The sequence below is a fragment of the Girardinichthys multiradiatus genome, chromosome 13 (genome assembly GCF_021462225.1).
Source record: "Girardinichthys multiradiatus isolate DD_20200921_A chromosome 13, DD_fGirMul_XY1, whole genome shotgun sequence".
NCBI lineage: Eukaryota > Metazoa > Chordata > Actinopteri > Cyprinodontiformes > Goodeidae > Girardinichthys > Girardinichthys multiradiatus.
The window spans coordinates 32,315,253-32,376,900 of record NC_061806.1 but is presented as its reverse complement, the minus strand read 5'-3'; the positions used below and the strand labels follow the sequence as shown (position 1 = coordinate 32,376,900).

The window sequence follows — 61,648 nt, the reverse complement described above, 5'->3', positions numbered from 1 at the left end:
TTTGATAGCGGCCTTTAGCTCATCCAGAGTGTTGGGTCTTGAGTCTCTCAACGTTCTCTTCACAATATCCCACAGATTCTCTATGGGGTTCAGATCAGGAGAGTTGGCAGGCCAATTGAGCACAGTGATACCATGGTCAGTAAACCATTTACCAGTGGTTTTGGCACTGTGAGCAGGTGCCAGGTCGTGCTGAAAAATGAAATCTTCATCTCCATAAAGGTTTTCAGCAGATGGAAGCATGAAGTGCTCCAAAATCTCCTGATAGCTAGCTGCATTGACCCTGCCCTTGATAAAACACAGTGGACCAACACCAGCAGCTGACACGGCACCCCAGACCATCACTGACTGTGGGTACTTGACACTGGACTTCTGGCATTTTGGCATTTCCTTCTCCCCAGTCTTCCTCCAGACTCTGGCACCTTGATTTCCGAATGACATGCAGAATTTGCTTTCATCCGAAAAAAGTACTTTGGACCACTGAGCAACAGTCCAGTGCTGCTTCTATGTAGCCCAGGTCAGGCGCTTCTGCCGCTGTTTCTGGTTCAAAAGTGGCTTGACCTGGGGAATGCGGCACCTGTAGCCCATTTCCTGCACACGCCTGTGCACGGTGGCTCTGGATGTTTCTACTCCAGACTCAGTCCACTGCTTCCGCAGGTCCCCCAAGGTCTGGAATCGGCCCTTCTCCACAATCTTCCTCAGGGTCCGGTCACCTCTTCTCGTTGTGCAGCGTTTTCTGCCACACTTTTTCCTTCCCACAGACTTCCCACTGAGGTGCCTTGATACAGCACTCTGGGAACAGCCTATTCGTTCAGAAATGTCTTTCTGTGTCTTACCCTCTTGCTTGAGGGTGTCAATAGTGGCCTTCTGGACAGCAGTCAGGTCGGCAGTCTTACCCATGATTGGGGTTTTGAGTGATGAACCAGGCTGGGAGTTTTAAAGGCCTCAGGAATCTTTTGCAGGTGTTTAGAGTTAACTTGTTGATTCAGATGATTAGGTTCATAGCTCGTTTAGAGACCCTTTTAATGATATGCTAATTTTGTGAGATAGGAATTTTGGGTTTTCATTAGCTGTATGCCAAAATCATCCGTATTAAGACAATAAAAGACCTGAAATATTTCAGTTAGTGTGCAATGAATCTAAAATATATGAATGTTAAATTTTCATCATGACATTATGGAAAATAATGAACTTTATCACAATATGCTAATATTTTGAGAAGGACCTGTATATGCATGATTCAAACAAATACTTTGTTGTAATAAACATACAAGCAGTAATTTAATCCAGTTTTGTTTGCACAGCAACGTATTCTAAAACATATAAATCAATATAGAGCAATTAGTTGTCCATCCTTTTATTGCTATATATTTTCAAATATATGACAAAGTTTCTGATATATTGAAATATATTTCCTGATGTATGGCAATATAAATTCTAGTATATTACCATATACTTTTGTTTCGTAAGGGCTTTTTCCTTCAACCAGAAGGTTATCTATTTTTTTACATTAAAAAAATGGCCTATTGGAAATTACTGATAGTCATCTAACCACTCATCCACCATGTATACCTGCTTATCCTTGCTGGACAGCAGGGGGGATGGTTCCTATCTCCAGCAGTCATTGGGACAGAATTCACCCTGGACCGGTCGCCAGTCAATCACAGGGAAAAACAAAGACACACACTCATACCTGAGGTCAACTTAGTGAGCCCAGTTAACCTAACAGTCATGCTCATGGATTGTTGGAGGAAAACAGAGTTTTCCTCAGCATGTATGGAGAGAACATGTAAACTTCATCCAAAAAGTCTCCAGGATGGGATTCAAACCCAGAACCTTCTTCAAGGCAGCAGTGCTAACAATTGAGCCACTGTGCAGCCCTATCATTGACACACTTGTCTAAAATTAGTTAAAGAAATGTGTTAGAATTACAGTAAAACCTTCTTTTACATGCTGACCACCTTTTTAAATGTTTATACTGGTGTTTAAAAATGTTCCTATTACCTCCAGTCAATCGAAAAATGTTGATAAAATCATTTTAAACCTGAATGTGCCAGGGTTGTTAATAGTTTTATGCTTAACTGTATATGTAAAAAATATACGTTTATCTATCTTTTAATTCGTTTTTCTGAAACTGTGACATTAAAATAGTTGTTGCTCTTTGTTGAATTTAAGGAAAAAGAACAGAATTTTTTTTTATCCAAAAAGTAAACGTTTCAAATCTGATCAATTTTCTATTTTCAACAACTGCATCATTTTGATTCCAGTCCCTGTTGGACTCAGTCAGAACATTTCCATAGAGAGCTACTTTGCATCAGCAGCACCATGCTCCAGTGCTCTGGGAAAGTTTATAGTCCTGAGAGTTGAACACTGGATGACTGACAGCTGTCCTTCATCACAACAGAAGACACAGAAATCCTCCTCATCAAAAACATGACTTTGATCTACGTCCTCATCTGGACTCTCCTCTGCTGCTGCTTCACAGGTAAAGTCCAGAGAATCAAACTCCTCTCCTCTATGAACATCTGTCCCTCTGAAATGAAGCCGACAAAACCATGAAGCTACTTTATGTTTTTGTCTCTTTGTCCTCAGAGTCCAGAGGTCAGGTCACAGTGACTCAGCCTGCAGCAGTGAGAACTGATCTTGGAGGATCTGTCACCATCAGCTGTAGAACCAGTCAGAATGTTTATGTTTACAGCAGCAGCTACTATTTATCCTGGTACCAACAGAAAGATGGACAAACTCCTAAGCGGCTCATTTATGCTGCTAGCTCTCGAGAATCAGGGACTCCAAGTCGTTTTACAGGCAGTGGATCAAACTCTGACTTCACTCTGACCATCAGTGGAGTTCAGGCTGAAGATGCTGCAGTTTATTACTGTCAGAGTGCTCACTCTATTAACAGCCAGTGGGTGTTCACACAGTGAAAAACTGTCGTACAAAAACCTCCCTCAGTCAGACTGAACTGAAACTGAACTGCAGCTGCAGAAACTGATTTTGTTCAGTGAACAAACTAAAACACACAAACTGGTTTTAATCCAGTAAAATTAATGGTATTTTAACTTCAGCACTTTTACTACAGAAGGACAAGAAACTCTTTAAACTTTCAAACTGACATTATTCTGACTACATTTTTAAAATACTTTCCAATAATCAAGGCTTAAGCAGTTTAAGGCATGTTTACAATGACTGAAAATAACTTTTGACCTTCATGACCTCTGCCTCACAGTGGTTTAAAACTGATTTTACAGAAGCAACACTGTATTTATATCCCACTCAGCAAACTATTCTGTGTGATCAAAAATAAATGAAACACATCACAAACATTCATGAAACAGTGTAAGAGTAAACAAAAAGCATTGAGAAAAACATGTCTTATAATTTATTATGATGAACTTTGTAAACAAAAACAAAAAATCAAAAATATGGAAATTTAATTTGAGGCAGCAGCTAACTGAACAAAATCAGAAAGATCAAATTCAAAGCTGCTCAGTCTTTGATGTTGTTTACATTTATGATACTTCTAATGTAAAATTATTAAAGTAAAGAGAAACTGACCTGACTGCTGAAGAGATTGTTTCACTGTGACACACACACACACACACACACACACACACGCTCAACTTCACACCAAGTTGACTCGTCATATATTCATGCTTTAATGACACCAAACATGTATCATGACAAGACATGGAAATGGATAAAAACATTTTTTAACGTTTGAACACGTTTTCAACATTGATGTAAAAACCTGAAAGAACACGGCAGATTGTACTGGTCAGATAGAGGTTTAGGTTGACCATGGCTCAGTGTTACAATCAGAAGGTTTCTTTCTTTGATCCTAAATCCCTCAGTGTCTGGAGAAAAATCACAGCATTTAATGAGAGTAAATATGTAACGTGACGTAACAATAAACATCCTGGAATCTGTCTTATTCTGCAGTAACAAGAAGCTCAGTATGAGACTCTAATAAAGAGAAAAAAACAGTAAAAAAGGGCTTGATGTGATTTATATGGTAAAACATCACATAAAATGTTATTAAACATTGGGATTCATAAATCTTGAAGTATTTATCAAACTCTTAGATTTTATTGGAAAGTGGCAAATAGTTTTGAACTCTTAACAACAATAATGTCCAGAAATAACAAAGTTCTTTACAATGAAAAGCTTTTTACTAACATTTTTAATACAATTAAAACACCACAATTTTATGATAACTTGCAAACTAATACACAGATTGGAATTTAACTTATTCTGCAGATTTCCTCATTTATTCATTATTTAGGATAGTCTTCATTTTATTGGGACAAACCAAACAATTGTGTGGAGCTCAAATGGTTGAAGCAGGCGTCCACCGCTGTTGGTGATTGGTGGGTCTCTATGCCCCACCTGAACCACCTACCTGGAACATTAACTGGTGACAAAGGATGTTCACCCATTAGCTCAGTATGGAACATCAAGAGACTGTATCTCGGAGGATGGAAATGTCCCTAACAAGGATGTCCACTTGTCAAAATATCCTTCATTTAGACACTTAACTCCAACTTGTCATGATGTAAGATATAAGATCTGCTGTAAGACGGAGCGCTACAGGAGATCCTTCCTGCCCACAGCCATCAGCATCTACAACGGCTCTTTGAAGAAACCTTCATAATGTGAGCTATAACAACATTTAATTTCCCTTTGGGATTAATAAAGTATTTTTTAATTTGAATTGAATTTGAATGTGTTTAATTGTTTTACTGTACAGAAAAGTTGTTGCAAAATGTGCAAAGTAATCAAAACTGGAAACTTCATTTTGTTTTAATGTGAAAAATTACATTTTCTTTTGTTTTGCTCATTTGTCCAAGTTATTGCAACATGTAAAATCTCTAAAATGATTATTAACCCTTTGAAAAACTTAGGAAAAAGGAAAGGTTTACATGTTACGTACAAAAAAGAACTAAACATGTTGTAAGGTGAATATATTTTGCTCAAAAACAAGCCTTGCTGGACAAATGTTTATTTAATTATGTGGGAAAAACTTTAGACTCCAAATAAAACTAAAACAGTTCCTGTTGCAGCCAGTATATGTTCACACAGTGAAAATCTATTGTAGAAAAACCTCCCTCAGTCAGACTGAACTGAAGCTGAACTTTAGCTGCAGAGATCAACTTTGATCACTAAGAAAACAACAGAATATGACAGATAGTTTTAAAATATTAGTATATATTATTATATTATATTATTATATTAATATATATTATCTAAAACATTATTAGTGCTCAGTCTTCTTTAGTTTGACAGAAAGATCTGCTTACTGTCAGGCATCAACAAGAAAAATATCACTTCTGATGTTTTCATTTTAAAATAAAAAAAAAGTGGAAATTTCTCACTATAAAATAAGATAATTTGAATGTTCCTGTTCTGCTACTTACATTTAATTACTGCATACAAACACATGCTTTTAAAAATGTAAATCAGAACATTTATTTGACTAATTCAAACTTTAACATGCAGTTAATCCCAAAAATATTCCACCCCTGGCAGAATAAGATGTAAAATTATTTTTATTCTACCACAGTTTAGGAAATGAAATTAGGTTTATCTCAAATGGTAATGAAACAAAGTGTAATGAGAATTGGTTTTTCAAAAAAAAAGGTTAATAGGCACAAAATAAAGAATGTATAATAATGAATCTTTTACATCGCTGTTTAGAAATGTTGGCTCACTCTTTGCAGAAATGTTTTGAGACAGAGTTGAGGACTGTGGGTGAGAACACTTTAAGATATGATTATAGCATCTCTATTTAGTATAAGTACAGGCTTTGACTACACAGCTCTAAAACCTTATTTTTTTCATTTTTAACCATTTAGCAAGCTTTGGTTGTGTAACACAAACTATACATTGATCACGAACTGAAGCCCTCCTTCAGGTTTTCCTGGAGTCTGGTAGAGAGTCAATTACAGCATATTGTTGTATGTGCGCCTCACTTAGGCATTAAAGAAACAAGAATAGATAAAATGGCACAGGAGGCTACTAAAAACATGTTGTGGACATATATGTTAATTTCAGTAACAAAGGGGTAAGGAAGATTATTAAGTAGGAAGTGAGGGAAACGAGGCCAGCTTTACACAGGGGCAAGAGGGGGCAATGCCCACTCAAACAAATGCATGGCCCCCTCAAATCACTTCTCAATCACACAAACACAACCCCCGCCTTGCCTCTTCCTCCTCCTTCTACACTTAAGGGCAAAACATCGTCTGAATGTCTAACTCTGACATTAAAGTGTTAAGAATAGAAACAAACATGCAGTAATTTTATAAATACAGAATGCTGAACAAACTCTGTTCTAAGTAGGGAAAAGTCACTTTAACTCAAGGGGCTCTTTTCATGCAACCATTTCTACTCCAACAGTTAAGGCATCATTTTGCGAGGTAATTAGTGTTACAGGATAATATATGCTGATTGCTGAATATAATGTTCTATTATAGAAAGCAGCAAACAAAAAATAATAAATAAATAGGAAAATGTTACTTAGCTGTCTGTTTGATTTTATTAGCATAATAATAGAGTCAATGCTAACATTAACAACCTAAAGTAGGTTTGCACTATAAAAAAGACCAGCATGGCAAGTAAACATAACAATAAGCAAATCAAAAGAATGATTAGCATGTAAATAAGCTGCATTCAAACATGTGGGACAATTAATTTAACCTTACTAAGTTTTATCATCATGATTTACACATTTCTGAATCCAATCTAAAATCTATCATCGGTTCATTTCTGGTGGATTAATCTCTCATAGTATATTGAATATATTATGGGCTTTTGTTTGATAGCATGTAAGTAATTTTCAACATGCCATCTTTCAATAAAATTTACATAACAACAGAGGTATTATTTTTTTTATCCAGAAATAATATTCCTTTTACATTGTGTTGTTTTTTAAGAGATGCATGCCTCACTTCCTATCAGAACCAAACTTCTTGCCTGAAACACTGGATATTGAAGTGAATTTTTCCTAGCTTGTAATTGTAAAGATCTTTGTGGTTTGTCTAATTTTATTTTCCTCATATTTTACCACTCATTAACATTCTTCTTAAGAGTTTATTGCTTTCTTCCAAAAAGTGTCAGACTAAATAGTTTTTTTTATCTTTATTTTAAACCTGTCATTTAATATTTGAGCAGACAACAGGTTTTTCTCTGGTGATAGATAAATAGTGGGACTTTAGTGGGAGTTTAATAGATTCTGCAGTGAGATATGTTGTCCCTCTAACCATAATAATGTGCTTTCTGCTGATGTGCTAGTTAAAGATATCAAATATTGCTGCTTAGTACTTGTAGATTTTAAATGAACCAGAACATTAAACTAAAAATCTACATGAAACCATTTTGATTTGAAGAAAATGTCTTTAATCTGTAAATTTGAATTAGAACTTTATTGGACAGATAAAGACAAGAAAAGAAACAGCCAAAGTAACATCAGTAAAAATGTAAGAAACAATTAACTCCCAGTAAGTGATGTCAGGACTGGGAACACTGGTCTCTCCTCAGGGACTTTGTGACTGCAGTCTGGGAGCCCTGGGTGGCCTCACAGGTCACAGAGCCCACCTTCCTCCACTGGTCTGCAGGGAGCCTCAGGGTGCTGCTCCAGCTGTAGAGGCCGTCCTTCTGCAGCACCCCGGGGCTCCTGCTCTGCTCCCAGCTGCTGCTGCTGCTGCTGCTGCTGCCGTCCACCTTCCAGGACAGACTCCAGCCTGAAGGGAAGCCCTTGTTGGCCAGACACATGAGAGTGGCCTTCCCCTGCTGCAGCTCCTCACTGGAGGGGGGCAGCACTGTCAGGGTGGGACGAGTATCACCTAGGAGACACCAATCAGGTTAGAGAACAGGAGCTATAGATACGTTAAACAGCAGATACTGGGACATGGTTACAGTTAGGGAGGATTTTCTATAATAAGAAGTTTCTGCCAGATGTTTTCATGCTCCACTCATCACTCACTGACACAAAGTTTCACTTCTCTTTAAGAGCCACAGATCAGCACAGATAGAATCACCAAAATGTTTTTTGATTTTTTCTATCTAGTCCTTAAAATATAGAAAATAAAATAACAAATAAGAATTTCATATTTACATGGAACAATATTTTACTACTGATCTACAGCAAGAATGATTTTATGTAATAGATTTGAACCAAATTGTCCAGTTTGAAATACTAAACAAACTGTGAGAAAAGATTCACCAGAGTTAAGTTTTCTCTTGCTGTGTTCAACAGTAGATTAAGACTGATTTTTTACAAATTACTACATATTTGGTCTAGTTCTGATTTATCTTTTTTATACCGAACCACCAAACTGGTTCACAGCTGTCAGCAAAGCATCAAACAAATAAAGTAATAACGTAAACAAATATACGTAACCTCAGTTGTGACAATTATTTTAAAAGGAACATCTGATATAATTTGCACATAAAACACTTGATATTACACTTCAGCTTGAACTGAGACTTTGTTTGCAGTTTAGTTGTAAGAAAGAAATTAATGCAGTGATGTAATTTTCTGCTTCCTAAGAAAGAGCAGAAATATAAATCTAAATATTCCAACATATTCGTAAATTTAGAATTAAACATGAAGTAAACTTACTTCCAACATCCAGTCTGGTTCCTCCACCAAAAGTCCACCACAGTGATACAAACTCACTGAGGCGCCGTACAAAAACCTCTGACTGTAGAGACACGACTCTCTGACTAGTTAAACTAAACCTACAAGCTGAAATTAAACCACTAACTAAACCAAAGATGATTTCATGCTTAGATCAATACTAACTTACTCAGTTCTTATTTAGAATTTCAACTATAAAATCTCTTCTGCATCTTAGAGCTTTCTTTGCAAACTATGAAATAATGCATTTTGTTTTTACAATTTCTGTCTGTAAAACAGAATTAAAACAATAGAATCAAATCTTTAAAAGAGAAGTTTTATATTTTACTTACTTCCAACATCCAGTCTGGTTCCTCCACCGAACGTGTACCACAGTGATACAAACTCATTGAGCCGTCGTACAAAAACCTCTGACTGTAGAGACACGGCTCTCTGACTTTGACACAAACAAAATATCAGAACTAGAACTTTATGAAAGATGAAAATATTAAACTCTGGCACTCTAATGTGATAATTAACACCCCCCACCAAATAGTTGGATTTATTGTCTTGTTATTTTTTATTTTACTTGCAGAAGAAAGATAATTCTGGCTTATTCATCAAACATCAATTTCATTAATATTAATAACTCTTGAGCTTTTTTCCAAAACATTAACATGTTAAAATATGTTTAAAACATCTGAAAACATTCATGTGAAGATAAACCAGAGGTCTTTTGTCAAATTCACTAAAATATAAAAAACAAAATACAAAAATACAAACGTTTTATGATAAAAACAGTAATGGAGAAATGTAAATATCAAAACAAGACAATCAAACTTTAGGCTTTAAAAAAGTAAATCCGAGTTTTTCTCAAACTGTATAATAATGCCTTTATCTGTAGAGCTGAATTATAGCTTTTATCATCTTGGTTTTACTGGGAGTCAAATGTGCATAGAGAAACATCCAGTCTGTTTCCTCAACATAACATCTCTTAGTCTCTTACAAAACTCATTAATCTACAACAGAAAAATACCTGAATGGTGCAGCCTGCTCTATGGAGCTGTGGGTTTACCAAACATACTGATATTACCTTGTTGTTGGAGACTCATTCATTTCACTGAAGGAACAAGAAACTAATGATGTTTTTGTAAACTAAAAAGAATACTGTTCAATCATCAGTAGTGTAGTTCTATAAAACATGATAAAGCTGTGATTAATTATAATGGTATTTTTAAGGGATTTAATGTGGTCTCAAAAGAATTTGAACTCAGCAGTTCCACGGTATTAAAACTGTCTTAAGGGCAGAGGGCAATCAAAACAGCACCCATATGTCCAAGGTCCGGTGGTCCAAGAAGTTCAACTCTGAAAAAAGGTTGTAAACTCTCTAAAGAACAGAACAGGAATGTCATACCAGTTGTTAAGCATGGAGGTGGAAGTGTCATGGTTCTGAGATGCTTTGCAGCAGCAACATCTCCCAGCTCACCATCACAGAATTCACTAACAATACAACATTGTATCTAAGGTGCTTGAAGGAAACATGACACCATATAAAAAAGGGGAGTGATATGTCCCGGGTCTCGGGTCTCTGGGTCCATGGCTGGATCTGCTCGGGCTGCAGCTCCCTGGGGCTTCTGCACTGTGGCTGCTGGGTGGTTCCCCTGGGATTCTCCTCTGTTCCTCTCTGGGGGGGTTGCGGTAGTCCCGGCAGTGGTTCTCATGGGGTTCCTGAGCTCTGGGGGGGCCTTTGGATGTCTGTGGCTTGGATCTCCTCTGTATCTGTCCTGGGTCCAGGGGAGCGGGTCTGTGAATATTGCATATTTGTATGGAGAAACCTTGTATACACAAGCGCTCTCACACTCAGACCCACAAGTGTTTAGATTCAGGTGTTAGCAGATACACAAATGTTCTATTTTGAGCCGCATTTACCGCTAAATACATCTTGCATTCTTAGTACTGTGCATTTTCGGTTAAACAGTTCGTAATTTTAACGTTTCTACAGGTGTAGAAGCAAGCAGGGTGTTATCTTGTATTCTCTTCATCCTTCTTTCTCTCCTCCATTCTTTTCTCCTTGTGTCCCTTTTCATTTTTTCCCCCCTTTCTCTCTTTCGTGTTTCTTTGTTTCCCTTTTCATTTCTGTCTCCGTGTCCGTAACAATTGAAATAATCCCAAAGCAGTTTCTAATAAAGTTTCTTTTTATGAATATCAAGCAGATCTTTAAAGCATTAGCTGTAATGCTCCACTTGTGAAAGTAAATCTGTTGTGTGTTTTCGTGGCACTCAGACAACAATTCTGAGTGCTTCTCTGCTGGACAAGACACGGTAAACAAATAAATAAAATACTTACCTTTGAAAAAATAGAAAAAAGACAACATTAAACAGAGCCAGAGCCTGCAGCATGATAATGATCCAAAACATACCTGTAAATCTATCAAGGACTGACTCAGAATTAAAAAAATCTCAGATCTTGATCTCATTGAGATGTCATCAGTGGAGTTCAGGCTTAAGATGCTGCAGTTTACTATTGTCAGAGTTTTCATGCCATCAGTAGTTAGTGTTGGGGCCATCCATTTGGTCGCAGCTCAACAGACGTCGCAGCTCTGACGTCACTGGAAGTATAAACCGGCTGAGATACAGAGTCTCGGGGCCATTTCCGCCTGTCGCAGGACAGCATATAGGAGGCGCATTTCTGGTGAGACAAGAGCTCACAGGCGAACCTTTGCTCCACAAGGCCATTCCTGGAAGAGCTTGAAAGCTGGAAATCTGTCTGATACGAGAAGATCAGAGGATTTATTTACCGATCGAAGACCGCGCCACAACCGGCGCAGGTGAAAAACCTACAGAGGTTATATGTCCAAGGAGAAGAGTTTCCTCCTTGTGTATGCAGTCGACTAAAGGTTCTTCATCTTTTCCCCTCGGATGGATGAGAAGTTACCTTTTTTTTTTTTCTTAATTCGATCACGGACGCGTGATCCCCCCTCCTCCTTTTCTTCAGACCTGATCCATAATCAACCGGTGGAGAGAAGAAATCAACTTCAAAGTAATTTTGTTCTTTTCATAGTAAACCGGATAGGTGCATTTAGAGGTCTGGGCAGGATGAGGCAGTTAAGGTGATGTAGGATCACCTGTAGTTAATCTAAGGTATTAACTTGTTGCATGCAATACTGATTGAATTATGTTATGCTGAGCTGTTTTTTTATTTGCTGCGCAAGCGCTGCTGAATTGTGCGTGGTTAATGTTTTGTCCGGCTGATCTCAAATCAGCCAGGAGTTAGAAGTTGGACTTTTAAAAGTTTTTCATTCAAGGCAGCTGCGGTCTGGGCCTCGCCCGACCACTCTTTGTTCCAGTTTTATTGCTGGAAATTTTCCACTGGGTTCCCGCCTCAAGAGTTTTATGACCCTTTGTTAAGATTTGGCGCGATCAGCTGGTTGTGACTAAAGGGGCGTGGCCCCACCGTTTTAACAGCTGATCGCTGCGATCGAGACATCAACACGACAGGAGGATTTCTTTCCATTTAACCCAAATTACACACTTTGTCCATAAACTGCTGATTTGATCTTCATAGACACTAAACGCATATATATATTTTTCTTTTATTATTGTTAGGTAGTCATTGATATTCTCTTTGTGTAGAACGGTGCTTGTTAGTTAGGTGAAGGTTTTGGACCAGAATAATGGTATATCAGGATTATTTGGCTTCAATAAATCTTCACATATATAATTAAGAGAAGCGTTTGTGTTTATTTCGTGCAAGAGTGATTTATCTGTCAAAACAAGGTCAAAGTTCCCCCACCTTCGGTGAAGCGGTTGAGTAAACAGTGACAGTTTGTGGTTTTGGTTAATAATTTGTAATTATTAAAGAGCTTTGAGCCCATAATCACAACACCAGAGGATATCTCTGATTTCTATTTGTAAGTGATGATTTTTGGTTAAGAAATTAATATTTTTCGAATTATTATTTTAAATTATGATGCATATTAATTGATCAATAATTATATTCCTTAGATTAATGTGTTCAAACAATTAAAACTACTACAAAATCTTAATACAAAAGCATCCCTCAGTCAATTTGAGCAGAAATTAATGAGAATGTTGCAGCTGGAAGTTGTTGCAGAACTGATACACCCTAACCCTAAACCTACACTAAAAAACTCTGCATGGATGAAGCAGATTTGACATGTCCTAATGTGCTCCACTTTAAAATATGATTGCATCAGGCTAATTTGAATGATACAAAGCATCTTTGGTTGACATAAGACATTATAAAAGTTGAACTTTGCAAATTGTTTTGATAAAAAAGTAGTAAATAGTTTAAAGGAGAAAATTCTCACTAAAACTTAAATTTTATCACATAGGTTACTTCATGTATACATTATTTTTCAGTCAGTAAGTCAGTCATTTTCTAACCTGCTTCTTACATAGTGGGTCGCAGGGAAGCTAGTGCCTATCTCCAGCAGTTTATGGGCGGGAGGTGGTGTACACCAGTTCATCGCAGGGCAACACACAAACAACCATGCACGCACCCATTCACACCTAGGAGACCAATTAGCCTAACAGGCATGTCTTTGGACTGTGGGAGGAAGCCAGAGTACCCAGAGAGAAACCACGCATGCACAGGAGAACATGCAAACTCCATGCAGAAAGACCCTCGGCTGGGAGTCAAACCCAGGACCTTCTCACTGCAAAGCAACAGTGCCACCAACTGTGCCACCATGTGGCCCTTAAATTGTTTTTATTTTAATTGAAAACATTTATAAATAATTAATTACAATCATGATGCATAAACTAGAACATGAGTCAATACAAAGCATCTGCAATTGATGCTGGAAAAGTACAAAACCACAATAGAAATACAAATGTTGATTTCCACACTAACAGTTTGCAGATCAGTTTGTTCTTGTTCCAGATTTAAATGATCTGAGAGTCGATGCCAGCATTCAGCCTTCATCCATAGTTTCACAAGAGTAAAAAAAAAAGCCAACTAATGTTGATCACTTAGCTTTAGCTTCAAACCATCGTATAGTTGCTAGAAAAGAAAATCTTGCATCATTAAACACAGAGGAGAGTCACATCAAACTAAATTAGAAAGAAGCGACCTTTTTTACACCAGAGTTTTTGCTTCCACTGTGTATTGATGTATTTAACGCAGCTTTCTGAGCAGTGAGGTGGTGACATGATAACATGTAGAGCTGAGCTCCATGTGACTGACTGTGAGTTTGCATATGTGTCCTGCCTCTCTGCTCCCAGTTGTTAAGAGGTCAGTGTTGATCAGTGTCTGTCCAGGTCTTTCAGAGCCACTGACACACCAGCAGAACAATGAAGATGTTACTGACTCTACTGCTGACCACCCTGGAGCTCCTGGTTCAGGGTGAGAATCTCTGCTGAAACATTTCATTCAGGATTTAACACTTTAACGATCTCTTATTCCAAAGCTACTTATTATTTAGTGTTCTTGAAGACACTGTGTTCTTTTCATTTCATGGTTGTCTTTCACAACTCTATAACTTTTTTCCTTTTTTAAATTTATTGTCTAGGTTCATCAGGAGACATCATCCTGACTCAGAGTCCAGGATCTCAGTCTGTTGCTCCAGGACAGACTGTCTCTATTAAATGTAAAGTCAATCCAAGTGTGAATTACTGCTTCAACTGGTACCTTCAGAAACCAGGAGAAGTGCCTAAACTCCTTATCAGATGCGCAGACACCCGTCACTCTGGAGTTCCTGATCGTTTCAGTGGAACAAACTCTGGGAATACCGACTTTACTCTGACCATCAGTGGAGTTCAGGCTGAAGATGCTGGAGTTTATTACTGTCAGAGTAATCATTACCTCAAAAGTCAGCATGTGTTCACACAGTGAAAAACAGTCGTACAAAAACCTTCATCAGTCAAAGTAAACAGAAACTGAAGTGACTGCTGCAGCTGGAAGCTGCTGCACTCTACTGATCCACACACAGACACACACGCACACACACACACACAAAATGGTAGATCTTCTGATCTTATCATTTCCAGTCATGAGGAGACTGATCAGCTGAGCAATCTGTTCCCTGACTTCAGAATTGGCATTAAATGGGCTGGGGCCAGGCGCAGTTGTCTCCAACTACCATCCTGGTTTTAAATCCACTCATTGCAAGATCTTCTGATTCAGTGAAACAGTCAGTCTTGGCCTCTAAGTTTCTTAAATATTTGAAAGTCTTGGTAACTTTACTAATCCAAAGTTCTCAGTCTTCAGATCCAGATCCGCCAACGCTCAAGCGCTACTCGACTAGCTCCAACACAAAGTATCATCTTGTATTACTGACACCCTTGAAACCCTGACACTAACCACTGACTCTGAATCTGCTCTAAAGCCCCTTTCATCCAAGTAGTTGACATCTCCTAACTCATTAAAAAAAAAGCGCCAACATTTTCTCACTATTAGCTAGAAACCAAAACATTTCCTAAAGTGTTTGAAAGATGATTAAAAACAGTGCTTTAAAAATGTATAATTAGGATTTTGTCTTTATTTGTAACCTTTATTATTTTCATTATGTTCACTACATATAAATACACTAAAAGTGACAGGATGATCAGTGTTTTTTTTTTTCTACTGAATGATTTGCTTTAATTATATTTTAAATATTTTACAGGTTTTTTCTGATGTATTTATTTTGCTAATGCGATAGTTATAATTGAGTGGAATTGATATAGAAAGGTAACTGAATCGCAAACCTCAAATTACAAGATAAAAAGTTACATTTAAAAGTTGAAATATTTTGTGGTCATGAAATTAAATATTTTTGTACAACATAGGTTAGGATATATAAACACAGACACAGAAAGAGGCACAGAGATGGCTGCTTCATATTTGAGGGCAATTTAAAAAATACAAACTTGTAATTGTCATGATACTTCTATAGACAACTGTGGGAGGAAAACAGAATTTTCCACAGCATGTATTTGGAGAACATGCAAAATACATCCAGAAAGGCTGGGGTTTAACCAGGAAACTTTTTGTTGCAAGGCACCAGCGCTAAAAGCTGCTCCACTGTGCAGCCCTATTATTAACATTCTTCTCCATAGTCAATTGATCCTAAACAATTATTAGCATTATTGTGATCAAATCCTTCTTTTATATGCTTACTCTTTGAGGTTAAATGGCCTCTTTGCCATCACCCTAATCTTTAGCTCCCACCACTGATTTGAAATCAGATTTAAGTTGGGACTCTAAGTGGACAACTCAGAAATGTCCATATTGCTTCAACTCAGATGAAAACTGTTGGTAAAACTGAAAAATTACTTTATACATAAATGTACCAGGGGTGTGAATATTTATTTGCTTTATTGTATATGTGAGAAAAATTAACATTGCTATTCGTTTTTTGTTTTTGTTTATCTAAAAGTGTCTGACGTTAAAAAGACTGTTACTCTTCATAAAATTGAAGGAAAATGAATGGAAAAAAATGAAATTATTTCATTGCGTACAAGGAACCTAAACTTCCACATTAGATCAATTTTCTATTTTCAGAGTTTATAGTCCTGAGAGTTGAACACTGGATGACTGACAGCTGTCCTTCATCACAACAGAAGACACAGAAATCCTCCTCATCAGAAACATGACTTTGATCTGCGTCCTCATCTGGACTCTCCTCTGCTGCTGCTTCACAGGTAAAGTCCAGAGAATCAAACTCCTCTCCTCTATGAACATCTGTCCCTCTGAAATGAAGCCGACAAAACCATGAAGCTGCTTTATGTTTTTGTCTCTTTGTCCTCAGAGTCCAGAGGTCAGGTCACAGTGACTCAGCCTGCAGCAGTGAGAACTGATCTGGGAGGATCTGTCACCATCAGCTGTAAAACCAGTCAGAATGTTTATGTTGACAGCAGCTACCACTGTTTATCCTGGTACCAACAGAAAGATGGGCAAACTCCTAAGCTGCTCATTTATCGTGCTAGCACTCGAGCTTCAGGGACTCCAAGTCGTTTTACAGGCAGTGGATCAAACTCTGACTTCACTCTGACCATCAGTGGAGTTCAGGCTGAAGATGCTGCAGTTTATTACTGTCAGAGTCTTCACTATATTAGCAGCCAGTATGTGTTCACACAGTGAAAAACAGTCATACAAAAACCTTCCTCAGTCAGACTGAACTGAAACTGAACTGCAGCTGCAGAAACTGATTCTGTTCAGTGAACAAACTAAAACACACAAACTGGTTTTAATCCACTGAAAGTAATAAAAGTTTAACTTTAATGCTTTTATTACAAAAACATAACATGAAACTATAAATATAGCACTGATTACCGTATTTAATTTTAATTATCATAACCATGTTGTCATGCCAAAAGCAAAAGCTGAAGTAATTTTACAATGACTGACAATAACCTTTGACCTTTATGACCTCTGCCTCACAGTGGTTTAAAATGTATCTTACAGGAGCTACACTCTTGATATCCCACTCAGCAAACCATTCTGTGTAATCAAAAATATATGAAATACATTGCAAACATTTATGAAACATTATAAGAGTAAAAAAAAAAAACATGGAGGAAACATATCTTATGGTTAAAAGTGATGGACTTTGTAAATTGTTACTGTGTGCAGGGGCCTATTACTGATTGAATCCCAAAGATCGGAGACAACGGATTGGAGGACCGACAAAAATGACGCGTATTAGTTAGGGAGATAAGTTCTTGTCATTTGGTTTACCGGTTATTTCATTAAGTGTTGCTTTTGTTTGTTATTTTCGGCCTTGATTCACTCTGAAGGCTAAGCATCTCCTCCTTTATAAGCAGAACGTGTGTTAACAAACAAGTTTTGATAAATCAACAGACTCACTGTTGGATCTTACAATTGTTGTGACTGTTTGAGATTTGTAGAGCATTGGGATAACTCATAATATGTTATGATCTGAGCCTCCCGTAGACGGGTCGTAACAAAAATAAAATTTAAAATTTGGAACTCATCCTGAAGGCAGCTGCTGACTGAACAATTTAATAAAGACCCACATGAGGTGAAATCCGAATCTTCCAAAAACTATTTGAAATATATAGTGAACCCTTTAACTAAAGAGCTGTATTGTAGTTTCTGAGTATTAATATGACACAAATATCCTCCAAAGTAATATCCAACGTTTTTTCTCTGTTAGACAAATTTACCAAACTGCTGTAGAGGAAACTACTACATGATTTATGTGCACACCAGCAACCACTATTTCAGCTGGTATCATCAGAAATATGGACGAACTTCTAAGCTGCTCATTTATTATTCTAGCTCTTGAGCATCAGGGACTCTAAGTCATTTTACAGGCAGTGGATCAAACTCTGACTTCACTCTGACCATCAGTGGAGTTCAGGCCAAAGATGCAGCAGTTTATTATTGTTTGGGTGAATTCTACATCAGTAGCAGATATTCATTCACACAGTGGAAAACAGTCATACAAAAACCTCCCCCAGTCAGACTAAACAGAAACTGAACTCTCTGACAGTCAGATTACAGTAAGAACGTTCGGATAGGTGACTCATTATATTATAGTTTACATGTTGTTACAAGTGCAAAGGTAAATTCATATTTTTTTGCACAAATGTGATCTTAAATCAAAACGTGTTTCCTGTGCAATAGACAGAATGCCTTCATTGCTTAAATCACAATTATCCGCTGACTAACAATTGACCACAAGGTGAGGCATTATGTGGCCTTAGTTTAATACCTAACAAATATTTTAATACCAATAATAACTGTTCTTGTAAATTTAACAAAAAAGAACACACTAAAACTAAAATTATATAGAGTAGTATAACTAGTTTAACTGCAGACGACTTAAATATTTTAATTCAAACAATGTCTGATAGAAATGACTCCAAATGATGACTAAATTTAAGTCAAATAGAATCCATGATATGTATATATGATCCAATTGTTAGCATTTATCACATCACATATGTTGAAACATAAAGAGTATAAAGAACTAAATATGTTGGAGTGCAAACATATGGCAAAATCTACTAGAAACCATCTATCTATCTATCTATCTATCTATCTATCTATCTATCTATCTATCTATCTATCTATCTATCTATCTATCTATCTATCTATCTATCTATCTATCTATCTATCTATCTATCTATCTATCTATCTATCTATCTATCTATCTATCTATCTATCTATCTATCTATCTATCTATCTATCTATCTATCTATCTATCTATCTATCTATCTATCTATCTATCTATCTATCTATCTATCTATCTATCTATCTATCTATCTATCTATCTATCTATCTATCTATCTATCTATCTATCTATCTATCTATCTATCTATCTATCTATCTATCTATCTATCTTAGACCAAGGACTTTCTTCGGTTTAAATCATAAAGATTGAAACTTTAAATAATTAGTTATCTTGCAGAAAAGTGGGAAAACATGCAAAAGTCAAGTCCAGGCACTATATGCACTTCCAAAAATAAAATTAATAACTAACAAATCATGAAGGGCTCTTTAAGATTAAAAAAATTACTACATCATTTTAAAAATGGACAGTGAAGGGGCATGTCTAATGTGCAATGGGAGATTATTCCATAAGATCGGTTCAGCAACACTAAAGGCTGTCCTCCCCTGAGTTTCCATCTAGACCTCAGCACCTCCAGAAGCAGCTGATCAGCCAACCTGAGCCATCGGGGAGGAGACTATAGGTGAAGCAGCTCAGAGAGGTAAGATGGGGCAAGACCATGTAAGCATCTAAAAACAAACAAGAGGATTTTATCTGAAGCAAGGATGATATACCTGAATTTTGACTTTAATTTACTGCCTGTGCTTTAAAATTGAATGCATATAAAACTTGCTGGGGCTAAGGGAGCAGATATTCATATGCCACTGAAACACAAGGTACTATTTTATAAATATGATCTTGATTTGACTTAGTAAGTGTCAACCTCATCATTCACAAAGATTTTCTGAAGCTGTAAATATTAGATGAAACATAAGATTTAATGTCAGTATAATAAGCTGTAGGTTAATCTTAATCCTTTAATATAAACCAGTTATGACATCATGCAAAGAAACAGAATAATATTCTCATTAACGGATCAGCTGCATCATATTAATCCAAAATCCCTGTTGGAGTCACTCAGAACATTTCCATAGAGATCCACTTTGCATCAGCAGCACCATGCTCCAGTGATCTGGGAGAGTTTATAGTCCTGAGAGTTGAACACTGGATGACTAACAGCTGTCCTTCATCACAACAGAAGACACAGAAATCCTCCTCATCAAAAACATGACTTTGATCTGCGTCCTCATCTGGACACTCCTCTGCTGCTGCTTCACAGGTAAAGTCCAGAGAATCAAACTCCTCTCCTCTATGAACATCTGTCCCTCTGAAATGAAGCTGAGAAAACCATGAAGCTGCTTTATGTTTTTGTCTCTTTGTCCTCAGAGTCCAGAGGTCAGGTCACAGTGACTCAGCCTGCAGCAGTGAGAGCTGATCTGGGAGGATCTGTCACCATCAGCTGTAGGACCAGTCAGAATGTTTATTTTCACAGCAGCAACTACTATTTAGCCTGGTATCAACAGAAAGATGGGCAAACTCCTAAGCTGCTCATTCATTATGCTAGCTCTCGAGCATCAGGGACTCCACAGGCAGTGGATCAAACACTGACTTTATTCTGACCATCAGTGGAGTTTGGGAAGGTGCCATATTTAGCTTAAATTTTAAATAAATAAATAATTATTTAGCCTAAATTAATATAATATTGTCATGAAACTTACCAATAATCAAGGCTGAAGCAGTTTGAGGCAGCTTGACAATGACTGACAATAACATTTGACCTTCATGACCTTAGTGGTTTAAAACTGATTTAACAGGAGCAACAGTATATCCATATCCCACTCAGCAAACCATTTTGTGTGATCAAGAATAAATGAAACACATTGCAAACATTCATGAAACAGTATACGAGTAAAATACAAAATGTAGGAAAAATATCTTATACATAAAGATGATGAACTTTGAAAAAAAAAAAAATATTCTGACCGCTGCAGAGACTGTTTCACCTTGACACAGTTACCGAACTTCAAACCGAGTTGACTTCAGTGCTTCAATCACACAAAGCATATAACATGACATAGCATGCAAATGGATAAACATGACACATGTATAACTTAGAACATGGTTTCACTATTGTAAACGTTTGAAAGAAAAACAAATTTAAAAGTTTCATAATTCATTCTTGAAATTCAACTACAAAAAGTATCAATGAAAGTAAGTTATAACCGGAGACTATACAGTTAAAACGTATATTATTATAATTTGTTCAAAACGGTTTACAAACTAATCTGAAGAACATTTTCTATAAACTATTAATGAGAACTTGCACAGACACAAAATAATATTCTGATTAGTTGAAAAAATGCATCACATTGATCTCAGTCCCTGCTGGAGTCATTCAGATCATTTCCATAAAGAGCCACTTTGCATCAGCAGCACCATGCTCCAGTGCTCTGGGAGAGTTTATAGTCCTGAGAGTTGAACACTGGCTGACTGACAGCTGTCCTTCATCACAACAGAAGACACAGAAATCCTCCTCATCAGAACCATGACTTTGATACTCATCTGGACTCTCCTCTGCTGCTGCTTCACAGGTAAAGTTCAGAGAATCAAACTCCTCTCCTCTATGAACATCTGTCCCTCTGAAATGAAGCTGACAAAACCATGAAGCTGCTTTATGTTTTTGTCTCTTTGTCCTCAGAGTCCAGAGGTCAGGTCACAGTGACTCAGCCTGCAGCAGTGAGAGCTGATCTGGGAGGATCTGTCACCATCAGCTGTAGGACCAGTCAGAATGTTGATGTTTATAACAGCAACCATCTCTTATCCTGGTACCAACAGAAAGATGGACAAACTCCTAAGCTGCTCATTTATCGTGCTAGCACTCGAGCTTCAGGGACTCCAAGTCGTTTTACAGGCAGTGGATCAAACTCAGACTTTACTCTGACCATCAGTGGAGTTCAGGCTGAAGATGCTGCAGTTTATTACTGTCAGGGTCAACACTATATTAGCAGCCAGCATGTGATCACACAGTGAAAAACAGTCATACAAAAACCTCCCTCAGTCAGACTGAACTGAAACTGAACTGCAGCTGCAGAAACTGATTCTGTTCAGTGAACAAACTAAAACACACAAACTGGTTTTAATCCACTGAAAGTAATAAAAGTTTAACTTTAATGCTTTTATTACAAAAACATAACATGAAACTATAAATATAGCACTGATTACCGTATTTAATTTTAATTATCATAACCATGTTGTCATGCCAAAAGCAAAAGCTGAAGTAATTTTACAATGACTGACAATAACCTTTGACCTTTATGACCTCTGCCTCACAGTGGTTTAAAACGTATCTTACAGGAGCTACACTCTTTTGATATCCCACTCAGCAAACCATTATGTGTGATCAAAAATATATGAAATACATTGCAAACATTTATGAAACATTATAAGAGTAAAAAAAAAAAACATGGAGGAAACATATCTTATGGTTAAAAGTGATGGACTTTGTAAATTGTTACTGTGTGCAGGGGCCTATTACTGATTGAATCCCAAAGATCGGAGACAACGGATTGGAGGACCGACAAAAATGACGCGTATTAGTTAGGGAGATAAGTTCTTGTCATTTGGTTTATCGGTTATTTCATTAAGTAAGTGTTGCTTTTGTTTGTTATTTTCGGCCTTGATTCACTCTGAAGGCTAAGCATCTCCTCCTTTATAAGCAGAACGTGTGTTAACAAACAAGTTTTGATAAATCAACAGACTCACTGTTGGATCTTACAATTGTTGTGACTGTTTGAGATTTGTAGAGCATTGGGATAACTCATAATATGTTATGATCTGAGCCTCCCGTAGACGGGTCGTAACAAAAATAAAATTTAAAATTTGGAACTCATCCTGAAGGCAGCTGCTGACTGAACAATTTAATAAAGACCCACATGAGGTGAAATCCGAATCTTCCAAAAACTATTTGAAATATATAGTGAACCCTTTAACTAAAGAGCTGTATTGTAGTTTCTGAGTATTAATATGACACAAATATCCTCCAAAGTAATATCCAACGTTTTTTCTCTGTTAGACAAATTTACCAAACTGCTGTAGAGGAAACTACTACATGATTTATGTGCACACCAGCAACCACTATTTCAGCTGGTATCATCAGAAATATGGACGAACTTCTAAGCTGCTCATTTATTATTCTAGCTCTTGAGCATCAGGGACTCTAAGTCATTTTACAGGCAGTGGATCAAACTCTGACTTCACTCTGACCATCAGTGGAGTTCAGGCCAAAGATGCAGCAGTTTATTATTGTTTGGGTGAATTCTACATCAGTAGCAGATATTCATTCACACAGTGGAAAACAGTCATACAAAACCTCCCCCAGTCAGACTAAACAGAAACTGAACTCTCTGACAGTCAGATTACAGTAAGAACGTTCGGATAGGTGACTCATTATATTATAGTTTACATGTTGTTACAAGTGCAAAGGTAAATTCATATTTTTTTGCACAAATGTGATCTTAAATCAAAACGTGTTTCCTGTGCAATAGACAGAATGCCTTCATTGCTTAAATCACAATTATCCGCTGACTAACAATTGACCACAAGGTGAGGCATTATGTGGCCTTAGTTTAATACCTAACAAATATTTTAATACCAATAATAACTGTTCTTGTAAATTTAACAAAAAAGAACACACTAAAACTAAAATTATATAGAGTAGTATAACTAGTTTAACTGCAGACGACTTAAATATTTTAATTCAAACAATGTCTGATAGAAATGACTCCAAATGATGACTAAATTTAAGTCAAATAGAATCCATGATATGTATATATGATCCAATTGTTAGCATTTATCACATCACATATGTTGAAACATAAAGAGTATAAAGAACTAAATATGTTGGAGTGCAAACATATGGCAAAATCTACTAGAAACCATCTATCTATCTATCTATCTATCTATCTATCTATCTATCTATCTATCTATCTATCTATCTATCTATCTATCTATCTATCTATCTATCTATCTATCTATCTATCTATCTATCTATCTATCTATCTATCTATCTTAGACCAAGGACTTTCTTCGGTTTAAATCATAAAGATTGAAACTTTAAATAATTAGTTATCTTGCAGAAAAGTGGGAAAACATGCAAAAGTCAAGTCCAGGCACTATATGCACTTCCAAAAATAAAATTAATAACTAACAAATCATGAAGGGCTCTTTAAGATTAAAAAAATTACTACATCATTTTAAAAATGGACAGTGAAGGGGCATGTCTAATGTGCAATGGGAGATTATTCCATAAGATCGGTTCAGCAACACTAAAGGCTGTCCTCCCCTGAGTTTCCATCTAGACCTCAGCACCTCCAGAAGCAGCTGATCAGCCAACCTGAGCCATCGGGGAGGAGACTATAGGTGAAGCAGCTCAGAGAGGTAAGATGGGGCAAGACCATGTAAGCATCTAAAAACAAACAAGAGGATTTTATCTGAAGCAAGGATGATATACCTGAATTTTGACTTTAATTTACTGCCTGTGCTTTAAAATTGAATGCATATAAAACTTGCTGGGGCTAAGGGAGCAGATATTCATATGCCACTGAAACACAAGGTACTATTTTATAAATATGATCTTGATTTGACTTAGTAAGTGTCAACCTCATCATTCACAAAGATTTTCTGAAGCTGTAAATATTAGATGAAACATAAGATTTAATGTCAGTATAATAAGCTGTAGGTGAATCTTAATCCTTTACTATAAACCATTAATGACATCATGCAAAGAAACAGAATAATATTCTCATTAACTGATCAGCTGCATCATATTAATCCAAAATCCCTGTTGGAGTCACTCAGAACATTTCCATAAAGAGCCACTTTGCATCAGCAGCACCATGCTCCAGTGCTCTGGGAGAGTTTATAGTCCTGAGAGTTGAACACTGGATGACTGACAGCTGTCCTTCATCACAACAGAAGACACAGAAATCCTCCTCATCAAAAACATGACTTTGATCTGCGTCCTCATCTGGACTCTCCTCTGCTGCTGCTTCACAGGTAAAGTCCAGAGAATCAAACTCCTCTCCTCTATGAACATCTGTCCCTCTGAAATGAAGCTGACAAAACCATGAAGCTGCTTTATGTTTTTGTTTCTGTGTCCTCAGAGTCCAGAGGTCAGGTCACAATGACTCATCCTGCAGCAGTGAGAGCTGATCTGGGAGGATCTGTCACCATCAGCTGTGGGACCAGTCAGAATGTTCATTATGTAGCCTTTAATGGTTATGCTTTTTCCTGGTATCAACAGAAAGATGGACAGACTCCTAAGCTGCTCATTTATTATGCTAGCACTCGAGCATCAGGGACTCCAAGTCGTTTTACAGGCAGTGGATCAAACTCTGACTTCACTCTGACCATCAGTGGAGTTCAGGCTGAAGATGCTGCAGTTTATTACTGTCAGAGTCTTCACTATATTAACAGCCAGAATGTGTTCACACAGTGAAAATCTGTCGTACAAAAACCTTCCTCAGTCAGACTGAACTGAAACTGAACTACAGAAACTGATTTTGTTCAGTGAACAAACTAGAACACACATACTGGTTTTAATCCAGTAAAAGTAATGGTGTTTTAACTTCAGCACTTTTACTACAGAAGGACAAGAAGAAACTCTTAAAATTTTGAGTAAACACTACATCAACAGTAAGCATTTGTTCCCAATGTGAAAAACTCTCATACAAATACCTTCCTGAGTCAGACTGAATTGAAACTGAACTGCAGCTGCAGAAACTAATCAGCAGAGAAAGAAAAGAAACAAAAATCAAATAACACCCATTTTTAAGAGGTAACGTTATTACTCAAGGGTCTTCATTGGATTAGTCAGACAAGATAAAAAAAAATTTATTTCGTTGCTGACTTACTTATTGTAGCTAACCAGTAAAACGTTGAAGTGTCTTACAATTCTTGCAAGGCAGAGTTGAAGGAAACGCTGTGTGAAAAACTGGTAGAGAAAGGTGTGCTGCAAGTGGTACACAGGCTGATGGTGCGCCTGCTGAAAATGCAGAAATCAAAGTCTCTGAACCTCGCGAAGATATGTCAACTGAGGATCTGCGCCTCACATTCTGCATTAGGGAGGTGGAGAACTGCAACAAGGAGTTTAATGTAGAAGCTTTGCACCTTTGTATCAGAGCTATTGAGCCCGAAAGAGGTTCACCTGCAGTTTAAAAAAAAAACATCAAGCACAGATTTTTCTTCTGCCACTTCTAACATCTGTAAGCACATCACGCTGGTTCTGCCGTTTCATGAGTCTGAGGTGGACTCTCATTTTGGCTCATTTGAGCACATAGCCGCTGCTATAAGTTGGCCCAAAAGATTCTGGTCCCTGTTACTTCAATTTAAACTTGTAGGAAAAGCCCAAGAAGTATGTTCAAGCTTGTCTGTTGAGCAGAGTTTAGACGATGAAACTCTCAAGAAAACTGTTTTACAAGCTTATGAACTTTATCGCCAAATATTTAGAAATCTAACCAGAACGTTGCCGAGTTTGCACAAGAAAAGAGTGTGTTTCTTGACAAATGGTGTCACTCATTTAAAGTTAAGAGTATCAAAGACTTGAAAGCACTTATCCTGTTGGAGGAATTTAAAAAGTGTTTGCCAGAACGGATTGTTACTTATTTAAACAAATAGGAAGTGTCATCTCTAATGAATGCCGCACTTTTGGGTGATGAGTTTATTCTAACTCATAAAAGTGTGTTTCCTTCAAAGAATATGTTCCAGGAAATTTTATCCTAACAAAAAAATAAATCGCCAAAGTCTGTGCGTAAAAGTATGCAATCTATTTCCTCGAGAATAAATAACCATGAATGTTTCTATTGCCATGAATCTGGACACTTGATTGCTGCATGTCCTGCTTTGAAAAGGAAAGAAGCTAAAAGCATAAAAAATCTTGCAGGTTTGGGATTAATTCAATTAGCTTCTCAGATGAGTGTGTGCAATGTCGTGGAACAGAAGCCCAAGGTTGACCCGCAGTTTTTGCCCTTTATTTCCCAGGGATTTGTTTCTTTGATGGGTAAGGAAAGGAATAAAGTACTGATCATAATCCTGAGGGATACCGGTGCTAGTCTTTTCTACTAGAATCTGTTCTTCCTTTGACTGAACAAACATCTTGTGGTTCAGATGTTCTTTGTGGAGAATAAAAATGAGTGTTACCAATGCTCCTCTACATATGGTGCATTTATTTTCACCGTTAGTAGCAGGACGTGTTAAGGTAGCTCTATGTCTGTGATTACCAATTGAGGGCATTTCTTTCATTCTTGGTAATGATTTAGCCAGTGGAAAAGTTTTTCCTTCACCAGAAGTGGTTGACATTCCAGTCTCATCTGATCTCACTGAGTCAGTTTTTACCTCTCCAGATGCGTTTCCTGCATGCGCAGTGACACACATACAAAGACGTAAAACAGGTGAGATAGTGGATTTGTCTGGATCATTTATAGCCACACTTGATGAAGATGATCTTGTTATTTCGAGTGAAAATGTAAGAAGGTCAACAGGTAACTCTGAAGTTAGTTTCCCTACAAACAACATGTTATTTGGTCCCTTTAAGGTACTGCTACAAGTAGAGCGGATTAAAGAAACTTAAAAGGCTCTCTCTTTGATTTGTCTCATTTGAAATAGACACTAAGAAAAAAACGCCCTGCTGCTACAGCTAATCATTGTGAGTATTATTTGAAGACAGTGTTTATTTATAGTAATAAGCAAATCCACAGACAGCATATGTTTTGTATTGACAAACATGACAAAAAAGTAACTGCTCAAAAATATAGCATTTTCTTTTAGCAAACAAAATTTTATATTCACAAAACACACCTTCATCGTCTGGCTGTTGATTCCCTACTTGAGATGTAATTGCTTTTGTTTCTAATTGTTTCATAATCTTTGGGCAAAAATAATCTCTCCGTCAGAAACAGAGAGATTGTTTTTAGTGGGTAAGGAGAAATTCATCCCCCCCCCCCAGACTTGTATTTACTTCCAAAAAGCTCACGCATATTTCCTGCACTTATGGTCTTTGTAGCTGAAATGCTCACTTCATCCATTTCTTCAATAAGTGACCACAAAGCCTTTCCACATATTTCCCATAAAAAGGCATTTTTGTCAGAAAAACAATTTGTTCTGTGATGACCATGAAGGACACTCAGACTATCCCCTTACAGAACAAAGGTAAGCATTCATACATGGATGTCTATATCTAGTTTTCAGAGACTGACTCAAAACACTATCTTTATCAGGGAAGTCTTTTTCGAAATTATTTATCCCCTTTGAAATGAATGGAAAGGCTGATTATGATGTATTTATGTTTCATACTTTTAAGATTTTTTTACTTTCTAAGTATAAAAATATTATATTAGATTGATAAGCATGTACAGGGACAGAATTGGCAGTTTATAGTTCATACCACCAGATGTTGCTACAACCCAAACTCTGCAGCTTTTACAGTAAGTCTCATGCTCCCATAGAGTCCTTTATTTTAATGCAGGCATTTTAAAATGGTATCATGGCATTACGATGTATGAACTGTTAGCCAGCTTGTTCTTAATAACTTAAATAAGGATACCTGACTGATTTTAAAATAATTTATTTTCACATGTAACGTTAATTTTTTGAGGGGCAGATCATACTGATTATTAATTCACTTTTTATTTTTTTGAATAGCTGAACAAAAATCAATGGCAAAACAGAAAAAAAAAACAACAGTATTGTTGAGGCATAAAATTAGAGAACGAGAATGAGCAGACTGAGAGACAGTAACATTGTAAAACCAGAGGAGTCGTCCGCCTTATTCAGGTCAGTACTGGGAACACTGGTCTCTGGAATTTTTGGAACAAAACCAAAAAAAAAACAAATGGTAGGATTATGTGTTTAATAAATTGATTTTGATCAATGTGGAAAATAAAATGCATTTTAGACTTTGTCCTAAACATATGGTAAATTCACACAAGAACAGTTTTCAGATTATGTTTATTGAAGGTTTTCTCTGAAGCACTTGTGCAAAGAGATTTATTTTTGAAAGTAATGAAAGCAAATGAAAATTCATGTTGAAACAGCTTTCCAAGAACTACTGGGTACAAATAAAACTAAACAAATCTTAAGGAACACAGACAAAGCAATAATTCTAGTGAATCTGCTCAGGACTGGGAACACTGGTCTCTCCTCAGGGACTCTGTGACTGCAGTCTGGGAGCCCTGGGTGGCCTCACAGGTCACAGAGCCCACCTTCCTCCACTGGTCTGCAGGGAGCCTCAGGGTGCTGCTCCAGCTGTAGAGGCCGTCCTTCTGCAGCACCCCGGGGCTCCTGCTCTGCTTCCAGCTGCTGCTGCTGCTGCCGCCGTCCACCTTCCAGGACAGACTCCAGCCTGAGGGGAAGCCCTTGTTGGCCAGACACATGAGGGTGGCCTTCCCCTGTTGCAACTCCTCACTGGAGGGGGGTACAACCATCAGTGATGGTGGCACTTGACCCACTAGAAAAGAAGCAAAACAATTAAGTGTAACTGTTCTCCAGTGTGACCAGTCCATGGTGTATCCTGCCTGTTGCCCAGTACATGCTGGAGATAAGCCCCATGGATACGCTTCCGTGTTTCTCTTCCCTCACAAGGTTCAACTACAACAGTAACATGCAGGCATGATTGCTGAAGCGTGGCAACAGGCAGGTTTCTGTGCTAAAAATAAACGTTAGTTTTATTCAGTTGTTTTTAAGACTGCTCTGTATTTAGTTATTTTTGTAAATTTTGCCAATCATGATTTTATTTTCCTAACTCATTTTCACACTGTTTTAAACTTTAATGAACTAAGCATCAACTAGCATATACGGCTGACTATTTACAACAACACCTCTGGTAGGCATATTAATCAAAATACATTTTCATTGCAGTAATACTCAAATTACTCTGAACAAATCATTCTAACAAAATAATGCAAAGAATCCCACATCTTTGACATTTGGTACTGAAATAATGTGGGGTTCAAACAAAGAGATGACAACCAGAAAACTTGGTGATGATATAATGAAATAAATTACGGTAAACAAAATGGCTCTGAAAGTAGGAAATATTTACGAACACTTACAGAGAAAGTTGACATTCTGGTGGCACTGAAATGTTAGGGATATTTTTCTCATAAGTATGATCAAATTATTTACAAGTACAGGTTGCAGTAAACTTTCATGAGCCTGAACATCTGGTGGAGTATAACAGAGGATGTTTTAAGGTTTTCCGCTTCATTTAATTTTCTTTAATTTAAAAAGCATGTTGACCACCAGATTGGACATTTGCCTGAACGCTTATGTTCCAACACAGAACATGGGGGAACATATGTCCAAAAACGAATGAAAAGAAACTTATGTTTAAACATGAAGACATTTAAGTGGATTTGATGACAACTTCTTGGCCACTGAAACATCTTTAAAATCTTAGAATATTTCATTATTAAATCATTATCCTATCAAGAAAAAAAGGGGAATCTAATATCCAAATGTGTTAAGAAAGACTTTAACTCTAAAGACATCATTGTACAAAAAAGAATCATTGCCTCTCTGAAATTATATGCAATTATACACAAATCTTATTAGTTTGAAAACATATAAAAGGCTAAAAGCTTTTGCTATTTAAGAAAACAAATTAACTTACAGTTAACTTCAAGTCTGGTTCCTCCTCCGAATGTGTGCCACAGTGATACAAACTCACCGTGACCTCAGACAAAAACCTTTGACTGTAGAGACATAGAACTTTCTATTGGAAATAAACACTGCTGCAATATTTTAAACATTTATCAGGTGGATGCGTTTCGCATATTAATTATTTATTTGTCATTTACTCACTGTTTTTGGAAAACGTCTCAAAAGATTTATTTGTTTTTAGGAAACTTATGTTGTGGCAACAACTTTTATCTGGGAAAAATCACTGGGAAGAATAATAGGGGGGTAGTAATAAAAATCTGGTTTAAACATCAAAATCCCACTGATATATATATATATATTGTACTTTTTGGATATCTTGGACATGTGTGTTGTGATTATGAATATACATATATATTATTTAATATATAACATTAATACTTTAATATTTTATTAAATAATATTTCGGTCTGTTGAGGGTTGTCCTGTAAATACCAGCCCAATAAGGCAGTGGTATTAGGACAAAATTGAAAGGGATGAGCCAAGCTCTGACATTACTGAACAGCAAAACTCTGCACACACACAGAATGAATTCAGACAATTTCTTAAAATACAAGAATTTAATAACAAAAATAAGTCAACTCAAAGTCAAACATATTTCAATCAACAAACTCTTTACTATGCTAAAACAATCCAACTAACTACCAAACAAAATGAAAGAATAAGAAAGACTAATGGGCTATTTACAATATAAACAAGTGAAACAAAGATGGTTAAAAACAATGATCAAAAGAGTGATGCAACATTACCATTCAATGTTATTTATGTTTGAGAACCAAGGATTATCTTAAAGAATCTGGAAATAAAGTTAAGTTAGTGTTGGACCTAATGTAGGCAATAATTGGTGTGCCTTTAAACAACCATTCACAATGCAAGATCAGATAAAACATTTTTATTTTATTTTAATAAATAAACATTTTAAAGAATAATTTGCTGAATAAAACCAACCTTCTGGATGACTAATTCTCAACTGTGTTTAATTAGCTGCCTTTATTTATTGAAATAATATTTAAAGAAACTCTAATTGTAATGATTAAGTGCTGGAAGCCCAATAATCACACCACCACATCTCTGATCTTTATTCGTCAGAAATGATTTTTGGTTAGAATTCATTTCTTCTAATTATGATTTTTTATTATACTTTTTGATAAATATTTATAATCAATAAACATAATTCTAACAAAAGGAAGTAACTCATTAAAAACATACTATATGGGTCGCAGGGAGGCTGGTGCCTAATGCCTATCTCCAGTAGTCATGGGGCAGGAGGCGGAATACTCCCTGTACACGTCGCCAGTTCATTATATTGCAAAATAGAGACACACTGGATGGACAACCATGCACACACACACTCATACCTAAAGGCAATTTTAGATAAACCAATTAAACGGTCATGTTTCAGTATTGTGGGAAGAAGCAGGAGTACCTTGAGAGAACCCACACATGCATGGGGATAACATGCCACCTCCATGTAAAAAGACCTCAGTCCAGGATTCAAACCCAGGACCTTTTTGCTGCATAGCAACAGCGCTACCAACTGCACCACCATGCATCCCCGCGTTTAGATCCATACACACATAATCATTCACATATTTACAAACCATGGTAAAGGTTGCTGTTAATATATAGTCTAAGTTGCAAACAAGAGTATGTGATTTTATTTTAGCACTGATATAAACATCCTAAACAACTTTTTTTTTTTTATTGTTGACTCAAAGGAAACTGCGGTAGTGGTTACACCTGTGAAGAGCAAATTCATCTTGAGGAAAGTGGAAGTTTGAATGTAAATGTTTTTCTGTTTTTTGCTTCCTGCCTTTGGCTAAAAAACCATGACAACGGTCAAGGATGACTGCTGATCCATGGCAACGGTTTTCTGAGCACAAAATAAACATTTTACAGTATTTACGGCCCCAGAATGAATAATTATTTTATATGTTTATAAATATATTTTTCAGTTTTGGGGTAAATTTATTTATTTTAATTTTAATTTTAAGATATGTATATTTCTAAACAAATTAGTAAAAAAAAATATTGTAGAACTTTAAAAATTGTAGAGAATTATACAGTAATTCCAGTATGCATGCATTAGATATTGAAATTCCTACCCTGAAAGCATTTAAATTTTAATGCTTTGCAGAATATAAAGAAAATTGAAAACAAGGAGCATAAATACAAATTTTCAATTTTAGGTGCCCCTAGAGTAAGTATTTTGATGAGTCAACTGAGGAATTAAATGAAATCAAGTTTACTGTTATGGTTACAGCTAATAGACTAAGTTGGTACTATCGCCAAACATGTATTATAGTAAAAATTAGAGATGATCCCTTGAAAGCAAACGAATATATAAAATAGGTTTATTAGAGATGCTTGGACTTTAAATAGGAGAGCATCACAGATGACCACTCAGAGAGTACCGTATCTTCATTTGAAAATTAAAATATATTTGTCATGAAACAATATGAGAAAATCAAATATTTTGTTATAAACCATACTGAAGTAAAAACACTTTCATGGAAGGATGATGATTTTAAAAATGGATCATCCACTACAAAGCTACTGGCAAATATAATCACTGGAATGACTGTTGGAGTCAGAAAATTTCCATAAAAGGTCACTTTGCATCAGCAGCACCATGCTCCAGTGCTCTGGGAGAGTTTATAGTCTTGAGAGTTGAACACTGGATGACTGACAGCTGTCCTTGATGACAACAGAAGACACAGAAATCCTCCTCATCAAAAACATGATTTTGATCTGCGTCCTCATCTGGACTCTCCTCTGCTGCTGCTTCACAGGTAAAGTCCAGAGAATCAAACTCCTCTCCTCTATGAACATCTGTCCCTCTGAAATGAAGCCGACAAAACCATGAAGCTGCTTTATGTTTTTGTCTCTGTGTCCTCAGAGTCCAGAGGTCAGGTCACAGTGACTCAGACTGGAACAGTAAGCTCTGCTGTTGGAGGCTCTGTCACCATCAACTGTAGAACTAGCCAGAGTGTCTACTCTTGGAATAGCAATTATTACATAGCCTGGTACCAACAGAAGGATGGAGAATTCCCTAAACTTCTCCTGTATGATGCTAATACCCCTGCAACAGGGACACCTAGTCGCTTCAGAGGCAGTGGATCCAGTTCTGTCTTCACTTTGACCATCAGTGGAGTCAGTGGTGAAGATGCTGCAGTTTACCTTTGTCACTGTGTCCATGTAGGTAATAGACCAGGGCCGCACACACAGTCAAAAATCGTCATACAATAACTTCAATCCAAACTGAACTGGCTGTTGCAACAGGAAGTCACTGTGTATATATATATATATATATATATATATATATATATACACACACACACACACAGAAAACTCATAAGTGCTAAAGAGTCAACAAAGCTTTAAGGATTTTCAATATTTATAAATTAATCTGACAAAAAATATTCAAAAGTACAGAAGAGCATGAAAAACAGAGCTCAAAATATTCACAAGAAATAAATGACATAATTAAGCTGTTGATGTAGTGTTTCAACAAACTGTACATACACTGGTTTTAGTTTTTATTTGTATTTAATCCCTGACTAGTGGTTTATGTCATGTGTTTTGATGTTAGTGTAGTTTGCCTAGTTAGGTAAGTCTGTCAAACCTCAGTGAACTTATAATGTGTTTTAAAGCATGTTGCACATGCATCTCACATTCAAGACTTCCTGAATGAAATCTTTAAGATACATTTTATAATGATTAAAATGTGAAAAAAATGTAAAATGATCTAATAATTGTACTAGATTAGGTGACGTATTAGAATGTAATTTAATATGAACAGTGGAATTATAAACCTTCCATTTAATATACCTAGACAAATGCTGTTGTTTTTTTAATCAAACTTCAAGTTATAGTTCAACCTGGTTGGTTTTCTTAATACGCTCTAATTGAACACTCATCTACACAGGAATATTTTAAACCGGTGACATTTCCATTTGGAATTTATCCTTCAAATGTCATCAGAAAAGTATATTTTAATTAGACTTTCATCTGGGTTCAGTGACACAACATGAGGAGTGATTTTCAATGCACTGACAGCATATCTAATATTAGGCCTTAGGTCTGCACCTTTATGGTAGGCTGAAGATCTGGTCATGGTGTACCATGCAATTCACTAAATATAGGCATCATGCGCTCTTGTCGATTAAGAAAGTGTAAAAGATAGATGGATGGATGGATGGATGGATAGATGGATTGGGTCTATTTAGCCTTCAATGTTGCAACGAACTACTGCAGGGATGTTTTCTGTCCACCAGATGTCGCTGTCGCCCAGGTTGTCAGCACTGATGAGCTTCAAGGAGCTAAAAAGGAAATAAACTAATGTTCAGATATTGAATCCATTTAATGCTAACAGTACTCAATAAATACTGATTTAGATGTCTAAATACAGAATTAAATGTAAAATACAGTTATTTCAGAACATTATTTGCTTCAAACTGAGCCAAGTGCTTAATGCTTATCTTCTCTGGTGCTGTAGTACATTGCATATGGTCCCTTATAGAATAGATTACTGCAATGCATACATTTTGTTGAGGACCAGAAAGAGAGCTCACTTCACTACAAATTAAAAGTCTCTCATCAGCTTCCTTTACATATTAGAAATGTCACCCAGGTTCCTTAGGTCTTCTGATAAAGATCTTGTGATCTCTCTCTCATCTGAACACCGGTGGTCAGTAGAGACCATTGATTTGTTGCAAACGTAAGATTTATCTTTTGGGTTTAGTTTTTTGCTTCCTCTTAGTATTCAGTACCCACGTTGACCCATGTTTTCATGGTTTTCTATTGCACAATTTTAGCACTAAAAAAGTCCGATTCAGCTCTAGCTTCAATTTTAAACCACAATGAGCCCACACTTAGCCTATTTAGAGCTGTGACATCCACGTCACATCAAACTTTTAACTTTAAAACAGCCAAGTAAATTTCATATGACATATTTGTCACAATGAGAAAAAAATATGAAAAATCGCCTTTATAATTTCAAATAGGTTTCTAGTTTTAGTTTTTATATTTTCTTAGGGACAAGAAGAATGCACAATGTACCATGTTTTAAAAGATATCAAATGGGCATTATGGGTATCTTTACATTCAAGTCCTAAAAAACAGTTCAACTTTACCAGAAGAAAAGCATGTCAGATTTGTTTGTTCATTTTATGATTTTTGCGTTGCCTCTGGTTCCAATACATTTTTTTTTTTTTTTTGAGAGGATAAATTACAAAGACCAAGAGAACATAAGGATGCACAAGAAGCCATTGCTGGTAATAATGGAACAGAGATGCTCAAGTCTGTCATCACACTCATACTAATAAAAGCACAGATTGTGAAGAATGAAGAACATCTGGGATTTAGAGGCAACAGGAGAACAAAGAATTGCACGTTGTGCAACAAAATACATCAATTTGTGCAGAAATAAAATAGCTTTCTTGAATAAAGAAACCATTTGATATGGATCACCCCCTTCAACGGTTAATAATGCAGGTCCAGGCTGCTTATTGGCTATTGAATTGTATGACTGTGCAATAGGTTAAGGAAGATGATGGGAACATTCTGATGACGGATAAAGATGGAAGAGATAGGAAATTGTAGGTTTATAGAAATTGACAGAATCAGTGCAAAAGTTTACAGTAATACGGCAATGACATGTTCTTCTACTTTTGTACAGCCCCAATGCCTACAGTATCAAAGTTTCACAAGTCAAAACCGCTGCTTAAAATTTGGCCATTTGGTACTGAGCACTCGGCTAAAAATGGCTTCCTAGCTTCACAAGTACCAGTCTTCAGATGTGTCATTTTGTTGTAAATGTTGAAAAAACCAGCACAATCTTACTAATACATATCAGCTATCAAATAATTTGTCAACTCATTCAGGTTTTGATGTTAAATATATTTCTTAAATATGCCCAATGTAACAAATATTTCACATTACAGAGCCCTTAGGTGGAGAAACTAAAATTATTTTATTATGGATCTCATCTACGAGCCCCATTTGATCTGTGCAAAACCTTATAATTTTAATGATATCTGTAGTTTTATTGCACTTTTAGTTGAATATCTATTTAAATTACTTTCATTTAGTATTGCCTACTTATGAACGCTGCTTTTATTATTGAACTTTTATCGGAGTGGCTTAAACTAAGTGTAGATGCATCTCCTCAGTCCTTCAAACTAAGGTCACCTGAAACGCTTCAGTTTTCCCCCATTAGCTCCTAATTTATTTATTATTTATTATTATTATTATTATATGTTTTTAATGTTCCGTAAAGCACTGCATACCGACTAAAGCAGTGAACTAAATCTCAACATAGCCCACCTTCTGTATTTATTTATTTTTTTAGAGGGCTTTTATTTTGAAAACTGCAGCCGGAACGGCTAATTGAATTCACTCAGTGATGCGTGTTTGAAGTCGGTGTCTGTTTATAACCAGAGACATGGAGAAGTTTTTTTTTTTTGTTTTTTTTTTCTTACTCTCCAGTAAAGACAGTTGTTGATCTGCTGAGATGGCGACCACCGGGAGCTCCTCGAACGCGGACAGGATGTACTCCAAACTAATGGACGAGGGCAGTTATGAGTCCAGCTGCGGGCCAGATGTGCAGCACAGCGGTGAGGAGGGCGGAAGGTGTGGGATTTTTATCCAGCTGCAGGGTCCTGTCATACAGGTCCTTTCTAAACCCTGTTTTATTCCTGTAAAAAAACAAAAAAGAAACATAGTTTATGCAAACAAACATTCTTACGTCACAACAAAATGGTTGTGCCATTTCTCACTGCTGCTCCTGTTTTCCATGTATTTATTTTGCACTTAGTTGAGTAAAATCAAAACTGTTTTATTTTGTCAGTATCATGCTGATTACACTATACTGATTTTTGTTCTGATTCAGGATTCTTTTGTGCAACTAAATCCGAGTTTCAAGGGTGCAAAGTAATGTGTTTTAGGGATTAAATGTGTTGGAAAAAGTTACAAATATATGAAAAGTAAGATTTTATTGTATTTCATTTATTTATTTTATTTATTTTCAATGTCTATTTAAAAAAAAAAAAAAAAAAAACTCCTGTACTGTATTTAGCATTGGTATAAATCTAATGGCCCAAAATGCAATATATTTGCTGAATTGCATCTCTTCAAGGTTTCATCAGTGTTTCTTCACAGCAACCTTGTTTTGCCACATTTAGGAAATGTGTTTGACTGCAGTTATGTCTGCTGCAAGTCACTTCATCATGCTGGCTGGAGTTTACTGTCACTTTTTAGCATTCACCTTTTTTTATTCTTTAAATTTGCTGGGTCCAGTTTTCATTCTATATTTGTAAATCATTTTCCATGCTGTAGAAGCAAGACCTTATATATTTGTCAGTCTGAACAGGGCAAATCAGATCGTTTTGTGGATGAAGGCCTTGTTTAAATGTTAATGTAATTCGCCACTGGATACATTATACAGAGCTACAAATGTTAAACAGATGTCCAGCATAAGTTCAGAGTTCCTGTCAGAGCTGTAAATGCTTGTATTTAAAACATTTTAAGCAAAAAACTTACTAAAACAAACTTTATATCTATATAACCTTGTAAATCCTTCATTCTTAGATTGAAACGTTAACCTCCCTATTCTCTAACATTGTACACTTCAGATCTAAACAATCATAGTTTGTTTCTTCATGCAAATACGACTCATGACCATTTCCCTTATGTTGTAACACAAAGCAAACAGACGTGAACACAGGTTACAGTTCCTTAAACAGATTCAACTCCTATTTTTAACAGAAAGTTTCTCACTGTTAAATGTTTTGAGATACAGTTGTTAAATGTTGGGATGATAATGCTGTGTGTGACCAGCATATTAATTTTAACAGTATATTGTATATGCAATCTGTCATTTGCCACTTTGTTTAATGTGTTTATTCTCTTCCCTTCTTTGTGCTCAAATACACTTTATTGTAAAAGTGTCATTATTCACAATTTATTTCACTATCAGAATGTCAAAAATAAATCCAGCAGAGTAAATCCAAGACGTAATCAGTACTCTTATTGAAGCTACTGTATATTTGATGGCTAAGGTATGAGCCTTAAGTTTTTATAATTAAGTTAAAGGAAGCAAAAAATATTCATTAGAATACTCGGACATCGAGAAGGCATAACATTATGACCATCTGCCTAAGGCTGTGGAGCTGCCTCAACATGCCTGACCCATTGAGGTATGGACTTAACTAGAAATTGTGCTGTTATAGTTATTTGGCAGCAAGTTTGTCAGCGGTTGATGCTTGAAGTCCAATCCAACACCCACATTGCAGCGTACGGGACGTACGCTGCAATGTGGGTGTTGGATTGGACTGGGTTTCCTTGCAGATCCCTTTCCCTTTCTGGCACCTTTCAGAACCAGTATTAATTCTCCAGCAGTTTGATTGATGTAAGGCAAGACAAGAGTTTCTGTATAGCACTGTTCCTACAAAGGGTAATACAAAATAATTACCTAAATTTGCACCTTTCTCCAGTAAAAGCAACTACTAAAACTACGAAATTACAAAAAAGACAACTGGAACTACAAAAAACAATGCTGGATGAGAACCCAACGTTATGCTTGGAGGGAGATAAAAATGGTCAAAGCTTCTTGTTAGTAAAGTGAAGAGTGGCATCTTCTGGTCATTAAGTCTCAATAACAGCATTTTGTTTCAGTGCTTTTTACACATCTTTGTCAGAGGTGCCAATAACTGTGGAAGGTGCTGCACTGTTACTTGTTGAATCAACTAAATGTTTTAACTATACCTTTTGTGTTTTTAAGGTACGTTAAAATTATTAGGTTTAAGTTCATCATTCTTTGACCAAAGATCATTGTTTTTTAACCAAGCAATTCCCTTCACCTCCAGATTACCCAGTGTCCCCAGTCAGAGACCCCAGGCTGAGTGGCCCGGGGCCCTACCGCTTTGCCACCATCTGCCTGGCTGCACTCTGTGCAATCCTCCTGATTTCCATCATAGCTGTCACTGCCCACTGTGAGTACACCAGTCAGAGATGACTAACATTTCCTTCACTTATTCTGGTTTAGACCATGTAAGATACTGCATCTGTCAAATACTTCTACAAATAATTACTTATTAGATGTATTTTACATTCACATTAATAAAAATAAGTGTGTAAGAATCCGGCCCCTCATAAATTGGACTGTACCTGTTCTGAACCTGCTGTTCCTGTTACCTCTTTCAACGGTCAAATGTCAACGATCAAATAATGGTCTGTACCGATGTCCCACAATGACCTGCTCCAATTAAGCTTTCCAAAATTTTCCTTGAGTTAGTTTTGCTAATAAGGTCAGCAAGTGGGTTCTGCTGTCCTTACGAGCTGAAGCTAGGATAATATTTGTAACTTCCAAAAGGCTGTTTGAAGATCAGTTTCACCTATTTACCCCAAGAAATGGTAAGCTTCAAATCAGATTCCAACTCCACTGTTGTGTTTTCTACCTCAATCAGTTGTAAACTGATGTTTTACCAGCTCAATGGTTGTTGGATAGTGTTTCATCTTTGAAACAGCCAAGGAGAAGCCGTATCAGTCCAAAATATTAAATATTGTCAAGGAAGTAGCTGACAAATTAAAAGGTTTTGTTGCTGGTAAGGAACAGAGTTGCTCGAAATGTTGCTTGGTAGTAACATATCCTTCTTTGTCATGTTGCTCAGAATTTTTGGGTGTAGTTCAGTTTGGCTCCAGAACAGTTTGTCTGTGACTGAACACAGCAATGTGTGGTCCTTGCCCTCTATACTGCTGGACTGCTTAGAGTTCATTGTAATCAGTGTTATTGGCAGACATTAAGTGACCAGTTTACGGGAGTACATGTGTATTCTACAGGTCTGCTTTCACATTTTGGAAAAAATGTATAATCCACAACCGTTGGTTTGTACCTCCAGTTTATTATAAAACTTGCATCTGTTCCCTAGAGGCCATAGAAGTACATTTGTCCAACTAGACTCTCAAATGATCCTAAAATAATAAACCGACATGTCCATGCTTTAATGTTGTCTGCAGCTAAGAACAAACCAAAGGCTGGTGATGAAGCAACCGCACAGACGCAGAAGGAGAATGCTAATGTCTCAGCCATGATGGCGTTAGTCGCGAATCTACAGAAGGAGAATAAACAACTGCAGAAAAAATTGGATGAGCTGCAGGTGAACCTTACCTCCATAATGACAGCCAAAGGTACAGTTCTCTTTTAAATGTTGCATGTTGTTCTCACAGATTTCATAACTACCACATCAGTACGTCAGTTCCTGACATCTTTTTCTTTCATCAGTGTCATTATTGAGTTCAGAGATGTTCTGCAGACTCATTTTTATTTTCTAATATTTTAGATACTTTATTTCTTACCTGAGTTTAGTTACTACAATGGGTGCATAATTATTGGACATTATTGAACATCTAAAGTACTCAATCATTCCAAAATTTTATTAAATACCAGATCTGAATATGTAAGGGTGTAAATTGTGGTTTTGGCTTACTTAGGGGAATATGTCCATGCGCATATTAGTGTGCAGAATTATGTAAGTAAATGAAAAATGAAGATTTTACCATCTCACTTGTTTATTTTTTTTTTATGGTAAAGCGAGAATAATTCAAAGAACTCAAAGTTTTAAACAGTCAGTCAGTCAGTCCGTCATTTTCTACTGCTTCTTCCATAGTGGGTCACGGGGAAGCTGGTGTCTTATCTCCAGCAGTCTATGGCTGGGAGACGGGGTACACCCTGGACAGGTCACCAGTCCATTGCAGGGCAACACAGACACACACAGGACAAACAATCATGCACACACTCATTCGCACCTAAGGGCAATGTAGAGAGACCAATTAACTTAACAGTTATGGGTTTGGACTGTGGGAGGAAGCCGGAGTACCCAGAGAGAACCCACACATGCACAAGGAGAACATGCAACTTTTTGTTTAGCAGCAACCACAGCCACCCACACAGTGTCCAGAGAGGTGTGTTTTCTTTTCATTCGATGTTAATCTTTAAGAAGGGCCCACATGCCCTCAATAGGATTTAGGTCAGGTGAGGAAGAAGTCCATGTACTTGTTAGCGATCCAGTGCAGTACTTTGATGCTTTTGATGGACCTTTGAACTGTATAAAATCATGGTCTTCTTTGAAAAAAATTTAGACTTCTTCCCTGTGTCACTGCTTGAAGAAAGCAGCTTCTAAAACTAAAAGCAGGTTTGGGGGTTGATATTGATTTCATCTTGAACCTTGAAAAGGGCCAATTAGCTCAATTTAATAATACTAGGCCATACCAGTACCCCCCCTCTACCTTGCTGGTTTCTCGGTCGAAATGGACATTTCAACATTTTGTGCAGTGGTGGTCGGATTTAAGCCTTTCTTACCTTGGCCACATCTCCAGGAACTAAACACTTTGTAAGTTTGGGTGCTCCGGGTAGGTTGCAGTTCTGAATATGATACCACTGGAGGAGAATGGGTTTCTGGTAGCTTCACATTAGATTGTTCTCTAATCTTTTGCCCAAAATCTCATCACTTGATATGCTTACTTATAGGACATTTCCTGTAAGTAAGTATGTAAATGATAATTTGGTCAAAATGCCCACTTGCCTAATAATTGTGCACACAGTGTTGTCTGAAATGTATGTCTGAAGCCTATATTTAAAAAAACATGCAAATAAACCACTGCCCATCAGTGTAAACTTGCTGTTAAGAAATGTTCATATTTTATCTGGGACAATGCAGGTTAAAAGTGATGGCATAAATATCTCAGTGACTGATTTCTTCCTGCAAAGCATTTTGGTGGAGCAGATAATGCATTTGCTATAGGGGTTCCACAATAAGTTGGATTTACTTAATGATGGCACACTTCATGATGAAGTAAAAAACACAAAATGTGTCTTTGGGATTCATTTAAGGATTCTCTCTCCAAAATGTAGCACTGTGAAATGGAAATTCTTTGACTTAACAGGGAATGAATTACAGGTTTGGGTTCTTGAAAAGCAAGCTCAACAATAGTCAAGTCACTCAATCCAGTTAGTATATAAAAAAAAAAACATAAAGATATATAAATGTTGCACTCAAAGTCCAGATTATTCCAGGCAGAATATACTCCATAGTGCCCTGCAATTCAAGATGCTGACATATCTGAGGGATTAACCAAAGCAATGCAATAATCACAGCAAAGTTAACATGCAACACAACTCAGCTAAAACAGCAAACTTCACAGATGAATTATACCAAGAGAGTCAAGATTAGACACAAGGATATAAATTGTGGCTGATGTAAAATAATTTTTTATCAATTGTCTGCCATCTGTCATTGGCTTCCAGCTGTTGCGCCCACACAAAAAGCAACCAGAGCCCCTATCGTGTGCCCTACAAACTGGCATCTCTTCGAGAACAGCTGTTACCTCATCGCCAAACAATTAAAAACTTGGACTGACAGCCAGACATACTGTAAGAGTGCAGGAGCTCACCTGGCCATTATCCTATCAGCTGAGGAGCAGGTAAAGTATGGTAAACGATGGCGTCCCCTATAAGATTGCAGCATCTGTGTTGTTTTTATTTGATTTTGTCCATAAGAGTTTCTTTGGCTTGATTTTCTGCCAAGACAACGTTAAAGATGAGTATATAAACTTTAAATGTAGAAGTCCACACGACCAATCCCATGTTTATGCTTAAAAACTCACTCAAACAACAGATGTATTTTCTCTGCAGTATCTGCTTTTCTTCAGCAGGGATGGATATTTTGTCCAAACCAGATTTTTTGCAAAACAGCGACAATATCCTTCTCACGGACAAAGTTAACTTGGTTGACCTTGTCTGTGACAAGGTTGTTTTTTTTTTCTAAAGATATATTTGACTCTACACATGCAGCTACATGCAGCCATGTTTTCTTTCTAGTTCCCTTCTATCCCAAGCATGGTTTTTGAACAACAATCGAATTTCAGATATATTGTTGAGCTTATGAATGCATTCTGTGTAACCAACAGCAGTTCTTCATTAATCCAAGGTTTTACATGTTAATATTCCCATTGTGTTTCCTCTTAGACCTTTTTATGGAATCTCCTTCCCAGAGGGCACTGGAACTCATACTGGTTTGGAATCACTGACGGAGAAACCGAGGATGAGTGGAAATGGATCGATGGCACTCCGCTAGTTGGAGGGTAGGTGTCTCATCTTTCTCCACATAAATACCTCTCAACCTGACCAGAACAGCATCTGCAGCAACAACAAAATATTGCTGGTAAAACCTATGTCAGGTTTTAAGAATTACTCATTGCAATGAGTCATTTATCGGCATTAACACACATAGGATGTGCTGAAATTGGGTGAGACATCACTCATCTATGAACTTCAGCCACAGCTAACATAAAACACACACTCATAAAACAGAATACTGCCAACATGTGGCAGGAAGGGGCCAGATGCTGCCAGTTTGAGTTGTTTTAACTGAAATGAACTGATATGAATTATTATCAGAGTTTTGGGGTCTAAATGTATTCCTCTTGACATAATTCATTCGCTTACGTATCTAACAGTGTACAATACAATTTATTGCATTAACTTTTTTAAATTTAGAACAGTTTTACAGTTAATCACAGAAACCAAAGATATAAAGGAGGTCTTGATTTTTTCAGCTCTGGTAGGCTCTTTTTTACTTTTCTGGGTTCAGTTGGTTTAGTAATTCCCTTAAACTGAGGCAAACATTTACAAACTGCAAGTCCAGTGGACTTTTACCTTTGCTATAGCTGTTACCATTGGCACACAGGCAAATTTTAGGACATATTTCATCAGCAATGATGGCCTAATTTGCAGTTTATTTAACAGAACAAACGTGATAATCTTGTCTTTAGGACATGGCCAGAATGACTGGCTTGCTGTTGTCTCTTATTTTGCACTTAGACACTTTTACATCACCTATTTTGCTTATTAAAGCCATGCATCACTACAGCACCTTCCACAGTTCCACACTGAGGTACAAATATTGAAGTGACACTGAGGCCCCTTTTTTTTAAGCAACTAATCAAAATGGGAAAGACAAGAGGACATGCCATTAGATCAGACAGATTTGTGTCGGGCTTCATAAATCAGGAAATGGCTACAAGAGAATAGCAATTCTGCCAATTTTGACCATAACCATCACAAAGTTTAAAACAGGTTAACTGTCACAAGCATATTTGTTTTCACCCCAGCAGATGCTGAGGAAGATGGTAAGTAAATAATCTCCAAATCTCCCTATTTGAGAATTGCATCAGATTTTTTTTCTTGAGATTATAATACAGTCAAAAATGATAGATTTCTTTGTTATGTCTGAAAAATGTTTAGTGTGTCAATTTTTTTAAAGAAAAGAGCCATTGACCATCTTGTCATCTATCTGAGTTCTAGCATTTCAAGGTGCCAATAAATCAGAAATACACTACATTTTATTCGGATTTTACCAAATAATATAACCTTATCAGTAGTTTGGTTCCGTATAAAGTTATCTCTCACATTTGTTATTCTCCGAGGATGAATCAAGATATCTTTGTTTGTGTATTTTTCTTTGGCACACAGCAGTATAAAATTTGTGGTTTTGAGTCAAACATATTAAAAGCTACAGTATTGTGCTGTTATTGAAACCATGGCACATTTTATGTTGTCTTTTGGATAAATTGAAACATTTTCAACATAATTACATTAAGTATAAATCAGTTTTAATCTTACTAATAAATGTATTTTAAGCTGCTTGCGTACAGAATTGATGAGTACACCCACTGTACAGTTCTTGCCGAGTATTTCAGCACAAACGTTTTTCTTTCAAATTTCAGGTCATCTCTTGTACATCCTCTTCCATTTTTCTTTAGTCTGAATTTATATTTCTTTCAGTGTTTTCAGTGTTATTTAGGTTCAACTTCTGCTTAGTGTCACAAATATCAAGCACTTCCTTTTCATCGCTGTTTTTTTTTTGCACCATATGCCTACTTGACATATTTTCAAAGAAACATATGATTTCCCTTCCTCATTTTGAATGTTCTGGGATGTGACAAATTTTTGTTATTCCTCAATCGTCACCGATATTCCTGGTGTTCCTCTTTTTTTCTCTAGAAATGTTCTCTTAATCTTTTTTTTACATTTGACATGTCTTGATCCATTTCTCTCCAGTTTGAACTCTTATGCATCTTTCCCCACCTTTTATGCTGACTTCAAGTTTTTCTTTCTGGACTTCTGTTTTGGAAAGTATGTTGTAATTAATTCAATTTGTGGCTTTCTGTTTTTGGTTACCACACAAAACAGCCATTGAGAGATTTTATGATTTATTTACTATTACTATTTGGTGTGCCTTACAAACATATTAATACCCCATGAAACTGTTCACGTTTTGTTATATTACAACCAAAAACTCTAATATATTTCATTGGGATTGTATAAGGCACAAACACAACACAGAGTAGTGGAAAATTGTTTACTCAGCAATTCTTTGTATTTTTTTTGTTTTCAGCCCCCCTGAGTCAGTACTTTTTAGAACCATCTTTTTGCTGTGCTTTCAGCTGCATGTCTTTTAAGGTATACCCCCACCAGCTTTGCATAAAATAGATCAAGCTCAGTCACACTGGAAGGAGAGCCTCTGAACATCACTTTTTAAGTATTGCCACGGAATCTCAATTGGACTTTGACAGGCCATTTTTGATCTAAATCACTCCATTTGAGCACTGGTTATATGTTTAGGGTCATCTTCCTGCTGGAAGGTGAACCTCCATCCCAGTTTCAAATCTTTACAGCCTCTTAGCAGGCATTCATCTAGGATTGTATTAATACCATCCATAACCCATCAGATCTAATCTACTTCCCTGTCACTGCTGAAGAAAAGCATCCCCACAGCATGATGCTTCCACCACCAAGTTTCACTCTGGACTTAGTGTCTTCAAGGTGTTCAGTGTTTGTACCACATGTAGCCTTGAAAATTCAGCTATGGTCTCATCTGACCAGAGCACCTTCTTCCACATGTGTTGCAGGATGCCATAAAACCCAGATTTGTGGAGTGAATGACTTATAGTTGTCATGTCAAATCATTCTCCCACCTGAGCTGTGGATCTCTGCAGCTCCTCCATACCTACCATTGGCCTTTCATCTGCTTCTCTGATTAATGCTAACCTTACCCAGATTGTCATTCGAGGGGATTGTAAATTTTTTGGCAGGTTGGCAGTTTTTCCATACCCGTGTCATTTCCAGATAATGGATTGATCAGTGCTCTGGGAAATTTGCAATTGGGGTATTGTTTTACACTCTAATCCTGTTTTCAACTTAAAAGTTTTCCTATTGACCTTCCTGGTGTGTTTCTTTGAGTTCTGTTATGCTGTTTATTCACTAAAGTTCTCGTACAAACCTCTGAGTCCTTCACAGAACATCAGGATTTAAGCTGAGATTTAAAAGCACACAGGTGGACTAACTAGGTGACCTCAGAAGCCAGTGGGATGCACCAGAATTTATTTAGAGGTTTCAGTCTAAGAGGGGCTGAATAAAAACCCATAGCACATGCAGATTTTTGTTGTGAAATAAAAGAAACCTGTAGCTTTTCATTTCACTTTAGTTAATTGTTTTTATTGTTATTGTACAATAAAATTGTGTTTATCTGATGGAGAAATGCCACAATGCTATGTTATGTTGGTCTATCCCAAAACAAAAAACAACATACATTTTGCAACATGACAAAAGGTGAAAAACCTTAAGAGATATGAAAACATTTGAGAGACATTGCATGTAATACTAATATTATTGACTGAAATGGTTTTTTAATCTTTGCCTTTCTTCACCAAAGTTTCTGGGAGGAAAACGAGCCCAATAACCACATAAATGAGGACTGTGGTTACATCGTGAAGACAGAGGTGTTGGAACGTGTGGCGACAAAGAGCTGGTATGATGCCCACTGTTCCATGTCTATGCCCTTCATTTGTGAGAAGAAGATGGGCGGCACCCCACAATAGTGAGACGTCACCAGCGCTGGTCGGGGAAAGCAGCACCTTTAGCCAGCTGGTTGTTTGGGAATCTTCTGGGCTCGTTTTATGTTAGGATGAGGTTAGCTATGAGAGACGTTCAGAAACTGGATGCTTCACAGGTCTGATTGCAGGTTTACCTAAATTAAAATGTTACATAAACCTCACTGTCCACTGTCAAGCTTGTAAAAGAAAGAAATGTTACATCTTTACATAGGATCCATTGACCTTACATTAATATAGAGTAACATTAAGCCCATTACGCCTAAAGTGCAGGAGGTGTAAAGAAAAGCCGACAATAAGTTTGCCTGGCTACAGTAGGAAAAATACACCAGAGGCAACATTTTCCTGCACTGATTCATATTAGTCATTCCCACTGTTTGTATGAACACAACTAAGGTTTTTTTTTTTTAGTCCTTGTGCCAGACATGTCAGCGATTGGAAGTGTGAAAGGACTATCCTAAAGATGTTTTAGGATTATTTTTCACCTGTAAATTGTTGATGGAGGAGAATTTTCTTGATCTTCATGGTTTGAGGGAGATGTGTCTTGGAGAGCTGCATTTAAAACGTGAGACCTGTGTGTTATTGCTACATCCACTCTGTCAGACTGTGTCAATGAGAATGGTCGTTTTGTGATTTATTTTTCTTAATGTTTTTTTTTTTTTGCACACTTTGAGTTAGAGGTAAGGGGAGACAACTTCACAGGGTGCTTTGTATCAAAGAGGAAGTCTAGTCATTTGGTTATTATGGCTTGCAAGACCATCAGTAAGTATAAAATCCAGCAACTGGAATCAAAAGAAAGAAAATGTTTCATAGTTATTGTTTCAAAACCGTTCTTGTGGCCTGAAGTCCTGTTAATGAGATGTCAGAGAAAGTGCTGAAGTCACTCGAGTTTTCCTGGACTGCTTGGAGCATAGAGTACTACAGCACCGCTTCGCCCCATCTGTTTCTGCACACTGTTGATCAGCTGGCTGAACGAAGGGTTCTAAACTTTGCCCTTCACTCACAATTAAGACAAACTTGACTGTTTTAAAATGAAGTCATTTTTTAAAGTACAGTGGAAAGCTGTGAGCAGAATGTTTAAGTAGCTAATTGTAGAATGTGCAGTTGAGCAGAAAGTCCAAACTAATTAACCAGCTATACTCAGCTGGTTATCATCACTAGAGCATAGAATACTTGTCTGTAGTTGTTTGTGTGTGATTTCTATTAAATATACTCATTTCAGTGCGGAGTTTGCATTTGATTCGAATGCACTTTTCAGTTAACCTGCAAAGACCAGCAATTTGAAGATTTTACAGCATTAATAAAATAACAAAAATGATGCATTATTTGTGTAATGGGAATTTTGTGAATGTTCAATAAAGGTTTTACTTTTTCAGACAAACTGTATCTCACCTGTTATGATTTAAACAATTTTTTGGATTGAAACACAAAAAGTAAATCTATGCTATAGGTTCCAGTGTGTGTTCTTTGTTTCTTTTGCTATTTTTATAATAAATCATTTATTTCCAATGTGAAACATATTTATTACTTTGTTTTCTGATTGTCTATTCCGTACTAAAGTGATTTTTCACTTTAGTAACTTTCAGCCGGGCCATATTCTTGTTATAATCAAATAAAAAATATATCAAATTAGGTTCATAAGTATGAATAAATCTGCAGTTATTCCAAAAAAGAAATGAACACCTTAATACACAATAATTCAAGTAATACATTTTGTACTAGGGTCATTCCCAGCAGGTGGCAGTGCAAACTGCCAACTAATGCCATCTTGAATTTTTTTAAGACTTGTCAGGCCCCAACTAATACGCTCTAATGAGAAAACAAGACATATTTCCCTTCAGTGCATTTTTGATCAGTTAAGTTATAGATTTTGTTCACTACACTGAACAGACTACCAACATCTTAAGCCTTTTGTTTATGACTTTATGAGCACACTTAGGTACAACTGACTGATGTGTTCTGAAAATAAAATTAACATTTTATTTAATATAGTTTTTTTTTTCACTAAAGCCTGCATGCTTTTGAAAGCAAGAGCTCTCTGGTTTGAACTTTTCTACTCAGTAAAAGTCCATAGAATTTCATTCTGAATAATACTGACCAAATTTCTATATTTATATTTAAAATGTCTGTTGAGAGCAACGAGGAACCAAGGTCAAAATTCTTGTTTGTGTCCACAAACTTGGCCAATATAGTGGACTCTGGTTCTGGTTCTGATTTTGATTCTGACCTAGTTCCTAATACAAGTTATGTCAGATGTTTACATGCAGCCATCATACACGCCCCGGCCACTTTATAAGGTACACCTTGCTAGTACCGGGTTGGACCCCCTTTTGCCTTCAGAACTTCCTTAATCCTTCGTGGCATAGATTCAACAAGGTACTGGAAACATTCCTCAGAGAGTTTGATGATAGCATCACACAAAGGTTGCAGATTTGTCGGCTGCACATCCATGATGTGAATCTCCCGTTCCACCACATCCCAAAGGTGATCTATTGGATTGAGATCTGGTGACTGTGGAGGCCATTGGAGTACAGTGAACTCTTTGTCATGTTCAAGAAACCAATCTGAGATGATTCGTGCTTTATGACATGGCGCGTTATCCTGCTGGAAGTAACCATCAGAAAATGGGTACACTGGGGTCATAAAGGGATGGACATGGTCAGCAACAATACTCAGGTAGGCTGTGGCGTGGAAACGATGCTCAATTGGTACTAAGGGGCCCAAAGTGTATCAATAAAATATCCCCCACACCATTACACCACCAACCTGAACCGTTGATATAAGGCAAGATGGATCCATGCTTTCATGTTGTTGACGCCAAATTCTGACCCTACCATCTGAATGTCGTTGTCGTCGTCTTCCGCTTATCCGGGACCGGGATGCGGGGGCAGCAGACTCAGTAGAGACGCCTAGACGTCCCTCTCCCCAGACACCTCCTCCAGCTCCTCCGGGTGGAGCCCAAGGCGTTCCCAGGCCAGCCGAGAGACATAGTCCCTCCAGCGTGTCCTGGGCCGTCCCCTGGGCCTCCTCCCGGTGGGACGTGCCTGGAACACTTCCCGAGGAAGGTGTCCAGGAGGCATCCGGTATAGATGCCCGAGCCACCTCAACTGGCTCCTCTTGATGTGGAGGAGCAGCGGCTCTACTCCGAGCCCCTCCCGGATGGCCGAGCTCCTCACCCTATCTCTAAGGGAGTGCCCGGCCACCCTACGGAGGAAGCTCATTTCAGCCGTTTGTATCCGGGATCTCGCTCTTTTGGTCATGACCCAAAGTTCATGGCCATAGGTGAGGGTAGGAACGTAGACCGACCGGTAAGTTGAGAGCTTTGCTTTTTGGCTCAGCTCTCTCTTCACCACAACGGACCGGCACAGCGCCCCCATTACTGCAGCAGCCGCACCGATCCGTCTGTCGATCTCCCGCTCCATTTTTCCCCCACTCGTGAACAAGACCCCAAGATACTTAAACTCCTCCACTTGAGGCAGGAAATCCCCTCCAACCTGAAAAGGACAAGCCACCCTTTTCCGGTCGAGTACCATGGCCCCGGACTTGGAGGAGCTGATCTTCGTCCCAGCCGCTTCACACTCGGCTGCGAACCACCACAGCGCATGCTGTAGGTCTTGGCTAGAGGGGGCCAGCAGGACCACGTTATCTGCAAAAAGAACAGACGAAATCCACTGGTCCCCAAACCAGACCCCCTCTGCTGCCCTTGGCTGCGTCTAGAAATCTTGTCCATAAAAGTTATGAACAGGACCGGTAACAAAGGGCAGCCCTGCCGGAGTCCAACATGCACCGGGAACAGGTCCGACTTAGTGCAGGCAATGCGGACCAAACTCCTGCTCCGCTCGTACAGGGACCGGATGGCCCCTAAAAAAGGGCCCCCGATTTCATACTCCCAGAGCACCCCCCACAGGGCATCACGAGGGACACAGTCGAATGCCTTCTCCAGGTCCACAAAACACATGTGAACCGGTTGGGCAAACTCCCATGAACCCTCGATCACCTTGTAGAGGGTATAGAGCTGGTCCATTGTTCCACGGCCGGGACGAATCCGAATGTCGAAACAGAAATTGAGACTCATCAGACCAGGCAACGTTCCAATCTTCTATTGTCCAATTTTGGTGAGCCTGTGCAAATTGTAGCCTCTTTCATGTTCTTAGTCCTGGTCTTCTGCTGCTGTAGCCCATCCGCCTCAAGGTTCGACATGTTGTGCATTTAGAGATGCTCTTCTGCATGCCTTGGTTGTAACAAGTGGTTATTTGAGTTACTGTTGACTTTCTATCAACTCGAACCAGTCAGGCCATTCTCCTCTGACCTCTGGCATCAACAAGGCATTTGTGCCCACAGAACCGCCGTTCACTGGATATTTCTTTTTTTCGGACCATTGTCTGTAAACCCTAGAGATGGTAGTGCATGAAAATCCCAGTAGATCAGCAGTTTCTGAAATACTCAGACCAGCCCGTCTGGCACCAACAACCATGCCACGTTCAAAGTAACTTAAATCACCTTTCTTCCCCATTTTGATGCTCGGTTTGAACTGCAGCAGATCGTCTTGACCATGTCTACATGCCTAAATGCATTGAGTTGCTGCCATGTGATTTACTGATTAGAAATTTGTGTTAACGAGCAGTTAGGTGTACCTAATAAAGTGAGTGTACATGAATCTCATATTAATTTAGGATTATCAGAACAATACATTTTAAGCATAAGATTTGGATGCACAAGTGTTAATTTATTGTGCAATTTCTGTAGTCCATACAAGATCAAACGTTTATATACAGGCTACAATACTATATAGATGATCCACTAACATTTGGTTAAATGTTCCTAAGCAAGTTGCAGAGAAATCCCATTAACAAGCTGTTAGTATAGCTGCTAGTGTAATTCTGGCTGGCCACCCTTCTTTCCAGAAATGGTGTTGCAAATTTTCAATACAGTTGAGGTGAAATTTAATAAAGATAGCCTGCTTTATCTGTACCCAAAATCTGTTGGCTGTTTGGGGTCATTGTTCAGTTGGAAAATCCAACCGTTTCCAAGTCTCAACAGTCTGACCAAAACGGTCCACCTCACATGAAAGAGATGGATTAGAATGATAAGGAACAACCCTGAAACCACCACTCCTGGAACACCTCAACACCCACAATGAAGCCAGTTTTACATCACTGTGTACAGAGAGGGCGCATAACTAGAAAGAAACTGCTCAAAAATCGACACCTTCAAGAACAACTAGCAGTTGAAATATATGTTTTTGAAGAGTCTTAGTAAGGCCTTTAATTCCAAAAATGCCAACAATTGACAGGCATCAGGGTGGCAGGATCATGCTTATGGACTATCTTCCTTCAACTGGTACTGGTGCATTGCACAAATTATTCACCTTCACCTCAAATAATCAGGTAGTTGATTTAAATGTAGACACAAATTGGGTTTTAAACAGGAAATTATCCCAAACATGCAACAAAAACGTTTTTCGAATGAATAAAGCAGGCCAACATTTGCAAAGCCCCAAACCCAACTCAGTTGAACAGAATGAACTCTACCATTTCTGCCAAGAACACAGCTCAAATACATTGAACATTTAAATGAACATTAGTGGGGTTGTATGCATTTGAATCAGTTTGTATAAAGTTTGAATGGATGCTTTTTAGCAATAATAATTAGAAATTATTTAAATTGCATATTGCATCATTTGCCCATTCTGAGAAAACAATGGTTAAAAGAAGTCATTAAAAGCCCTGAATTAATGATATTCAAGCTGATGATGAGTGAATGTAAAAGTTTTTTTTTTTTCTTTTTTTGCAAATATAATTTTGTATTTTTAGGAAAAGTTATATATTTTTTGAAATTTTCCCATTGACATTTTCCCCTTGTCTTGTGATATTACTATGTAATATTTGCTAATGGCAAAATATCAAAAATCCTGATTTAAATACAAAAATTTTAATTGGTTAATTTATACTTGACTGCTTATTGCTTACACAAAACAAATCTAAATCAATCGGTGAAACCTACATTCACTCTTCCATGTGACTTTGTCCTCTCCCTGTGTTCTCAAAGTAAAACTAAGAGCTTCACTGAATGAAGAAGCCAAAAGAGGAGAGTTAGACTGCAGGGTTTTACTCCTGAGCTCGTTACAACTGAGAGATACCAGGAAGTCAGCTGGCCCTCTTCTGTCCCAGTTCATTAGCCTGGATTACAGCCTGAGACTTAACATGATAGAAGGATAGAGGAGCACTGTGGTTCTTTGATCAAACTGTGCGACAAATAGAGCAAGAAATATCCATGTGAAATCTCTGTTTCTGGAAATTGTGCTCAGATTTGTCCTACTGTTAAATTCATAGTCACAAAATGGCTCTTTATAATGCAGCACATACCATTTGAGGAAAAAAAGTTATTTGAGTTTACAAAAAAAACCAAAAAACATTAATATTCTAAAATGGATGCTTGATACACAATTTTCAAACAGCAAATTTCTAACAGAGGGCAGAGAAGATACATACAGGTTGCTGCTTACCGCTCGAGCCATCATTTTCTTCACTCCACCACTGTGAAAAAAGGATGCTGTATTTTATTTCTCTTCTCCCATAAACCAGTGTGGTGAAAGAAAATAGGTTTCCCCACGCAGAAGGGATTGGGATTTTCATCTATGGATAGGAGAAAATTAAAGCCAACACTGTATTGCTCTAAATCAGCTGAGAGAGGACAGTCGTCTTTCCCAAAGATCTGTTTTCATCCAATCTATTATATTTTCTTTAACTTACCAAATAGATTTTGGCCCTAGGTGACATCTGACCTTCCTATTACAAAGCACACATGCAAATTTGTTTTTTAAAATTTTTTTAGTTGCAAAAGCTTGTCCCTGATGTGATTTTTGGGCCAATTCTCTTTACTATATATATGCTTCCAATAGGTCAAATTATCAGGCGGCATTGGATAAATTTTCACTGTTACGCTGATGACACTCAGCTTTACTTATCCATAAATCCTGATGAACCCAACCAGTTAGATAGACTACAAGCATGTCTTGAAGATATAAAAACTTCGATGACTCAAAATTGTTTGCTTCTAAATTCAGACAAGACTGTAACAAACTCTATGTGCTCTCTTTCAGACTATAACCTTGAAAACTGGCTCAGAGTTTATCTGTTCTTTCTTTCTAGGTGAAACAACTAAAGGAGCTACATCCATTAACATTTACTTTTCCTTCCCATAGAAAGTACTCCTGGATCAGTGCTTCTGTGTTCTTTTTGTGTCTCTGCTCTGTTCTCTCAAACCCCCAGTCGGTTGTGGCAGATGGCCGCTCACACTGAGCCTGGTTCTGCTGGAGGTTTCTTCCTGTTAAAAGGGAGTTTTTCCTCTCCACTGTCGCTACATGCATGCTCAGTATGAGGGATTGCTGCAAAGTCAACGCCAGTGACTGTCCACTGTCTCTACATGCTCATCCGGGAGGAGGGAATGCTGCAAATCTCTGACTGGATGCAATCTGCTGGGTTTCCTTAGACAGGAAAACGTTTTATCCAATTTGAATAAATAACTAACTTTGACTGCACTGTTCAATGGTTAAGATTAATTGGAATGTATGTACCTGACTGTTGTGAAGTGCCTTGAGACATGTGTTGCGAATTGGTGCTATATAAATAAAACTGAATTGAATTTTAAATGTTGCATGGCTGCATTTTACTGTAAAGTAAAAGAAGTATAATTTTTATTCCTAGTTAATTTATCCTTTTTTTTTAAAGCTGAAATAATAAAGAGGCCTGTATAAAATCCTTGTGTTTAATTTACTATGGTATAGCCTGATTGCTAAACATCCTTCATATTGTGAGTCGACTTATTCAGAAACAGAAAAGCATACAGGGATGGTTTGGTTTAATTTCTGACTCTAGATCAGTTCAACACAGGAAAAAAAGGGATAACTGTCCATGGACACACTTAAACTTTGAGGTCAGTTTAGAATCACCAATCAACATAAATGTTTCTGAAATTAAGGATAAAGCCAGAGAAAAGCCATGAAATCACAACAAAGGGCAAGAGGAAACCTTTTCCAAATTAAAATATCCCTATAGACAGTTTTCTTTAACAACAAAAATATAAAAAAATAAAACTACACCCAGAATGAAAGAAACAAAAGGAAACATACATAAAATTACTTCCTAACAAACTTAAAAATAACCTGTTAGTTGATAAAGAGTCACATCTACACCCATGAAAGTTAAGACATTTCATTTATTGTTGACGAGCTAGACGATAATCATGCTGAACAATATGAAGGACGAGCATGTATAGAAAGTCCTGATTAAGAGGACGTTTAGTGTCACTTACAACCGGTTTTATTTTTAGACTGCGTCACATGAGCCTGAGCAAAGAGATAAACTTTTTACAAGTGTTAATGAATGAAGCAGACAAAGAGCCAGCTGGAACACTTTCAAGAAAGCATAATTAGGCTCAAATGATGTTGACAAGTTTTTGAGTTGTTTTTTTTTACTGTCCTTTCTTCTCAATCCTACATGTTTCAGATCAACAATCAAAAATAACCTGAATAAAAATAAAGTGCAGTTTTCAATTATTGTTTCCATTTAAAGAAAAGTAAAAATAAATAAAAAATATTAGAAGTACATGAAAAAAAAAAATACAAGCCCCTTGAAAATATATCCCCCGGTTGTTTTTTTTAATGAAATAACTGTGATAAACCACATGTTTTTGGGCCCACTATACAAGCCACACCAAGGCTTGATTACTGCCAGATCTGCAGATAAAAAAAAAACACTTAAATAGAACCTGTCTGACAACATGAAGTAGGCTAAAAGCTTATGCCTGTTTTGCAAGAAAGGATTACCAAAATTATTTCTACTGGCTAAATGTCAAAATAATGAGTAAGAGGATCTTCTTTTTATTTTAATTTTACTTTCTTCTAATTCTAATGTTTACATACTATCTGCTTTCTTAGCATTTGGTAGAATTTCCTTTAAACTGTGTGACTTATGACACAAGCTTTTTGCAATGGTTTGCTGAGATTTTGGCCCATTCCTTCCAACAGGTATCAGGTATGTAGCCTACCTTACTCACGCACACGTTTAGCTTTGTCTGCTAATTGTCTTTGGGACTAGGATCGACTTTTGTCTTTAAACTACTTTGTAACTAATTTGGAGGTATCCTTTGGGTCAATGCCTGTTTGTGCATATTTTTAGTGTTGTGGTGATGTCTTAAGATGTTGCGATATTTCGACAATATGGAAATGACGGCATTTGTTTTACGATGCCACCCCTGTACTTCACAGCTGAGATTGTGTGCCTCAGGCTTGCCATCTCCCCTTTTTCTCTTCTAAACGTAACAATGATCTTTATGAGAAAACACTTTAATTCAGATTCATCAGTTCATGTGACATGTCTTGGAAAAATTAAGGTGTTTGCCCCATAATGCATTTGCAAAGTGAAATCTGACTTTTTATTTTGGTTTTGGAGTAATGGCTTCTTCCTTTCTGAGTGGCCCTTCAGCTCATGTTGATGCTGGACCCATGTTACTGGGGATAATGTCTCTCTCTTACCAGTTTCAACCAGCATCATCACTAGGCCTTTTGTTTTGTTCCTGGGTTGATACGCACATTTTTGCACCAAACCATATTCTTTCCCAGAGACTCAGAACTGGGTCGGATGAGATTTAGATCCTATTTCTTTTTTTTTTTTTTTTTTTAACTGAGACATAAAATCTACAACTAAAAAGTTAACATTGCATTTCCAATAATATCTGATATCAATTCATATTGTGATTAAATGTTGGTGTGTCCAAAAAACCTGATGCCATTTAGAGTTTAATTGGTCCAATGACAATGATTGTTGTTCAACAGATTACTTAAAACTGCTGTTAGATTACGTTTCAAGAAAAATTGCTTTTTGGTATTGTCTTTTAAGCTTGATGTGGCCGAATATGCAATCAAAAGAATAAGCACTTTATCTGAAATCACTTGATGACACACTAGGCTCACTATCCTAACCTCCATCCCTCCACTTTAAGGAAGAGAGGCAATCTAATTAACATTAGTTGCCCCTCCTCCTCTAAATTCCCCCACCCAGATTTCCTGGAAGAAAGAGTTCAAATCCTCCTGACGTTGCAAGTCAGATTACGAGATGACAGAGGGGTAGATCAAACAAGATCATCTGTGATGCCAGACCAAAACCTACCCCACTTCATATTAGAACACGCCTGAACTCCTCCTCCTTGTTGCCTGCTCTCTTGCCAGCCTTTACGTTAAATAGTTTTTCCAAGTCCAGGTAGCCACGCAGTCTTGGAGAGTTGATACATGAGAAGCAATGCAGTATTTTCAGGAATCTGGTCATTTTGGACAGTTTCTGAGAGCATACCTTTTTTTTAAAAGTACATCTCCTCAGTTACAAAAATTCAGAAAGTTTTGTGAAAAAGGCACAATGCCACAATTGACTCTTGATCCACTTTTCGTTCCTACCTTTGCAAGTCAAGTGTGACGCACGCTTAGGCCGACCCATTCTAATTTCCTAATGAGATTGCTGGTCCCCGGATATCTCATAAAACCCTGATTAACCAGGCTCAGCTCATTAGCTCTCCCAAACCAATCCACCCCTTGTCAACCTCTGCTCCTCACTAAACGTTCCTTCGGACACCATAGGGATGAAAAACATGGCCTACAACAATAAAAAGTTGTTTGCAATGACTCCATGGTTAAACAAATTAAAGGTTAATTTAATAATGCCCATTTAGCCATTTTTATTGTTTTCTCTAAAGTTTTGTGTAGCTTGAATGGATTATATCTACTATAAATCAATTTGTCTTCATTTGGAACCACTTATATGTTTGGAAAAACAATTAATTCCTTAATATCGTTGCTCACCTCATATCTCTCAGGTTCTGACATCCACATCTACCATTTTCCCTTAACTTCCTGCCTTCCTTGGGTTCCTCACCTGCTTTTGTCATTTGACCTCATTAACTCTTTGTTCCTTCCAATCAGCCTACCTGTTGCTCTGTGCCATGTTCCCACCCCCTGTTTCTCTCAGTCTCTCTCCTTCCCTTTCTGTTTCCATCTTTGTGCTTTATCCCTTCATCCCTTATCTCCTTCATCCCCTCCAATCCTCATCTGTTCTTCACCGTGGAGGAAGGGCAGGAGAAAGAGAGAGTTTTTTTTGCAGGTAAAGCTAGATCAGCAGTCTGAATTGGGTAGAGCATCAGAGGAATCGGTGAGCCGGCTGTGCAACCTGGGACAGTGGAATCTAAAGGAACTCATTGGGGAGCACAGAGCCAGAGGTGACTGGGACCAGGTTGCAGGAGACAAGGTCCTAACTTTGAGTGGAAAAGGTGAGTTTTGGCTTATATGTCTTTGTGCAGGCAACTCCACTGCTGTGAAAGAAAGCTTTTTAGGTTTGAAATACAAAAAGGGAAATTTTATTCACAGTGGAAACGCAGACAAATTGTGGTGAGAATAGATCTTTTTTGCTTTAAACAATAAAATGCACCTTCATTTTGTGATTTTTTTTTCACTGATTTCAGAAAATACGTCATCCACAGTTCTCAATGAATCTCTAAAAGTTTCAGTCTACATCCAAGCAACCAGCTTCAAGCTAGCTTCAAGCTAGATAATTTGTTCAGTTTACTCTACAGTTTAACTGCATCCTGTGACTGCTTTTATAATTTTGATATTCATTGCACAGATGCAGACAAAGAAGGCTTTAGTCTCAGGTGAAGCAAATATAACATGTTGCACAGAAAAGGCCTAACTTCTAACAAATTACTGCCTCTGAGATTTCTTCTGCAAGAGTTTGCAACTTTCCAAGACAATTTCTTTCTGGATTTCTGTGTATTTTCAGCCACAAAAAGTAGCTTCACATGAGACATTTTGTGATTTTGGACATCTGCTGGTTAACTTTTGCCCTTGTGTATGTTGGTTATGACTAAAAGAATCGTCTTCCACATCACCTTGCTCTTTCACTGATCCCAAGGTAAAGCGTATTAACTGGATGAGAGGAGATTTGGCCGTAAAGCCTCCCTTAAGATCTTCTACCAGGATTTAAAGCACTGCAGCAAACCAAGAAACCCCCTCAGCAGCGGACCCACTGCACTTGCTGTCTTTCCATCTTCCTCTTTGCATGCTGTCACACGTTCAGTCTGCTACATGTGCAGCACACAGGCCAGCAATCCATTTCATGTCCATGATTAGCATCTTTTATTATGCACAGGATGCTCGGGTCCAGAGGGCAACAACTCTGGAATTTATTTCTATACAACCTGTTTTCTTGCTTTATATTTATGCAGACACGTCATTATTTGTTGCTGTTCTGTTTATTATGAGCAGCATACAGTGTACAAGTTGTGTTTTTGCATTTTAAGTTCCAAAATTATCAATTCTTATCAAACTTGGGCACAATACAAACAAGTTATCCTGTTAAAAATTAAAAATATCATGTCATCCTGAGGACTTGCTTGGCTTTAGCTTTGAAAGTTGGCCTCGGTGGTGTGTAAGCAGGTTCTTGGCAGTAAATTTGTCAGACGTCAGTATCCCATTATAGAGTATTAGAGTCATACCTTACAGTTCTGCATGCACGGCTTTTAGGGAATTTTTAAAGTATACTTAATGTTGGCTTCATGCAACTTTATTGACATTTAACCCTTCATATTTTGTTTTACAATAATACTAGTGGCTGAATATGTCATGTTTATCAATATTACTCATATCTTGGAGCAACAGGTGAACACCTTTCAAAAGTTCCACCTTCACAGCTAATAGGCACAAATCAGGATTCAAAGTGATGAAGATTCCCTTCTTAGGAAAATCTTTGCCCCTCTGAACATTCTTCTTTTCTTTTTCTTCTCTTTCATAGCCCCCTTGTTCTTCTCTACTCTTCTTTCTTCATTCTTTACTATAATCTGATCTGCTAGTATTTTGATATCAGTTTAGGATCACATCTGTGAGCAGGAACTGATCTTTATAGGGTATTTGATGGTGCAACAGAAACCAAGTGTTCTGGTTGGATAGATCGGGAACCACAGCTAGAGGGAAGTTTATTTAGCTTTGTAAAGAAACAGTGACATAATAAAGCTAAACAGAAAGTGATTTTTTTGATATATTACTCTTTTTTCAGTGTGTGTGTGTGTGTATTTCATACTATACTGTTTCTTTTTCTACTCTGTCCTGCCACAGAGGGATTGTTTCATTTTCCATCAGTAACATCCTGCAGTGACTGTCATTATGGCAGCTGAGAAAGCTGAAATGGATGCACTGAAAAAGGAGTGCGATGGCCTCCGTGCTCAAATTGAGGTGAGAATGTTCTGCATGGGACTAACTATTTCCTGTAGAACCTCCTTTAAACAAAAACTGGTACCTCTATCAGGGTGTCTTTATCTGACTTTCATTAAATTCTTTAACCATCAAAGAAAATAGTTTATTTTAAAAAAATTTATAAACAACTTGTTTGAACTGAAATTAATCTCAAACATGAAAATATGGGATAAGTAAGTCAATTTACCAAGGTTACTTATGTTCACATTATATTGGCTAATAGTATACTGTATTTCTTTTCTCATTTTCTTCTGTCGTTCACACGTGTGTTTTCTTATGTGGCCACCAGGCGGCGCGTAAAGCCGTAAACGACACTACCATGACAGCAGCAGCCAACGGCGTGGCCTCTCTGGGCCGGGTCCAGTTGAAGCTCAGGAAGTCACTCAAGGGCCACCTGGCCAAGATCTATGCCATGCATTGGTCAGAAGATTCAAGGTAACAGGATGGAAAATTACTACTTTTTATTAATTACTGTGTCTGTTTTTTGCAGAGTTTAACTTGTTTTTATCACAGTTCGGTGAGGGCAAAATTAGGATTTGAGCCATAGGCTCATCACTTTCCCTCAGAGAGAGTATATTTATTTAAATGTCACCAGATTTTTGTCTTGTTTCATTTATTTACTTTTGTAAATAAGCCAGAGCATCATCAATTTGAATACTAACATCTTGATTCAAGTACCTTAGCTTAGCCTATTGTGCATATGTTCCCTGTAAAAATAAAAGGAAAAAAGTCAGTGTTATAATGTCTTATATAAAAATAATATTATTAAAAGATAATCTTAAAAGAATATAGCTAGTGGGTTAAATAGTAAAAAATAAAAATCATCTATAAACAAACTGCTCCTTCAGTCTATTTCCAAGAAAATTGAGGGATTAAATACTTTCATTTAATTTAAATTGTTCTCTATCTAACACTTCTGGTACTGATTAAATATATGTTTGTAATTGTAAAGGTTTATAATTAAATACAAACCAGTCAGATCCAGATGCACAGTTGAATATCATTAAGAAATGATTTCACATATTAAAGATGTTTTGAATAAATGGTTTTAAAAACATTA

At 37.3% G+C, this 61,648-nt stretch overlaps 2 protein-coding genes and 7 gene segments (V, D, J or C); 7 read left to right on the top strand and 2 right to left on the bottom strand.

Moving 5' to 3' along the window:
- The first annotated feature begins 2,328 nt into the window (after positions 1-2,328).
- Positions 2,329-3,551, top strand: LOC124879204. The segment is given in 2 exon segments: positions 2,329-2,482; positions 2,590-3,551. Coding segments are annotated over 2 exon segments (384 nt in total).
- A 3,815-nt stretch (positions 3,552-7,366) lies between these two features.
- LOC124878717 lies at positions 7,367-10,056 on the bottom strand. The segment is given in 3 exon segments: positions 7,367-7,835; positions 8,965-9,180; positions 10,026-10,056. Coding segments are annotated over 3 exon segments (582 nt in total).
- A 3,425-nt stretch (positions 10,057-13,481) lies between these two features.
- On the top strand, positions 13,482-14,467 carry LOC124878716. The segment is given in 2 exon segments: positions 13,482-13,978; positions 14,145-14,467. Coding segments are annotated over 2 exon segments (375 nt in total).
- Positions 14,468-16,140: 1,673 nt separating this feature from the next.
- On the top strand, positions 16,141-16,711 carry LOC124879203. The segment is given in 2 exon segments: positions 16,141-16,257; positions 16,365-16,711. Coding segments are annotated over 2 exon segments (384 nt in total).
- Positions 16,712-20,998: 4,287 nt separating this feature from the next.
- Positions 20,999-21,662, top strand: LOC124878715. The segment is given in 2 exon segments: positions 20,999-21,223; positions 21,331-21,662. Coding segments are annotated over 2 exon segments (378 nt in total).
- A 2,829-nt stretch (positions 21,663-24,491) lies between these two features.
- On the top strand, positions 24,492-25,185 carry LOC124879202. The segment is given in 2 exon segments: positions 24,492-24,686; positions 24,794-25,185. Coding segments are annotated over 2 exon segments (387 nt in total).
- Positions 25,186-28,522: 3,337 nt separating this feature from the next.
- On the bottom strand, positions 28,523-30,377 carry LOC124879220. The segment is given in 2 exon segments: positions 28,523-29,133; positions 30,298-30,377. A coding segment is annotated over 1 exon segment (309 nt).
- A 6,456-nt stretch (positions 30,378-36,833) lies between these two features.
- On the top strand, positions 36,834-48,675 carry LOC124879196 (perlucin-like protein). The gene is made up of 6 exons (XM_047383630.1): positions 36,834-36,961; positions 39,212-39,337; positions 40,362-40,532; positions 42,649-42,824; positions 43,369-43,484; positions 47,117-48,675. The coding sequence occupies exons 1-6, from the start codon at positions 36,859-36,861 to the stop codon at positions 47,280-47,282; spliced, it is 858 nt and encodes a 285-aa protein (XP_047239586.1). The 5' UTR covers positions 36,834-36,858; the 3' UTR covers positions 47,283-48,675.
- A 9,628-nt stretch (positions 48,676-58,303) lies between these two features.
- The window catches only part of gnb3b (guanine nucleotide binding protein (G protein), beta polypeptide 3b), an 8,989-nt gene continuing 5,644 nt past the window's right edge, over positions 58,304-61,648 (top strand). The window contains exons 1-3 of the mRNA XM_047382894.1: positions 58,304-58,610; positions 60,451-60,567; positions 60,878-61,023. Coding sequence (XP_047238850.1) covers positions 60,499-60,567; positions 60,878-61,023 — 215 coding nt within the window. The 5' untranslated portion in view covers positions 58,304-58,610; positions 60,451-60,498. The remainder of the gene's footprint in view (positions 58,611-60,450; positions 60,568-60,877; positions 61,024-61,648) is intronic.

Bases quoted from the DNA above. Each gene is read 5' to 3' on its own strand.
- LOC124879196 (XM_047383630.1), top strand. From the start codon at position 36,859: ATGGCGACCACCGGGAGCTCCTCGAACGCGGACAGGATGTACTCCAAA. The intron at 42,825-43,368 runs GTAAAGTATGGT...GTTTCCTCTTAG, and splicing joins TCCTATCAGCTGAGGAGCAG to ACCTTTTTATGGAATCTCCT. The intron at 43,485-47,116 runs GTAGGTGTCTCA...TCTTCACCAAAG, and splicing joins GGCACTCCGCTAGTTGGAGG to TTTCTGGGAGGAAAACGAGC.